The sequence below is a fragment of the Hyposmocoma kahamanoa genome, unplaced genomic scaffold, assembly GCF_003589595.1.
Source record: "Hyposmocoma kahamanoa isolate Upper Pololo Valley unplaced genomic scaffold, ASM358959v1 93, whole genome shotgun sequence".
In the NCBI taxonomy this organism is placed as follows: Eukaryota; Metazoa; Arthropoda; class Insecta; order Lepidoptera; family Cosmopterigidae; genus Hyposmocoma; species Hyposmocoma kahamanoa.
In genome coordinates this window covers 14,855,851-14,927,939 of record NW_020654810.1, presented here as the reverse complement: position 1 = coordinate 14,927,939, position 72,089 = coordinate 14,855,851, and the positions used below count along the sequence as shown (strand labels likewise).

Genomic DNA, 72,089 nt, shown 5'->3' with positions numbered 1-72,089 from the left:
GAAATGATTCCATAAAATAATTTCTTCACAGTGTGATATACACAAGAGATTTTCTGGGTTTACATTTGTACATTTGAACATTTCATTGAGTGATAAATATCACATATCAAGACAATTTATTAAAAAAATACATATGCAAATTATTTCTAATATTGTATATAAAAAGAAAATGTGAAGCTCTTTAAGTGATAAATATTGAAACTTAACTTCAAACATGTAAAACTTACCTGTAGTGCTGGAAAATATGGTGGGAGGGCATTGATAGCCTCCTCCCTTTGTCTGGCTTTTTCGTCATCTTCTTTAGGTTTCTCTTCCTCAGTAGTTTTACCATTTTCACCAAGAGGTGGAGGGGAAAAGGAATGCGATCTACTTCTACTTCTGGATCTGGAATGTGACCTGAAAGAAATTTTTCATAATGATCCCTTTGTTGATAATTTTATATTTTGGTAAAAGATAAGTACAATGGACTTCAACAAGCCTCACCTTCTAGACTCATTGGAAGAAGGGCTGGCCTGTTGCAATTTTGGGGTAGGAGATTTGGATTTTGATTTTGGTCTAGGTTTCTCTACAACTTTCTCTTCAGCAGGTTTTTCAGGTTTATCTTCTGGTATTTTCTCTTCCTCCTCCTCCTCCTCCTCCTCCTCTGACTTTGAATCAATTTCAGAATCTGAGGATGTACTTGTACTATCATCATCACTTTCAGTGTTTGAATGTTCACCTGAAAAGAAATTTTAAACAACATTAAGTATATGCAGTAATTATCAAAAATAATCACAATATTAGATAAGTTTAATGTTAGCACCTTCTTCAGGTTCTGAATTGGGTGAGACACTCTTCCTATCTTCAGCATCACTTTCTGACAATAATGTCACTACTTCTTCTTCATACTTTGTGTTAGGTGACTGTTGGGTTCTACTTTTTTTGTTAGATGTCTCTTCAGGAGTTGCGGAGCGTTTCTTGCCTCGACGGCGTCTGTCTTCACGCCTCATTTCCAGTTCATTTCTAGATTCATATTTTCTCCTCTCCATTTCACGTTCTGCAAAGAAAAAATATCATATCCAATAAAATGATAATTATGTTCCAACACGAACTTTGTTAAAGATAGGTTTATACCTGCTTCAATTAATCTGTTTCTTCTTGCTTGATGATGCTTATCTAGTGTTCTATCTGAATGTCTATCTCCAGGTTTATCAGAATAATCCATTTTTTTTCCATCTTGACCTTGAAGTTCCTTGGATATTCGTTTACTAAGTAATCTACTTCTCAAATCTTCCAATTCTTTGTCACCTGATGTTTTGTCCCTATTTTCTTTTTCATTATTATGATTAGTGTTACTGTCCTCAGCCAATAATCTCAATCTTGATTCTATTCTTTCTTGTCTTTCAGGATCTTGGCGTTTTCGTTCCGGGTCTGCATACTTGTTTTGACGGCTTGTGTACATTTCGCGTTCCCTTTGCATTTCTCTATAGGACTCTCTAGACCTAACTTGTTCTCTATAAGATTCTCTATACATTTCTCTTTCTCTATGGTGATCTTCTCTTCTCTCTCTATAAATTTCTTTATCTCTATACATCTCCTTTTCTCTCATTTCCCCACGATACATTTCTTTCTCCTTTGTATCTTTGTAGGGATCTTTATCCCTATATACATCTTTGTCTCTGTTTTCCCTGTAGTATTGCTTTTCTCTATAGTATTCTTTGGACATTTCTTCACGTTCAGGGTTCCTATTAAGTTCTCTTCTATTTTTTTCAGGTTTCTCCCTTTCTCTGTAAATAGTTTATTAACAAAATATTGTGAGTGGGTTTACTCTATATCACAGCGCATACAATAAAAAAAACATAATACACACCTATTATACATGAGTTTTTTATCCTTTCGGGAGGTTTCCTTAAATCTATCTTTGCCAGACCTTTTGTGACTCCTTTTGTCCCTGTGTGATACACGAACCACAACCTGTGGTGGTTTGATGACCAGAGAGTCTGCATTATCACGATCTTCATCAGATAAACTAAAAATGGAGGAAATCATGATGATATAATAATTTCCTGTTGCTAGCAAAAAAAATTGCTCCAATACCAATTACATGTACTTCACAAACTTACCTTATTTCATATATTTAGTTAGTATGGAAACTAAATAAATAAATAGGATGATGCAATTTTCTTAAAATAAATAAATAAATATATAACACACACACTCAACATAGCCCCGCACTAGGGAAACCCTGTGTCGCGGGTGCCATGGACACACACATAGACAACCACAAATTACACCCAAACTCACGAGAGAAATAAATGTAAGGCATACAAACATTTCTCCCGGCCCGGGAATCGAACCTGGGACCTCTGCGTGGCAGTCCGGCATGGTAACCGTTCGGCCACGGAGGCAGTTGAGTTCTTACATAGTATAAGTAAAACATTATACATTGTAGAGCCACAGTGGAGCTTTCAAGTACACATCTAATGGTTTAATTATTTATTTGATATTATATGGCATTAATATTAACACGAGGCAATTTCGTTAATTGAAGTCAGGTTTAAGTAACACATAAAAAGTGTGTGACTCATAGGGAAAACATGACAGCATACAGTAGTATCCACATAGATAATACCACAACATAGCGGAAGAATTGTAAGCCAATTCATATTCATTTCGTTTCCTTACTGAACTTAACATCTAAAAGGATCGATGTGTATAAAACGGCGAAAACCAATTAATCGAACAAAGACCACAACGCACTTTAAACCCAATTAAACGTGCTCAATTTAAAAGACCTATGGTAGAGTTCAAATAAAACCCACTTACCTAAAATCCATTTCGTCTTGGACAGGACTCCGCGCTAATTCTCCATCCTCACTTTGTTCATCGTCGTAGTTACTCATAGCGAATTTCACTTTCTACAGGCCTTTATAAACTTACACTTATGGCAGCTTCAAAAATTAGCTAAGATGCTAAACACAATAGTACATTTAAATTGAATAAAGTGGCGTCAATAGATATGAAATCCCACAATACGTTTACACAAAATCAATTCAAGAGAAAAGACGCCATTTTGGAAAATTGACGGCAAGCATCCGCCATTTTGCTTACTTATTTGTCTATGATTTTGCTTGACCTTGAATTTGGTATTAATTTAAGAGCATTGGCTGTAGGGCAAACTGCTTAAAAGGTAACAAATAATTTTATTAAGAAACTCAAAATGAACATTAATACTTATGGTAAATACAAAAATCCGCCATTTTATACAATCCTACAGATTAAATTTGACTTTATAAAGCATTGTGTGAGGCGCAACCGCGCAATGGCAAGCAAGATAACTTAACTTCATATAAAACGACCTATTGACTACCTGCATGGCAGCCCTCCGTGCAGGCAAGAACCAGCTCACACCCTAACCTGCGTATGGATGGTGTCTCGCAGGATGCATTGAAGGATGGCTTGCATGCTGCGACTACATTTATAATCCTGCATTGCGCGACAGACGGCAAAACGAATTGCAATGCAGGATAATGAATTTACTTTAACACAGATGGGGACTTTTCACATTTTTACGTTGCATGCATACTAATTTTAACTAATCTCTCAACCAGCTTACAAAAAGAAATAGTAAATGAGTAAATTTGTTAAAATATACCAAAATGAAACAATATTTGTTATAGTTATAATTTTAAGTATAATTTGCAGTGTATTAATGTATTACATTTATGAACAGCAATGATAAAGATACAAACCTGGCAACACTGATTTGACGGAAGGTGTGGACAAAATGTTATTTGCAATGTGAATGCATGTATGGTACAGTACGTAGTAACTCTTATTAGTTTGCGGGTACAGTCAAGAGCACATCAAGCTTGACACTTTGTACTGTGGAGCGTTCTTATCGTAAGCGGCATAGAGTTGGACTTAAGTCTTAAATGTAAAGCTGGATCCACAGTGCACAAATTCCGGGAATATATTGCCGCAATTTATCGCGTTGCGCGATATGACCTTGAATTGCCCAATCAGGGGCTAAATTGGCGAAATCAGCAATGTATTACCAGAATTTGTGTATTGTGAATTCACCTTACCTATCTTTTTTGAAGGTGGAGTAAAATTAGCGATGGGCGAGTCGACTTAATTAACTTGATTAACTCGAGTTACTCGCACTCGCAAAGAATCCTCGTTCTCTAGTAATTCGAGCTACTTTTTTATGAACTCGAGCTAACTCGGTTCGGTACCCGTCCCGTGCTGCGCTGACCCAAATACTTCATTCATACAGCGCATTGGCTACTCGTTCTCACTCGGTCGGTTCGGCGACCTTTGGAGTACGCTCGTGTCTTCGTCGGCCTGCCGGTCGATCGTGCCAAACTCGGTAAATCGTCGTCGGTTCGAGTTCTTCTCGCGACTTGCCGTTGCTGTCAGACGCCGAGTGAGAACGACTCAACTCAAAAGTCAACTCGAGCAGCAATCACGTCAACTCGAATAACTCGAGTTGAAATAAATACAACTCGTCCCGTTGCTAAAAGCAGTGTTGCCAGATTAGGCGATTTTTCGCCATTTATGTTTGAAATAGGAAATGGCGATTTTAGGCTACCTAATAAAATGTCTGGGGAATTACAAATTTGATTGGGGATTTTGTGGTTAATGGAGTTGTGAAAGACCTCATTTGGGGGTTTGAGTATTACTACGTGTGGGGAATTGGAGAAATAAGTGAGTTCATATTCCCTTTGTTAAGATTATTTTAGGTTAAAACACGAATTAGAAAACATTGAGATTGCCAATCGTTTTAATCTCTGAGAACCAAGTTTTAACCACTGAGAATTTTGAAATACATATTATTGGTTGCCATGGTGATGGCGGGAATAGTGCTGAGGCTGTAGAGATGCGCTCAATACTCTCCTCAAATTAAAACTAAACATTTGTTTAATTTGCTACAAAACTGCAATTTCGAACTTCAGCAAGTATAATACCTACATAAAATAACTTGCGTGGTTTTGCAAAACAGTACACTTCAGTATAACTCACAATTCTCACACAATTCGCATTTGTTACATATTAAAAAACTAAATGAAACAATTATTACACAACATAAAAATCTCTTCCTACTTTCACAAAACTTATATATACTGTTCAGTTACTCTCCTCCTAAATGATAACATGTTAAATTGGTACAACATTTGTCATTTACTTAACAACATATAAAACTAACACATAAACCTGTTTATGAAAGTATTAAACTTATCTTTACACAAACTTTTCGTCATCATGTCAGCCAAGTTTTCTGCAGATGTAATGTATTCAATGTTTATAACATTACGCGCCACTAAATTCTTTAAAAAATGTACTCTTATGTCAATGTGTTTTGTTCCTTTAGTTTCATAATTTTTTGCCTTAGATATAGCTCTTAAATTATTTACAAGAAGTATAGCATTTTCTTTGCATCCTAAATGTTCGCTAATTCCTTTTAAATTAACGAGTTCCTGAGCTACAGACGCCGCCGCAATATATTCCGACTCAGCGGATGATAATGCAACATATTGCTGTTTCTTGGAAAACCAAGCGATAAGATTTTCTCCTTGTGAAATCATGCCACCGCTTACACTTTTTCTATCATTTTTATCTCCTGCCCAGTCTGCATCAGAAAATCCATGTAGGTTTGAATCAAGTGTCTTTGGTGAAAATTAGTCCTTTTTCCTTAGTTTCCTTTAAATAGCGAATAATTCTCTTCCCAGCTTCCCATGGTCCTTCATTTGGCTTATTTAAAAACCTACTGAGATATGATCTACAGGTCAAGTCCGGTCTTGTAGTTACCGTCACATTAGACTACTTATTAATTCTCTGTAAGGCACATCCAGTCTACTTGTATCATCATTATTTATAAGTAAGTATATTGTAGTTCCTTTCCATAGGTGTTTTAATTCCTTTACATTGAGTCATTTTATTTTTTTCTAATATTCTTTCCACCATTTTAGTTTGTTTTACCACTAGGGTCTTTTCATTTTTTTCTATTTCCATTTCTAAAAATTTCATGTATCCTAATTCTTTGGCATTAAACCTCTTTTTCAGCTCCGTCCTTATCTTTACGTAATTTCCAATTAATATTATATCATCGACATATATTAACAATAGCATTATTAGCAATAGTTATAATCTGAGCGTTCAAAATCATTTATCTTTGCGAACTCGTCTATTGTATCGTTCCAGCATTTAGGACATTCGACCAACTCATAAAGCGCTCTTTTGAGTTTCAAAACTTTATTTACATGTTCCATTTCCAGTCCTTGCGGTATTTTAATGTATACATTCGATTTCGGTTTTCCGTTTAAAAATGCAGTTGATATGTGCAATTGCAGAATCTTTAGGTCTTCTCTTACTGCTTTAGATAGTATCATTATTATTGTAGTTTGTCTTGCAACAGGTGCATATAAGTTATCTAAAACATCGTCTTTCTTTTGTTGGAACCCCCTTACAACCAGTCTAGCTTTCTTTGTATCATCTTCCTTTTTGTTTAAATATCCATTTCGTTTCAATTGCCTTTTTTTCCTTCGAGTAGTTCTGCTTCTTCCCATGTTTCGAGTTGTTTTAGTGCATTAAGTTCTTTGTTTATTGCTTCTTTCCATTCTGTGCTCTCAATAGCTTCTTCGAAATAGTTTAGTGCAACACTATATAGACATAAAACCATGTTAGTTTCGTAATGTTCCAGAGACGTGAGAGGTTTTACTTTTCTTTCCGATTTTGTCATTTTTAATGTCCCAGTTTCTTTTTCATTTGTACTGACAGTCTCTTCTTGCTTATTCTCTTGCGTCTCCTTCTGTAATATATACTTCATTTCTTCGTTTTTACTCTTTTTTTTGTATTGTAAATTACCTTCATCAAATCTCACATCTTGTGATATTATTATTTTATCATTTCCTGGGTCCCAAAGTCTGTATCCCACAGTGTTATATCTTACCATTCTCACTTCCTTAGCTCTCTAATCAAATTTGTCGTTTCGGTATCATTGTGGCCCATGCTCTTGAACCAAATATTCTTAGTCTAGATAAATATTTTTTCTTATAAAACAATTCATTCGTCTTGAATTTTATAGCCCACGTAGGGCATCTATTCAATTGATACGCTGCGCATTGAATAGCTTCGCACCACAAATGTTTAGGTAACTTGGTCACCGCTAATAAAGAACTAGTTCTATCGCACAATGTGCTATTCATCCGCTCAGCAACGCCATTTTGCTGAGGGGTGTATGGCACGGTATACTCTATCCTTGTCCCTTTTCTGTCACAAAACGGTCGTAATTTGTTCGCAGTGTATTCGCCCCAATTATCGCATCTTATTGTTTTAACCTATTTCCTGAATCTGTTTCCAATCTCAGAATATAATTAATCAGCTTCTCAGCCGCATCTGACTTACACTTTAATGGATAAACAACACATTAATGTGAAAAATCGTCGATAATAGTCATAAAATATTTCTCACCATTTAGTCCTGGCTGTTTAATTGACCCTGCTATGTTTGTATGCAGCAGCTCGACGATCATACTCGTTCTCGGCTTTGGCACTGTCGTGAAAGGATTTCGTGTAGCTTTCTTTACCTTCCATGCACGGGGTGCAAATTTTATCGGAAATAGGTAACCTCATTATGTTAAGACCCTTCCTATTTAAATGCCCTAACCTTTTATGCCATAAGTCATCTATATTATCGTTACTCACAATTCACATTTCAACTCTACATAACAGCTTTTATTCTATACAACTTGTTATGACATACACTGCTTAAATAGCAGTTTCTATTAAATATTTGTACATCGTACTTAGTAACATTTACTTTAAACCCTGCATCAACTATCTTTTTCACTGATAATAAATTATATTTTTGACAATTAAAGTGTCAATGCCAATACTTGTATTTTGGTCATTGACTTACAAATAAATTTGGTATTTAATTTTAAGCTAAGAGGTAAGTTGTTTATAGTTATACATTGGCCATTTGCCACATATATTTTCATGCTATGGTCCAAATCTATAATATCTGACATATACCTTTCGTATTCCTCATTAACTAAATGTTCTGTACATCCAGAGTCAACTATTAATTCTATACCTCCAGTGTCGCTCAAGTTTGCCAGTATCTTTCTTAGAATAAACCCAATTTGCGATTCCTGTATTTCTTGTACTTCTGCTGTAGATGCTCTCTGGTGATGGCTAGTGAAACCTCGGTTTCGTCCATATGATTGTCCTCGTCCTCCTCTAAATCCTCTTCCTCGTATAATATCACGCCCTCTTTGCATTCCTCGACTTCGCTCCGGTTCTCTCCTTTGTCCTTAGCCTCGTCCTAGGCCTTGAGCCCTGCACTCGAATGACTTATGTCCTGCTTTCCCACAAGAATAACAATTGAAAAACGCATTCTCGAATTGTTCTTTGCTCTCTGTTTTGTCATTATCGTTCTTCATTTTTGTTTCTGCGTCTAACAGTCTTGACTTTACAAATTCATAATTTCACTTCTTATCTATCGTCATCGTTTCTATTGCAGTTATAACTTGGTCGTATATCTTCGGCTTAGACGACAATAAACAACAAATTTGATCTTCTTCGTCTACTTTCACGTCAATCGCTGCCAAATCATTTATTAAAGCTCGACTTTCATCAAATGCTCTTGAAGCGACTCGTTGTTTTCCCACTTCAGGGTTATGAGTTTCCTTTTTAAATAAAGTTTTTTGTACGCGCTCTTCCTTTAAAAAATTCCCTCAAGGTTTTCCACCATTTTCTTTGCTGTTTCGCCCTTTTTTACAATGTCTATATATTTGTCCGATAAGCATTGGACTATTATGGATCGTGCTCTCGCATCGTCCCTTTCGTAGTTGGGCAAAGTTTCCCTTTTTTTTCTCTAGCAATACATAATTTACTTGCTTTTCTTCTAGTATTAATCTCAGATGACATTTCCAGCTACTGAAATTTGCTTTTTCATTTCATATTGGCAGTACGGTTGCCGCAGTCGCCATCCCAATTAAATAATTAACCATTTATTATTTATTTATACGCTCTGCTACCATGTTAAGATTATTTTAGGTTGAAACACGAATTGGTAAACATTGAGATTGACAATCGTTTTAATCTGTGCGCACCACTGAGAATTTTGAAACACATTATTCGTTGCCATGATGATGGCGATAATAGTGTTGAGGCTCCAGAGATGCGCTCAACACCCTTTCCTTGATTTTTAGGGATTATATGACTTGGGCGAATATCGGCTACTTAACATTTTTTTCCATCCTCTAAGCTTAACACACATAAATTTGCGAATTAAGTTCGCAAAAGCCTGGCAACACTGGCTAAAAGGGGCATTCATTATCCTGCACTGCAGTCCACCTTGCCGTCCGCCGCTTAATGCTGGATTATGAATGTAGTCGCTGCTTAGACTATGGAAACTAATGCGTGCAAGCCAACCTACAATCCTGTAATGCGTCCTCTCGATACGTGGACCATACGCAGAATAATGTGTGAGCGCTATTCTGCCTGAGCGGTGGACTGCTGGGTCGTTTTACTTGCAAGTAGCTAGTGTTTGCAGTCGGTAAATATTCTATCGATTATCGACTGAATATTGATAACGTTATGCAGTAAATTGCCTAATTTGTTTCATATAAATGTTCATCGGCCCATTATTTGTCCAACTGCTGTGCTTCAGGTTCAATTAAGTTATCAATTTATGTAACTTTATACTCACATAATAATATATTCTATTAAGAACTATTAAAAATTAAGAGGAGACTGATTTCAAAATTTTTTGTGTTAATTCAATACAGATAATCAAGTCTCCTATTCTTATGAAAAAGTGGTATATGTATAAAAATTGATTTCGATACTAATGAATACAATTGTGAAAGTAAGAATAAAGAAGACAATTGTAATTGCAAGGTAATGGCAATTAGTAATCATTAGAACGTTGTAACATTCACAATCGAAACATTTTTGTCATTTACACTCTTTCACAATTTTTCTATCAAACTATCGACAACAACTATACGACTATTTAAAATTTTACGAAAACTGGGAGATTCGCTCTGGGCCTTTTGGAGGGAAAAGTGTCGTTTTTATTTTGACTTTCAATTATTTTGTGAAATCTAGTTTAAAGTGAAATAGGATAGTGCTATTGTGCCTTAATCGAAGATTAAAACGCGAAATTATACGAATCTCGAATTAAAATTCGCCCGTTCTAAGGAATCCCGAGTCAATCCAAGCACGCCGCCTCAAATTGCCTATCCTCTTTGTGGCGGCCATATTTACAGAAATATAATTAAACGAAGACAAGGCTCAAAGTACTTGTATCCAAGTCAAAATTATTAATAATAATAAAAAAATACGAAAACTCACATGACAACCCTGCAAATGTCATTTTACTCCGTCTTCAAAAAAAACAGTCTTATACTTGTTTGTGATTTTTATTTTGTATTGCTATACATGTTTAAAGCACGATAAGCATTTTACACCATTTATCGTTTTCCTTTAAATATCTCTTAATGACGACTCCAAATTGTCGTCATGGTATGTATTAAATAATGAAGTGTTTCAATTATTCGACGAGATTACATAGAAGCAATTTGCTTGATTACTCGCTTCTATATCTGCTGGTGCTTTATCCAAATTACCAATTTTAAAATTTATTTGCATGCGTCGTCTTAACACCCTAATATTAAATTTCTACATTTTAGAACAGCAAAATACTAAACACCTTGACGAATGCTATTGATAACAAGGAAGAGCTTAAGAAACGAACAGAATGTGGCAAACAAGTGTTACAAGATCTGCTCATTTGTGTTCAAAATTGCCAAAATCGGTTTGGAGGAAAATCTGAATTAGCCACTGAGGATGACATAAGGTTAGTATTTTTTTTATTATGAACTTTCAATAAATTCTTTTACGATTTTATTACCTAACTTGTCTCAACGGATCTTGCTACCAATACAAATATTGTAGTTTAAAGATTATTTGTACAAAAGTAAAAATTGTAACTTGGTCATATTTCCAGTTCCCTTTGGTACAATTGTTCTTCTTTTCCAATTGGTCCACTTTCACTATTCGTCCACTTTCCCAATTGGTCCACTTGTCCTCACGGTCCACTTTCCCGATTCGTCCATATCCCTTTTTGTCTACTTTCCCGATTGGTCCACTGTTTTTCCCAATTTGTCCATTTCCTGTTTCGTCTACTTTCCAGATTGGTCTACTTTCCTGTTTGGTTTATTTTCCCATAGACAAATAGTGAAAGTAGACCAATTGTACCGAAGAGATTTAATTGATCAAAACACAAAGTCAAAGTTCTTACTTCAATGTTTTTTACTACCATATTTCAGAATAGTTCATCTGTGTGAAAAGTGGGAGAAAGTTTTGAGTCATGGCATAAGAACAAACTTGTCAAATTCTGCAATACAAAGTTTGGTTACTGCAGGTTTGAATTTTACATTCAACATAATTAATGTAGGTAAGGACTACTTATTTTTAATTCCACTCAACTTAGTTAATTAGCTTAAATAGATTAATATATTGCAGCTTGAGAAGTAGAAAATAAATTGCGTAGTAAATTGCGTAAAATAAAGTTACAAGAAGAAATAAATATTGTTCTATTTTGTTATTTTTTGTTTTTCCTTTACAGGCAATTCTCTGTGGAGCTACACCTGTCTACACTTAACTAAACATGAGAAAGAGAGATTTAAGATTTTAGCCAACATTAACACACCACTTGGATATTTTAGAGCATTTCTTAGAGCAGCTCTCAATGAAAGGTCTTTGGAAAGGTAGATTGCTTAAGATGCATTTTTGTTTTCTTAATTTTCAAATTTTGATTAATGTACCCATTGACCTTATTATTTCCAACTAATTTAGGTATCTCCATAGTTGGATTGGTCATGGTCTCCTTATGGAATATTACGAGGAAGGGGCCCTGGTTAGAGACAATGAAACTTCCAATCTACTTCCAAATATGGCAGCAGGTATTATCAATACTATAAAACACATGTACACTGTTATCTGTGCCTACACTACTAGTATTTATGTTTTTTCAGGCTTATCATCTATTTTATTTGCCCTATCTATTGACAGAGCACAGTTGAATGAATCACAACAAACTAATCAAATTAATAAAGCAGAGCTTGTTATACCTCTTCCCACGCCCATGAAGGCATCAAACAATCAAAAAAAGAAACCCTTACGCCAAGTTATATCATTTGATAAAAGTGAACAAATCAATCAAAACAAAGAAAAAAGGAAGTCAATGCCCACTGTTGACCACAATGACGAGATGTGGAAAAGTGCGCCGGCTACTTGTCTCAACTCGCCAGACCCAAAAGTAACGCTTCATGCAGCATCTGGCAGTGAACCAACCAGTTCAGAAATCAAAAGCAGTATTAGACATTTTTTTCCGGACAGTGTAAAAGTAATGGACAGCCCATCACAAATTTTAACAAAGCTTTCCGAGTGCGCTAAAGAGATATTTTCGTCTTCAAATAGTATAGATACTAACAATATTCTCAAAGATGATGTATCAGAATTAAGCATTAATAATCTAAAAATATCAGAAAGTGACAGTGAAGAGGTGGCCGGCAGCATAGATGGGAGTACTTCATGCTTAGAACTTTGTTTCACTGAAGATGAAAGTGTACCTGAAGAGAAAACTTTAAATAGTATTTTAGAAAGTAGAGATAAAGAATTAATAAATTTACAAATAAAATGTAGTCAGCTAGAGATAGCTAGTAAGGAGAAAACACAAAAATTAGAGAAAGTTATTTTGGATCTGAGCAAGTAAGAGTCATGTTCACATAAGCCTCAAATGTTATTATTTTTAATCAGAACTGAAATTACTTTTGTTGTTTTAGAGAAAATAATAGATTAAAAGATCAGCTTAGGCACTACATGTCTGCTGTGGAGATGGGCAAGGCTTTAAAAACCGGAAGCGGTGACTCTGAAGAAATAAGTTTATATGAAAACAAATTAGTACAGGTATGTATTTCAGATCTTGTCATCATAATGAATTTCATAGTCAAATCCATTCTCTTATATCCATACAGGTAGCAGAAATGCATGCAGAGCTTATGGAATTCAATCAATATCTGCAGAAGCGGCTTCAAGATCTTGAAAGTACTTCAACAATTGAGGTCCTAGATCTTCCGGAATCTAACGTGAAAGCTCATATTCCCACTGCTTTTTTGGTTGGCAAAAAAAGACAGTCCTACCATGTATATCAGGTAAAAGTAAAGAGATGCAATATGCCTTATCAAACTTCCTACTTAATTTCCTTATAACTAGTGTAATCGACATTTTTACCGAAATAGAGTTATTAACGTATCGAAACGAGATCTACAAATATTTAATTTCAGTTTTATTGTGTTCTTAGGTTTTCGCGATTGTTACACATAGGAAATGAAACTATTTTTCCGGATTTAAATCGCGTATATTTGTTTTTTCAAACAAACCGACGTTTCGGGACCTGTCGTCGGTCGAGGTTTATTTGTAAAACTTAATGTAGCGTAAATTGGAATGTTTTCTTTGTAAAATTAAAAATAAGGTATTTAATTAATAACTATTGTAACTATAGTGGAAAAAATAGGGTGGTTTGCATTAATATTAGACATAACTGGTTGAAGACTGTACCACCTCAGTCAACCGTGACCATGGGACCTGTAAAGGGCCCGAAACGTCGGTTTGTTTGAAAAAACAAATATACGCGATGTAAATCCGGAAAAATAGTTTCATTTTCAGTTTTATTGTTACACAAAATAGAATCGGCGCCATTGACATTTTTTACTACCAAAAAACTTTGAAATGCAAATGCGTTAGTTATGACAAGGAGTAATCTATTCTCAGTTACAGCAACTAAGGAACTTCACTGTTAATTTGCAATTTCAGATATACTTAAAAGTAGGTCTTGAAGAGTGGAATGTCTACCATAGATATGCAAAGTTCCACGAGTTACATATGCAACTCAGAAAGTGTCATCCCGATATTACAAATTACAAGTTTCCACCAAAGAAAACGCTGAGGAAAAGAGTAAGTCATATTTATTTTAATCCGATTATAAGTTTAGTAGTAGTAGAGCTGCTTATCTATTAGCTTACCTATTTCCTGGTCAGTATTACTACGTTCCGGCTTTGAAGGGTGGTGGTGAATTACAGGCGCAAGGAACTTGTCAAATTGCCTCAGAGTGACGGGCGCATTGGCAATGCTCCTCAGATCTTTGCGATTTAAGTAATTTCAATATTATGTTACCATCAGGCGCACTACTTGTTCGTCCCGTAACGTCATATTATAAAAAAAACTTAGAACATATAACCAATTGCTTGTATGTTCTAAGGGTTATAATCTATTAGTGAGTGTGCATATATCATTTTTATTGTTAGTAGATAAAATTACAATACTTGTTGTTAATAATGCACGATAACTTCAAGTCAAGCTACACGGCTCTAAATGGCATGTACTGTTTCGATCGTAAGGGCGTTCGTTGTCCGAGTCTGTTTTTGCATAAAATAAGAACACTGACGCGACTCGCATACGCCTTTGGAGAAATTTGTTAAACTCGATTATGCCATACGTAGTAAACAGATGTTTTCTTCGTTATTACTCTTTGATGATTTAATATTTATTATTATTAGTACAAACTTCGAACACTAAGAAAAAATCTGGCTGGATTCGAATCAACGCCTTCAGCATAATATCGTGCCTGTTATTACAATGATTAAAGCGATATCTCTAGTCAGCCGCTGGTAGCTATAAAGGTACCTGCCTGAGTGAAGAAAATCTTTCATGAATTTCTCACAGATGCTAAGCGTAGCATCTGTTCACTGTAGCGACGCGAAAGTTGTTAATATTTATTATTTATTCAATTTAATAATAATCGTTAACAATTGTGAATAACTTAAATAAATTATTTTTTATTACAAATATTAGTTTGAATATTAGATGGTGTATTTCATTGCAAACCTTAAAAAAATTGTTTGGCCAGATAATTTACATAATTAGTGTTTTATTGTTACGAATGATTACAATTCGTTACATACTTTTTCATTCCGTGTAATAACAAATCTAAAACATAGCGCCCAAGTGCTTGATCGCGCAGAGGTATATGATCTAATGTGTTGCGCAGGATGCGCAGTTAGTCGAGCAGCGTCGAGTCGCGCTGCAGGCGTATCTTCGCTACATTCTGCTTGTATTACCGGAACTGCGAGACTGCACCAGTCGCTCACAGCTCATAACACTGCTACCATTCTTTGGGTAATTTTGACCCTTTTTTTGACTTTTCATACACAATTGCCATGTTCGTACTAATTAAACAAAATACCAAACTTCAGGTGATCAATCTATTAGGTATTATCACCATCAAAATTATCTAAACAGCCCAAGTAACCCAAAATAACTACCCAAAAAAATAACATTATCCAAAATGGCGGTGGTAAATATTGCAGTTGTGAACTTTCAATGGTTTTCAATGGCATCTTAAGTGCCAACCACGTAACCAAGTAACCATCCAACCATTCATTATAATAAGGTTGATTTTTATCTGCTTACTGAAACAATTTCCTTCTTCAATTTCAGTACTTCATCTACGAGTTCGCGCGAGAATGGACTAAGTCACATTTTGAATCGACAGCAATCCGACGACTCAATGTCTACATATGATGCACTATGATAGGTAACAGTGAACTTTTAAGTCAACACATACATCTGAAAATTAATCAATTTTCGTGAAGTCGTTTTAGGTATAAAAATAAAATAACATTTTTTAATGCTTAACGAATTTGTTGTCTACGAGAAACGAAAACATTTCATTAGTATACTCTCTTATCTACATGTGTACTTGCACGCAAAGGGTTGGACCCCACTTGATAATATACATGCGCATTTTAGGTGATGATATCACCCACACATGTACGCGCCGCAACGCATCGCACTTGTTAGCACCTTGCCCCATATTATATCGTATGCATAACGTTACATTAAATTGTACATAAAAATAATAATATTTTTGTAGAAGGTAAAGTTTCTGTTTCATTGTTCTAACCAAGGTTTTAATGCACCGCAGCGTCGCATTCCTTGGCTGCGACAATTTGAGGCGACCTTAAGCGTAATTTCGATCGATCCATCGGTGCTGATGAGTGCCACTACCATGATTAACAATTTGATTGTCGCTAGTGACCGCTTCCAATTTAACAAATTGGTATAGCGACTCTAGCCTATAGTCTAGTCAGAAGAACTGATATTTTCTATAAAAATATTTTAATAATAAATATTTTTTATGATGGGCCCATATCTGAGCATAAACGACAACAAGTCATATAAATGACGACAAGTCACATAAATGACGACAGGCTGTATGACTAAGGGCGCGTTCCCATTATGTCGTAACGTTTTATCCATGGACGACTGTCGCTTCTAGCCTATTCCCATATCACGATTATCTGTCGTGACTGTGTCGTGGATGTTTATTTTATCGTTGAACGACTGTCGTTGTGTAGCTGTTCCCACTAGATTGTGATGATAATTTGCCGGATCACAGCAGTTGGCTTATCATTTTGCACGACAGAATCGTTTGAAGCTGCGACTATCTGTCGTCACATTTTTATCGTGACGTTTTGTTTATCGTTTGATGACTGCCGTTCTAGCTCTTCCCTTTGTCACAACAGTCTGTCGTCATAAGTTCAAAATAGTCGTGAACTACAGTTAACCGTGTTTTACTATAACGAGTATGTGAACAACTTCATTAGATATACAAGACACGACATTTTAAACTGCACGACTATATATAGTCACGCCATAATGGGAACGCGCCCTAAGAACAGACCACTTGATTGACGATAGACCAATGCGGTTCTGCGTGACCTAGTGGAGTCCAGCCTGATTTATCGCAATAATGTTTAGAAATACACAGTTAAACAAAGTAGAACCAAACTGTCTTAAAGACAAACTGTATGTTAATAATTAATGTAAACATTCGTTACAACTGTACATTTAATTGTAAATATTTATTAGATGAATATTTTGTCAGTTTTATATTTTTGTCATAACTACGTAATCTAGAATCAAATGAATATCCCTGAAATGTATTAATAATAATTATGTAAAAAATAACGTGGGCGCGAACATATTATATTTATTAATATTAATGGATAGTACAAGATAAGACCAAGTTTCTTTGTTATATTCGTGTTAGCGCATTTTTGACTGTGATATTATTTATTATTATTTCATTGATTGGTATGACTTATCAAATGCAACGGAATAATTGAATATATAATTATGACGATAAAGCAAAATTTTAAATAACATAATTTCCATTCTTGTAAAGTCGTAGGCTGGAAGTTATCCAAAAAATGTAGCTCTATTCCTAGTCAAAGTTTCACAGATGATAAATGGATAAAATTATCTACTAAATTTATTGTAATTATTTTGTTATAAAACATCCATGATTTGTATACATAAATCTTCTACCATTATATGGAAATAAAATGCGCGATTTATTTTAGCGTTGCTATAATCGAAGTTTTAAAATTTTATTACCGTGATTAAGAGGAATGATCTTGTCGATTCTAGAAGCAAAAAAGTGATTTAGTCGAACCGCTGTTTTATATTTAAAAGGTTGTTTTGAAAACTAAATATAAATTATATATTTAATTACATTAACATTATTAAGTCTATTATTTGTTTAGCACTTATAAAAGGGTGTTTAAACGCAGTTTTTTAATTTACTGTTAGAATAACCTTGTTTTTAGGTCACCAGTTTCCATTCTTGAGAATCCACAGCATTAGAAAAAGAAACATGGACGATAATTATGTACATTTATATCCTTAAGGGAGATGCGGGCGTTGCATCGTCGCAACTGGGTTGTATTACATATAAGGGAGATGCCACACTGGCGTTGCGTCGTCGCAACTGCGTTATACTACATGAGTCTACATATTAATCAGAATGTCGACTCGCGCTGTTTCAACGCACCGTCTGGCATGTCGTTCTGATTTATGTGTAGTACAACGCAATTGCGACGACACAACGCCCATGTGGCATCTCCCTTAAGCAGAACGACATGCCACACGGTGCGTTGAAACAGCGCGCGTTGACAGAGCGTGTGACACTCACTCCGTTGAAGTAATAGCGTTGCGACGACGCAACGCGCCGGCAACGCCCGTGCGGCATCACCCTAGCAATAATGCCAAGCAATAATGTCAGCGTCACTGTGTTCCGGTTTTGAAGGGTTAGGGTGCTGCTGGTGAAATTACAGGCACACGAAACTTATCAACTTGTGTCCCAGGGTGACGGGCGCGGTGGCTGTGCCCTTTCAGATCTTGGGGATTTAAAGCTCCGAGTGACACTGCAGTTGTTATGAACAGGCGTGTAGCTTACCATCAGGTACTAATAATATTATAAAAAAAAATTAATTTCGAACTTACAAAATTTACTTTTTTTTGCAAACAAAACCGACTAAATCACTTCTCACCTTACTACTCAAATTTTTAATACTCTTTTGTGGTGACGCTGGAATAAGCCATGCAAATTAATGTTATTAAAACAGAATTAATAAAGTCAGTATTTTAAAATAAATTAGTTTAATTTTTTTACGCTATTTTGTGAGTGGGGGGGGGACAGTGTGCCGCCTTCGAAATTTCTGTGCCCACGAAAAAATGACGAAACTGCTCAAGAAAATGACACAGTCGGAGCATTAACTCCTAGTCATGGAGTGGGCATTTCAAGAAAAAAATTATTTGGCTATTAAACTACTTTTACATCCTAAATCTTTTAGTTTTTAAATTACGGCCTCATTTTCGGAGGCTCTATGAAGATTACTTAAATGGGTCGCGTGGGGCAAACTTATTCCATCACAGTTTGCATTTACCGGTTGGATGATTGCTGTCGGGAGGCAATATGCAAGAAAGTGGAAGAGCTCACCTCCCAATATGCTGACTTGTACATTTATACTCGCTTCATGCCTTATAACTACCCTATAAATTTCATGCCTTATTCAAGAATGACCATTAGCCAGGTAAAGTCGCCATTCATTATAGTCTGTTCTAGTCGCAAAAAACTAGATTTACAAAACCGTTACAAAAGTTACTGTCCACGCTTATTCCAGCGTCACTCTTCAATCTCCAGCACCACAGCACCTAGGTCTGATTGTGCTAAAAGTATTTTAATCGTAAAAAACTAGATTTAGTCGTTACACTGTTTGAAAGTTATAAGAATGTTTTATTATTCACGCTGCGCTGGAAAAATGAAAATTTTTACAGGAGTCACTATACTTATCGACGTGGAATCGGCTAAGGCCGTCATGTTCTTACAGTCAGTTCTTAGAGTCTCAAAACTCAAAAAAATTTCAACGCGTCAGCTGTTCCTAGCTGTAATATGGAGGAGTATTTCGTGAAGAAAAAAGTTTATTATTTATGATGTTTAGTCCCCTTCCCATGCTTATTAACGCGGAATCGGCTAGACTCGGTCAGAAAAAAAAACTATGTTTTTAGCTCTTATTCTCTTTTTCGTTGCACTCAACGGTCGAGGTCATCATGGACACGACAGAGTATGTTTGTTTGGGGCTGATGTGGCTCGGCTCACGATATCTCGCCATCTCTCTCTGTTAGTGGACTCTTATGTACGTACTTACTTATGCGAAAGACCGCCCGCAGACTTTATTTCATAATAACCATCCGTGTCGTCTCTCGCCCTGCACAAGACGTTCTGTGCAGTCAGCCTCCGTCAGGACCAAAAAATTTCCGTCCCAAGATTAGCCGCAAGGTCTACGGTTTCGCCTGAAGTTTGTAGTAGAGATGAAACGGATATCCTGCCTAATTCTACTATCCGGCCGATAACCGAATATTTAAAACTGAAAAAAATTCACGAGTACGCCAAATAAATTGATTTTCATAAACAAGATCAGCTTCAGAAGAGTTTTTCACTATAAACTCTTGGAAACTTTGTTAAACTTAGGTACTGCCTGATATTACCAGACCACCAAATGAAAGGATCACGATCGCTTCGAACTGTTTTAAAATAATAATCGATTTAAAATAAGTTTGTTTACGCATGAACAGTGTAACGGTAATAATGACAGATAGATTACTCGTTTATTTGCTGAATCACAGTACATTATAAACAAGCTTACGACATAGGTACAATGGTAATCATAAAGAAAAAGGCTAGTCGACGTTTGCGGGTATAGCCTGGAGTGTTATATTGTATCAGGTGTAGAGTTGAGTGTACTGTGTCAGCAAAAAGGGCCCGACTCAGCATTATGCCACAGTTCAGTCGAACTACAACGCTGATGATTCTGTCAGGAACTAAGGCGAGCCGGTAAAAAAGAAGTAACTCAGAATAGAGAATAAACACGCAGTTACAATAGTATAATATAATTGGAATGTAAGGTATGTAGTTATAATATTAATTGTATAGGTGAATGAGTTCGTATATGAGCTATAAAACGTGGACAAGGTAACTGGAAAGAAAATAAAAAAAATGGTGAAAGTTGTAAATGTGTGAGTAAGTTGTGTGGTTGTAGGTATAATAATTGCAAATGAATGTGTCTTTTGCTTAGAGGTGTGTGTTTGTGTGTAGGTATGTAAAAAAAAGTAGAGTGTATGTGTGGTTTATATATAACTATAAAACAAAGTATTTATGGCAAGGAAAATATTTTGTAGGCAGGTAGTGTAAAAGAGATTAAGGGTAATTTGCTTATTTTTTCCATTCTTCTTCTTTTAAATGTTATGAGCCCATCGAAATAATCAATGATTTTGCCAATGTCAAGTAAAAATAACTATGTACAGTAGTTTAGTATTATTATAAAAATTATACAAAAAAATGGCGATTTCGCCAATGTCCTGTGAACTGAACTTTTGATATTTGTATCAGGCGCGCGTCAAAATATTTGTATATTTTTTCTTATTTCTCTTGGCTCTTCGCGGTAAGCGTTTTAGCCACTTTCAGTGTTTCTGTAGAAAGCTTTTTTAAGTGCGAATTTAAAAAAGTTAATTTATGTAAGATTTCATAAAGGCGGTGGTATGTCATTCCATATTTTGGACGCGTTGTATTTGAAGCAGCCACCGAAAGCAGCCGTTAACGTGCTGGATGCTTACTGTTTATGACCTAAGTAAAGTAAACCCTTGTAACCTACTAAATAAAAAGACGCTCTAGCAAATTAAATTTATAATTTTATTTTACATAAATAAATAAAAATCAAGGAAACGCCCTTTTTTGAGAATTTTCCATATATTAAATACACCATACAAAAGATCAATACAAACTAAATCACTTGGTGCAAAGGCAAGCCTGTCGGTTTTGGGGTTCTCCGCCGCAGAGCTGGTGGTTCGGCGCTGCGTGCGCCTCGCTCCGAATGGTGACAGACGACACCGCCGTGGCGAGATGGCGGTGGCCACTGGCCGGTGGAAACCGAGCATAGCCTCTTAATTACCTACACTTTAACAAAACAACTAAACTTAAACGTAACAAAGATAGCTGCATTCCTCCTGGAATGCATCTTTGTAAACATCTAATTTTGAATGAAAATAATATGTATTTGATCATGATTATAAAATAATGTAAATAGAGGTATGTAAAAAAGCGTATTACACTTCAAAAGTGAAAAACGAGATAATTTAGTTTTGGAAATACAATAAATAAAATATAATAAAATCAAGTATCTAACTTACTGTGAAAATAATTTACTACATCTTTACACCTAAACGATAAATGTATTGCAACACATAAGGAGCTTTGGAACCATGAGTAATCAAGGACTTATTATAAATTTCAGCTGGTAATTAATCTCTGAAAATAAATTTAATTCAATTGTGATTTATCTTTGGTTATCTGTATGTTTACGGCCATAGTTCCATAACTCCTCGCGGGGCGCAGCGCGAGGTCCGCCGCGGGAGCAAGTGGATTACCCGCCTGCTGCGCACCAGTGATTATTTCATAAGTACTAATATAAGTTACAGATCTATCAAGAAGCTAATGCATTTTAAAAGCAAATAGAGAATTTTAACCAGTCAATATTTGTCTTTGAAGGAAACTAATTTCATTAAGAGCTACGGTTCATAAGCGCCAGTTAATTGTTTTGAAACGTTATAAAATACGAGACATAGCCATTTTTCACTTGGGTATAATTACCAACTATAAGAGGCAATTTGTTACTTATAGACTAAAAATTACCACTGAAACTACAGACGTGATACTAGTTAAACATTTGCTAACCAAACATCACAGCTTGCAAGCGAACGTGAAGGTGATGCGTAGGTAAAGTGGACTAAGCGAAAGGTGATATGAATGATACCCTAGAATGCAGAACTTTTACATTCAACTTTTCTATTATATTATTATTATTTTATTATTACGCTTTAGTATACCATATAAATGATAGCTACCAGAGCATAAAATGTTGTTAGTTGAAAGAGATTTTCATACTTCATTTCTGAGTACAAAAATCACCCACTAAACTACTGCGATTCGTCAATCTGGCGCAAACTGTACCTTGCAGCAAAATAACTTGCTAATTGCAGCAAGTCGCCCAGGTACCACGCACGAAATAAAACAACTGCTATTTAATTTTGAAGGAGTATTGCACTTTTATGATATCTTCTATATTAAAGTATTTGCGCTCGAAACTTTTTCAAGTACCTAATAAACCCTTGGTGACCTTAATGTTTTGATAACGGGCAAGCGTTTAATCAAAAGGCTTCCAACAGAGTCTTCTGCATGCTGTGCGTGAGAGCGGATACTACCTTGAAGCTAGTGAATGGTCCTAATGCGTCCTCATGTTATCATCCATGACACCTTGTGTATTACGCCGAAGGTTTCTCTTTCGTTAACTAAATAAATGCTCGCATGTCAGCATAACAACTCTTATCACAATATATAAAAATATATAGAAGCTTAAACTACAACTACACATCGAAGATGCACACTGGTTGTATGCATTTGCCACCACACGTGGAATATAAGAATAATACGGCAGATTGTAACATATTTTTGCTTTTTTTTTATTTTTTTACTATTTTTCATTATTTGTGCGGCAGCATAATGCAAGTCTGCAAATAATTCACAGCGTTTTCTTAAGCTATATTGCATCTCTAAAGTCAAAGTCATAGTGCATCCGATGGGAGAGGAACATGGGTACTCTATCCGATGATTTCTCGTCTATATTGGTAACTAGCTCGGTATGTTTGTACTTCGCACCACACCTCATTCCCTCCCAGCGAAAAGCAATATATTAATTACATACGTTGTAGTACGAAAAGTATTAAAGTAGACAACTAAATTTAGTACTTTTGTCATTTCATAAAAATATTGTTTTATTTGTTTTATATTAAAAAATAGTAACTTCAAGACCATCGAAGCGGGTCTATAAAAATTGGCTAAACAATTTTGTGCATCATAATAAATCCGCACAATGTTCCAATACAATTCAGCAGATTGACAAATGTGCAAATTTATTATGCCAGAATTGTTACGCCATATAATATAGCTCCCATCGAAACTTCTATATGTGTATATATATATATATATATATATATAATGGTAATACTTTTGCCCAGGTATTTAACAATAACAGATATCAATTTTATGAAACTTTTTCCTATATAATAATTAGCGAAAGCTATTACTGCTCTAAATCCATGTGCACTTACTTGACGTTAACATTACATAGCTCGAAAGATTATAAGCCTAACAGTACTATGATATTATTCCTTTTTTGTTGCAGTTACATTAGGCTTTTTATAACACGTAGTCATATAATGGGTATAATTTTTTAGATTGTTTTACGCCGCCCCAGTACTCAAATAATACATCTATGAAATTTTCCTTAAATTCTCTATGATGTAACGGCTGTCTCTTCAACTCTCATCTGTAATGGAATAAAAGGTATGTAAAGTATTTAAAAATCTGATGAACCCGGTACTACATGACAGCTTCTGCATAAATAAAACATTATAGAAAAAGTGCTATCAGGACTTGGTTTATAGAATTGGAAATCGTTACTCCTTGAATAACCGGCAAATTTATTTCCTCGGTTCTCATTGTTTCACAAGCATCTCAATAAAGAAAGTAGGACTTACTCCGTGCGCCAACGATGATGGGTTTCCTGTTCACGTCCTGAGTAGGCACTGGCCGTACGACACCAGGCGCGCCGCCGCCCACTAGGTGACCGCCACCAGCTCGGATTGGTTTTGCTGAAAGAAGAAAATTATTAATATCAAATTTATCATTATTGGGATGTATACTGAATTTACTATGCTGAGAGTGTGATTGTCATAATATTATCGATGAAGTTACCAATTTGCGCCTGTGGGCCTCTTCGGGCGAGATTCTTGGCTCGGACTGCCTCCTTGATTCTGTCCACCTCGAACTGGTACCGCTTACGATCACGCATAGCACCTTCCTTAGCGTCCTGCGAGGTCAAAGTGAAAACATAATATATATGAATTATATATATAAATATTATGAATTCATGTAAACATTTCATGTCAAATTTTATTTTAATTTTATGGATAAACGCGGATAATTGAACTAAATAAAGATACAATGTGACGCTGGACCTTGAGCGCAGTTTCGAGGGCTTTGACGCGTTCCATAGTTGCGCGCAGACGCTTCTCGAGTTTGGGCAGCTCGCAGCGTAGGTCGGCGTTGTCGCGCACCAGCTGCTTGTGCACTTTCGTCAGCTGTTCCAGGTTGTTCTCTAAGAAAGAGATCTTTTGCTTCTGAGCGAGCGAACCGCCTTCCTCTTCGGCACCTTCCTCCGAGTTGGTGGATTTCTTTATCCTAGCCTATACACATGGTACTTGTTAGTTATTGTTTTAACAAATCAAATAACAGTATAATATATTCTTAATCAGTGCTACAAATACACTACAATAGGGTCAACTTACCTGGAGATCCTGCACGAAGAGCTTTCGCAGATTATGCAGGGTCTGAAGTTCCTTGGCAACTGTATCTTCCAAACCTTTGAGATCTGCACGAGCTTGCTCACGCCGCTCCACACTTTGACTGTAAAAATATCGTCATTTACATATCCGACCTATTAAAAAGTAATTGTACGATTGCTTACATTAGTTGCGTAATTGTTCAAAATCGCGGGAGCTGAATGTAATGAAAACTTAAAGGTAGCTAGTACAACTAGTATAATAGCCCTCGCAGGCTCTGGGATATTCCTCAATGTTAGAAACGCCACAAATTTCAATTACCTGTAAACAGATGCGACAGAGCAATATATCTTCCAGCACGCACCCATCCATATAACATCGCCACTCTGTACTCTTAGGCCGAATACGTCCCACAATGCCAACTCCCGGCAGAATGAATATGAATGGGATACGTGCGGAATAAAATGACAACTCAAAATTAAAAAGCGGAAGGCATTACAAGACCATACTACGTCTACTTTTTACTTACACGGACTACAAAATGTGTTTGTAACTTAACATTATAATTTCTGTCGCACTGTGTAAATTACAATTCAATCTAGAAACAAAATGAAAATTGCTCTAAATCAGTCGAACTACATATAACGTGTTCTAGATTAAACTGATGGTCAAAGTTAAGCCATGACCGGGTTACGAATTCGTGCAATTAGAATTTAAAAATTTACTATGAATACATCAATAGCACTACAATAATTGTCTATTTGCACGATTTCGAGTTCACGTTTGAGGCGACAATCACTCTTCGGCATTTCGAGTGCACAGAGACTAGGGGAAGTGACATGGACACTAGGAATAATCGATATCAGTGCTTAAATGCAAATAATTACTGATGTGTGGGTTATTGGAATGCACAGTAGCAGCATGCGTAAATGCAATAACAAAAAGGGTATAAATGTATAAATAGTAAAAAACAGCAACGCTGCCAAACACACAAATGCCTAAATTGGAATGGAATTATTTTAAATTCCCTGTATAGATAAATTTTTTTAGTGTATTGACATGCAACATGAAGGTCGTTGGCAATTACTAAATGGTTCAATTTGCCTAAATACTCACTTACAACCTAGTAACGCGAAACACTGAGTGTACACATTTATACAGACATAATCCAGGTTCATACAAGATAAAAAGTTCTCCCGACTAACATCTAACTTTTTCATTTAGAAAAATATTTTGATAAAAATATTTACGAAGTGACTCTCTATACAAACATTAAATTTATTTACAGTAATATACACTGACTGGAAAGATCCAACTATTTGATATAAATGTTGTCAGTCGTTAATACTGAACTTATTTATGGTTCAGAGTATCTTCAAATTCAGAGAGCAAAATTCATTGGTACAAAATGCTCTTTGCATTTGCATTTTAAAGTTAGTATAATTTACTAAACGAAGGTAACAATGTATCAACACCTAGAACATAACGAGGCAGTGAATAATTTCTAACACAACTTTAAGAATGCATCTGTGTTGGTTACTTGCGGACAGCTTTTTAGCAAACTCCGTCGACGACGATGGAACAAGGTTTTATATTCTACAATTCTCAAATCCTTACTGTCCATTATGACACCTATATTAATACAGAACTTCTTTAGCACTTATCAAAGACCATGATCTTAGTAACAAATACCACATTTCCAAACATGCTAAAATCAAACTACGTCCAACAAAATAGCCCTTGGTAAAATTAAAAAAGACCTTATAGTACGAAATATTTTAACTAAGTTACAAATGCTTTGTTCACTAGCATAACATTGAATTCCGAAGCAAAGTTTTCTAAATGGTTACAAATTATGGAGAATTTTCTTCAAAAACACTTAAATTCCTAAAGAATAACTCTCAAACAACTGGCTTTCAGGAATTACATATGCCCGCTTTAAAAGTTCATGATTGCTAAAATTATGAACATTGCCATAAGCCAGTTGCTGCGATTGAAAAAATAGCATATCTCAGGTTACATCATGGATCTCGACAAGTTAAAAATCAATCTATGGTCAACATTCTGAGCGTTTCAGATTGAATGAAAAGGCACTGCAAAAAATATTGTCTAAATGTATCGAGATACACGCGAATATCACAGAACACAAGCTATAAAGATACAAGCTTAAACCAAAACAACTATCTGTGGGTAGCGATGCGTAAGAAGGATCATGGTAACGGATATAAGCAGGTGCAGTTGGAGAGGGTGGATGTTGCACGCTAGTCGCGCGGGGGACTTAGGGATTGCCGAGAGCGACTTTTCCTCCCTGGCTGTGGCCTTCTCTATTTCAAGGCCCACGAAACCTAGTTTCTCTTTCTTAGGCGATATAATGAAATCTTTGAAATCGCCTTCCTCCTTGAGGATCATTTGTTGGTTAGCGACTTCCTTCTCGGCCTTGTCGAGACCACAGCGGGGTGAGCGAGACACTAACATGAGCTCCTTGAGTTTCGCAGACTTGTCGGCCTCCTCGCGTTTCAGTTTATCGTAGTCGTCTTGCAGTTGTTGGCGGGCCAGAGTCAACTCCTGGTACGAACTGTTAATGAAAGACAGAAAGTTAACCTTTGCTCAGCAAAAACAACAACAAAACCTTGACGTCTGATGTCGGCGTTCTAAATGTGCTGTAATACTAACTCCTTGAGTTCCTGCAGCTGGCGCTGGTTAGCGGCGAGTTCGTCGCGCAAAGCTGCCAGTTGCGTGGCATGCGTGGTTCGCAGCTGCTCCAATTGTGCCTCAAGCGCGCTGCGCACCTGCGAGTCCGCCCGCTGCTCCGCCGCTGCGAGTTGCACCTTCTCGGCCGCCTGCACCAAGTAACCATTGGGCTCAACATCATCTCCGATTTAGTACGACAATAAGAGGGCAAATTTAAAAATTTATGTTTAAACGGCGAACTAAAGATATAATACCTGCAGGCGAGCGCATTCCTCACGAAGTGCGTCCGCAGCTTCTTCCAGCTGTCTCTTCTTATTTTCGGCCTCGCGCATCGATTCTGCAAGTGAGGCGCATCGCGCCTCATGTTGTGAGATCAGAAGCCTGCACTCACCGAGGGATCGTTCGTACTCTTCGATCTGTTATAAAATTCAAACAAAATCGTTAATGAAAAACTCAGTACCAAAACTTTACATATACTTGGCCAATAAAATATGATAAAAGCATTGACGCAACACCCTGCACTTATAGTTGATTGATCCAGATCAGTATTTAAGAGATAAATATCTAAAAAGATAAGTGTTTGATAAAAAAAGACAATTAACCTTCTGATTGGCGTCAATATTGGCAGACTCGAGAGAATGGCAGCGTTGTACAATGTTCTTGACTTCGCTCTTCATCTTGCTGATGTGCAGGCGAGCGACGGTGAACTCCTCTTCCAGTTTTCCGACAGTGTCGACGTTGAGCTTGAAGTCGAGCTCGGTGCCGCCGACCGCGGCACCAATTTCGGCCAGATCGCGTAGCAAATTGGTCAACAATTCTGCGATGCGCTTTCGCTGATGTGCAGACATGTCGCGAAGCTGTTGCAATTCCGCCGTCGCCGTTGTGAGAGCACTCTAGAAAAGAAACAGTATATAGAAATTGTTTATGGTCTTATTGAATGCCTATAGGAATATTGAAAAGTTTACAATCTGGACTTTAATTCTAAGGCTTAAAGTCCAGATTGTAAAGTTTAAAACCTTAGTCAGAGCTTAAAACTCACAAAAGGTTTTAAAGCTGGAGAAAGGGAAAAACTGCGAAATAGTACCTGTTTGGTCTGCAGCTCCTCAGATAGCTGGTCGCACTCGCGGCTCTTGCTGTCCACCTCCTGCGACTTCTGGTCGTAATTGACGGCCAACTCCTCGAGCGCCTGCAGTACCTCCTTTACCTCCTCCTTTGCAGCTTCATTCTCCTGCTGTATGCGGTTCATGTCACCTTGCAAGGCCTCGTAGTCGCGCCTATAGGACCATATTCAAAGATAAAATTTTCCATAAAAGAAACCAAGCAATCTAGTTAATTTATAACGGCATTCAAACAGCCATTCAACTTTGTACACACATTGATTCATTATGATTCACCCCACGACTATACTCCTTTGAGTAACAGCTGAATGATAATTTTAGTACACTACACCAACTTCTGCTGCTTAGGCCATAAAATTTTTTTTTTTTTTTTTATGCAATTATATGCAATTAATATGAATTAGGCGTTTATCTGAACCAGGCTTGTGTGCTTTGTGTGAGATAATGCTGTTTACTAACATTACTTACATAATTTATACATTTTAAAAGAGATTATATTATATTAGTAAGTTGTATATTCATATTTATGTGTAAGGCACACAAATAAATTTTAAACAGCATTGCCAACCCTTAGCCAATCATCCCCCAATGGATTAAAAGTTAGCTAATACCTCTATCAGATCCATTACTGTAAATTTGTATACTTGTTATGCACAAATAGTGTCTACATTACAAAGTTTAAGGTTACATAACCAACGTTATGTAACATCTAAAACAATTGTCCCGCGATTGGATTCGAACAGGAAATGATCGACAAAACAAAAGAAGTACAATTAGTGTTAAGAGTATTGTTAATTATTGAGAGAAAAAAACCTTGTGCAAGCAATGAGTTCCTCTTGTTCCAACATCTGGTCTTTAAGCTTTTCGACGAGCTGTGACTGTTGGTTAATCTCCTCGTCTTTGTCGTCCAGCTGCTGGTACAATGCCTCCAACTTGCCCTGCATTGCTGCATCTTCCACCGCACTCGACACTGCTACCGGCACCGGCTAAATATAACAATTTATTAGCTCATATAAGTAAAGTAACCACACTAGTGATCAATTTTTATGCACCAAACTAGGTAACAATTTAGAGTTTCCATTACAACTAAATTTGTAGTAAAGTATTTGCAAGATTGCAAATATCCTTCCTTCTATTATCTATATATTAGTACTTTCTGCTAATTCTAATAATTACTTTTCCTCACTAACAACTAATGACTGCAAATAAGTTTTAATGGCCCAAGAAATTGAGATGAATTGGATGAAAGTTATATTACTGGCAGCGCTGGAGGCTTTTCTTCAATGAAGGATGTGACAGGTGTGACAGCATCGATCTCCTGGAGGTTGACTTGTTCTTCGGGTCGTACTGTCTCGCCAGACCGCCAGCGGCTGAGCTCCGCTTCCAGTTTCTCCACCTAATAAACACAAGTTGCAAACCTATTATTGCAGTTACAGTAACATAAATATATGTGTACTTTTTAGTACACATTGAAGAATGTTTTCATTCCTTTACCTTTCCTTTGAGCCTAGCCACCTTCTCCTTCTCCCTTTCATAACGACGTTTCCATTCTTCAGCTGTAAGTTCTTCATTGACGCATACAACGTTCTTAACAGTTTTAGCTCTGAAAAATGTATAAAGAGTGAACACTGTGTTTGCAAACAAAATTATTGCGTAATTTGTATATAAATGGCGCACCTTTTACCGAAGTCAAGGGTACTTTTCGTTTCACTCTCGTTGAAAGAAGCAGGTGAACAGCAAATGACTATGGTTGTCCTCGCATTACCACCAAGCGACTCTTGTAAGATACGGGTCAGTTTTGAATCTCTGTAAGGGATGTGCGATTTGTTGCCGTCTGCTAGCGCCGAAATAACGTTACCCAAGGCCGACAATGATTTGTTAATGTTTTTAGCTTCATCCAGTACAGTACCTTCAGCACCAGTTTTAGATACCTGTTTTAAAAAAAAATATAAGATATTATTATAGAACATATCATATGAATATTGTAGTGAACTGAAATTACCTTTTCAGAACCAGCCAAGTCCACAAGATATAGCTTTCCAGATAGTTTCTTTTGGTTTTCCAAATTTTCCTGTTTTACATTTATTAGGAAGACTGAATGAGATCTTGATGAGTGTTCGTTCATGTCTGGAATGGAAAACATTGCATTACAAAACTTTTTTCAGATGCTAAGTGATAATAAATTCAATTAAATTATTATACAAACTTGTGACAGCAATATGTCTGTTTGATTTTCCTTCTTCTATAACCTCAAACACCTCTTCTGGACTTGACACAAATCTTTCAGTAGCACCTTTTACAAATGGAACCCTATTTTTGTCCTCATGAACACTGAGATTAACTTTCGACACTGCAAAGAAAATACAAAATCAGTTCATAAAAGTACACAAATAAAAGAACTGCTTTTATGAGAATAAATATAAATTTACCATCTAGTAAATCCCTAATTTTGTCCATGTAAATTTCAAAATAGGACACTTTTATGTGAAACTCCAGGTTTTCTTCCATTGCATAGATGTGATTGAATATATCATTGACTATCCTTGGAATAATACCCTGTTTGCCAGAATCGCCTGTAATATTGAAAATAGTATTAGTATATTATAGTCTTTCATACTTTCATTATTTTTTGATATAAGTGTTTTAACCATACATACCTATGACACCCTCCATAGTATGTGTTTTTCCAGAACTGGTTTGACCATAGGCAAATATAGTGCCATTGTATCCAGCCAAAACATCCAAAACAATACTTTTTGCTGCTTCATTGTACACCTTTTCTTGGGTCGCATTAGGTTTGAATACTTTGTCAAACAAATACACTTTTCCCTACAATAGGATAGAATAATTAATTAAATTAAGAACCAGGCAAATTAGACCAAATTATACTTCAATATAATAAAGTGAGCAAATTCCAGCTTTTAAAATTATTCCAAATTTGAGTATTACTGTTACATAGGTAGTATTCTATATTATGCATTGTAATATCTCTATTTTAAATTTATAATTTCGGATCAATAAATAATTCATTAAGTATGAAAAACGAAACACTTTTCATTAGCTTTAAAAAATTAATTTGAAATACTTGTGAAAACAAAAGTGAAATTCATAGACAAATAAAATAGTTACTAGAAATAAAAAATCAAGACTAACAAAGGAAGCGCAATATTTTGTTTGTGACATCACAACCTTTTTGGTGGAGGAAGTGAAGTGAACCTTTTTGGTGCTATTCAAGTTACATACATACTGTTTTAATTCATTGTGTGTGTAGAGTGCTGTAATTTTTTTTATGGAATAAACAATTTTCTTTCTGTTTACTAATATTTATGATCAAAAATTAATAACTACAGACATTAAACATTAGCATAATTGTGGGTAGATGAAATGTGAAAACTAATAAAATTGTGAAACTAATCTCAGGTAAATTTTTAGTATTTGTTTTCACTTAATAAGAACACTTTGTGTCTCAATAGTGTATATTGGAAATTGTAATAGATTATGAATTAAGAAAACTTTCATAAACACATAATAATTATTGAAAGTATTTTAAGACGCTTCACCCAAATTCACATTCCTATGTAGAGTGCGCATTATATTTGCAATGAATCAGCTCAGTAATCTGACATCATCTCACAAGTGCTTGTTTACTTTTCAGTCAGTTGATATGTGGTGTATTTTACTTTTGTTCTATTTTTTAAATTCAGATTTTTAAACCGGCGGGAGTGTGGCCGTGTGTGACATACCCACCTCTTACATTTTATGAGTGTATTTTTCTTATTAGTTATTCAAACGTTTTGTTGTTTTGTGAAGCTGAAGTTAAAGAAAGGGACATGGGAGGGGATAATGTCAAAATCACAGTGTTGCAGCAACCATCGCTCGAGTTAAACACTTGTCAACAGTGTTCAGGTGTGTAATAGCCAGCCACATAGCTGGTGTTTACATTTCATGACAAAATTTTGCATTATTTTTTATTGATAAAATAGATGACAACACCAGAAAAAACCAGAAATTATTTTGTTTTACAACCCAAAACAAAAGCTGCAGTGGATGTTGTCGATGAATTGTTGGATAGTTATAATGTTTCTCGTAACAGCCAACGCTGATCCATAACCATACTTTGTGGATCAGCTATATTCAGCAACCCATAAAGTATGAACAAAACAAAATTTTTCGTGAAAATCAAGTCAGGAACACCTAAAACTAATCGACTTTATCCGTAACTTAGGCTTGTCTTAGGTCATGAACACCAAATGAATCGACTTTCTCCATAACTTAGGCTTGTCTTAGGTCATGTACACCTAAGTTGTAAAAAGATAAAAAAAATATTCCAACATCTATTCGTCAGAAAATCTCATCCCAAATCAATGAACCTCCAGGTCCAACATTGCAAAATGCTCTTGGTCACTACATTAGATGTGGAGATTGCCCAAGCAAGAAGGATCGTAAAACAAAATTTGCATGTTGTGGAAAAGCTACATATATGCATACATGCAGTATGCTACATATATGCATGGCATTGCATGGACCAAGCGATTTTTTTTTTGCAAGAACTGCACTGATTTCAATTTAAGCTCCTAAGATGTTCATAAAAAAATATAGTAAATTTTTTGTTTATTTACTCACAGATTTTCATGTTTTACAAGGTTTTGTAGATTTTTTCATTAAAACTGTTTTTTTTTCTTTTGTGACTTTTCAGAAATATCAAAATTTTAGTTTGAAAACTTAAGTAATTTTTAATTTTCTGTAATTATAATACAGTAAGTGTTAAATTTCACTTTTTTTTTTATAACAAATCATCACATTGTAATTTACAATAAAACACATTTAATCCAATGCTATCTGTTAGATACATAAAATTTCAGAGTCAATATTGTATGCTAATATTAATATAAAGAGTTAATATTGTATGATACAGTCTTTGTAACATTTTGTTACCACACTCCCGGCAGGTTAAGATACCATGCCCGGTTTATTTTATTTCTTATTTATCTACATTGTTTCAGTTTCATATCAATAGGTATTATTTATAAATAACACGGTTGCATTTTCTTATTATATTGTAACTACTAGACAGACCTATTTAACAATTTTCTAAAATAATTAAGTATTTTTTAATAAATATTTGTAATGTACAAATAAATAAAACAACAAATTTGAAATTTTCTAGTAGCACTCCTGCTGCTAGTTAAGTACAATTATCACTAAAAATGCATAATCAGAAAATCAATAATGTCATGCTGCGAAGATAGTAGTAGCAAGACACCTACAATCAAATCGAAAATGCAACAAAAAATATAATTCGCAAATAATAAGAAATGTCTGACATTGGATGTAAATAAACGATCCTACAGTAATTTATAAACAAGAGGTCCTTATTTCCTGAAAATATTCGAGCAATTCTTAGGTCAAGGTCGAGAAGGTATTTGTATTGATTTTCGTCAACACAAAGACGTATCTACCCAATTCAGATAAAATTCACCGAGAATCTCTGAAATTTCACGATTGTAATCGTGATCATCGAAGCGGAATGGAAAAGAAAGGCCATTTCGTAGCAGGTGAACAGTCGTAATGTATTAGTCATCATGATCTAATTTAGGGCGATGATAAAGGAATGGAGTACAAGGGTTGTAATTGCCAATATCACTTACCCCTATAGAAATGCAGTTATCGTCGGGTCCTGATGGAAATTTCACAATAAATTTGGATCCAGCCTTTTCTTCAGAGTCGTTCAGTGGCCGAAATCGGCAGACAACTCGAATACTGTCTTCAGCAGCAACCTCGCGATCTGCTGCCATTTTTTAAAACAAAATAGCTTACACTAAACACAGTCTATTGAATAAAATATAAAACGTTTTGGAACCTAAAACCGTGCATGAAGAACTAGAAAGTTAAAATTTTATGTTACTGAAAAATCTTCATGACAGCATATCAAAATGTCGGCCATATTCTTCGATTTGTGGAAGAAGACAGTGTGACCAAATTTAAATTGATGACTATGCTAGCCACTCGGTTGAAAACAGCTGAAATCGGATAAATATTCTCTATAAAATGTCAAAATTATACTTAGAATTAATTCAAATTTTGTGTGGGAATTAATACATACAATAAAATTGTAAAGAAGCTGAGCCTGTACTTTTAATATATTAAAGAAGAATCACTTCTACCTATAAGATATTCCTACTACTAAACCTAAAACGTTGCAATTCCAGTATTATCCATAATCAAACAAATCAAATAATTAATAAACGATGTTCATCCGTATGAAATCGCAGGCACAACTAGTACGAAATAAAAACTCTCTTGACAATTAATTATTTGAAGGCATAACATTTTGCCTGTTTGATGTCTAATATTTCATAAACATGTTAATTTTTAAATCAAATTCAATTTATTTATTAACGTGTACTCCATATTATATTTATACAAAAGGGATTCCTGCTTCACATGAAACTCATTTTCGTATTATGCTTAAAAGTAGTACATGCAAGCATATCGGTTGCATCTTTTACGGGTAATACAAAGAGTAGAGTAATAATACCATGTCCCTAAATTAATACAAAAGAGTTTCCAATATATTAAGAAAAATATATATTTTTTAAATAATATCAAGTGACGTGACGAACAAGTTATGCGCCTGATGGTAAGTTACACGCCTGCCCATAAAAGTTGCAATACCACTCAGAGCTTTAAATCGCAAAAATCTGAGGGGCACTGTCACTGCACCCATCACCCTGAGACATAAGTTGACAAGTCCCATGTAATTTTACCAGCACCCTTACCCTCCAAAACCGGAACACAGTAATGCTGACATTACTGCTTGACGGCAGAAATAGGCAAGGTGGCAGGACTTCCCTGGACGAACTTTTTGACAAGGAGCTCTACTGTTGCTTAAATGTTCAGCAATGAATGTCTTCCGGCTGGGCCTTGATTTTAATTCAAATCGGAATCGATCCGATCGGGTAGCCCATCCGCAATATTATACGCCTCGACTAGGAAAAGATACAGTTTCCGATCGGGAGAGGCAATCAAAATCAAGCTGCTGCTGATATGATGATGAAGAAAAATAAAAAAAACATCAATTGAAAATGGAAATTTGTTTAGTTTTCTTATACATTCATATAATTTGTAAATTTTTTGTTTTGTTAATTTTCCTCATAGGTTATTAGAACATAAAACTGCCAATTTTCTCTAACTCTACAAAATCTGCTAAATACTTAATTAGGGGCTTTATACTGCCAAAATCGCAGGATCTTGCTAAATCTGGTCACGCTGGAAGAAAGGTTAGAAACGCTGCGATTGGTGGAACTCTGAACAGATTGACAATATAACCGAAAAAATCAATGAGCTACCAACGTAACAATTTTTATTGTTGCATTCAAGATTTCTATAACCTATTTTGTCTGTGTTTAACCACTGAAATAAGAAAAAATAGTCTTAACACAGGTGGCGATCGATGGCGCTTTACTTAACAGATAGAGATTACAGAATGCAGACAATCGACTTTTCGCCATTTAGCCTACTTAAGGGTTGCGCTGCGATTAAAAAAGTGATCGGTGACTCGGCGATATTTAGGCTATTTTTGCTATCCTTGATTATTAGGGATTTTATAGCTTGGACAAATATCAGCCATAAATTGGCGAATTAATTTAGTAAAAGTCTGGCAACACTGCTTATAAATATGGATAGGTTAGCAAACGTCATTTTTAGGAGTGAGTAATCTCGCGTAATTTTTATTTATATGTTTTTATTTTGTGATTTTATACGTAAATCTAAAATGAAATACTAAATATGCCCCTGAATTTAAGTTGCTGAAAACATAAAATTTAATGCTGGTAAGTGATTTCAGTGCTTTACCTTTTATGGGTTTATAATGGTGATCATTAAACCTTCGGGCCGCGACCTGATTATTCACTTCTAAAAGAGCGAAAATTTGCTGGAGACTTGGACCGCAACAACTTCCAGCAGCCGTAAGGTGTGTTCTATATTTATAGAAATAAAATATTTTTTCCAAATAAATGTTGCTAATATGACCAGTAAGCTGGTACTTATTAAGTGTTTACAGAGCAGCTATCACTATAATTGAATAGCCCAGTTCCAGAAACCCCGAAGTCCATTTAGGGATTTTATGCGCTAAAAACACCATTTGTGAAAACTCCATAAAAAAATATTTGTTTTATTTATTTATTGATACATGTTGGTAGAATTTGATTGTGATTGTTGTTGTAGTTTGATTTCTTTGTGCCAATGGACTTAGACTCCCATTTGTTGTAAGAAAAACATGCAGCCATTAATTAAAATAATTTTCAGATGTATGTTATGCTTCCAAAGTCATAGTCAGGCTATGCAAGACAATATTGTGTAGTCTGTCTTTTTTGAAGATGGAGTAAAATGACAGTTCATTGCGTAAAAGTTTTGGTTGCTTGCAAGAACCTAGTGATTGCAGTAGATAAATATTATATATTGACTATCAACTGAATGTTACTTATGCATTAGAAATAAATAGCCGGACTTGTTTCATTAGAATCATCATCGGCTAATTATTCATCCCAACTCATTCATTTGAATTGTTAATTTTTGATAATTTATATATACATACACTAAGTTTATGTGTGTAAGTATGTGTATAAAAAATACAAACAGGAGGAGGAGGAGGAGGAGAATCTTAAAGTTTTTATTTTAAATTTGATATACATAATTGAAATCCACCTGTCATTATTAAAATGTGTATGACTAAAAATTTCTTTTGATACTAATCGACCAACTGTCAAATTAAGAATAAATAATACAATAACACTATTAGTAATCATTACAACATCATAATATTGATACACATTTTTTGCAAAATTTTACCTATTTTCACAATCTATCAATAAAATTGTCAAAAAAAGACAGACTATAAGGATATAGAAGTTTAGGAACATTGTTCACCAATTCAACTCTGCTCTATTATATTGACTGACTTTGATATTAACATTTTATCGTCTTCATTTTAGTTTTTGCCAAACTGTTCATTTTCTTTGCCAATTATTATTTTTCTGTTAAGTTTTCTTCAATATTTCTGAAAGTTCTATCGGCCCTGAATGGCCTTTATGACCTTGGAATACTACACTAATTATACCTTATACCTCAATTATTATTTTTTCTTTTTAATTTATTGCATGACCTGGATACAAAGTCCTTCAGTTCGAAAACATTTTAACTCTAACAAAAACAAAACAAAGGCTTAGAACTTAGAACAAATACCTCAATTACATTTTTAATGTGTTGCTGTATACTTCTTATTCAACACCACAAAGTATTTTTGTGAAATTCATAATATTTTAGATTTTAGCCAGATATCAATAGATATTTGGCTACTATCTATAATAACAATAATAATGTGAAATTCACTAATTACCTGTTCCTAAATCAGAGGAGAGCAACAGAATACACTTTGGGGTACTATAAAGATAACCCAGACAAAAATTAATTAAAGAGCATCTGAACAGAAACTGATCAGTCACATTTTGACTTGTTCTTCTTTTTGAATGCCAGAGGATCGTTTTTGTACGTATCTGTGGATAATTTATGCAACCTGAATGGCAACTGCTAAATCTTCCTTCAAATGTACAATATGATATGTAATAAATAAAATATCTTTTAAATGCATGGATCTGAATACAATACGACTAATTCATTCAATGAAACTAGACAAAATTGGGGATGTTATTTATTAGATTTATCAGTTTTTGGTCTGAAATTCCTCAATTGATCTGCAAATTGAATACACTTGTTACTATATGATGTATATTATCATAATAAACAGATAAATCAAGGACAAATTTACTGCCCCTTCTGTGAAAATTGGAGATTGTTTAGTCTATGTAGATGCCATCAATTAGTCACTATTGAAGATATAACTGTGACTTATATTTTCGCTAGCAGCCGTACCCTTTAATTACCAGCCCTTTACTATGTGATATAAAAGATAAATTCAGTGTGTTATATAAATAATATTTTAAATTTATCAAACCTGATGGACTATGCTCTAATACCTTTACATAAAGGAGACCAACGCTCAGCAGTACAATATATAGGGAGTACCACAATTTAATGCATTGGCATATTGTTCTAATTTTTTTAAAGTTTTACTTACAGATCGGCTTATAATTTTATTTATTTGACTACTATTTTACAGAGTCAACTGCTATATTCTGTCAATTAAGAAAAAACATTACTTACTGATATGCTAAATATAAAATAAAACTATAATGAATACAATTATATTATATATGAACATAGAGATTTTCAGGGATTAATTCTATTTATATTGTTCCAAAGAACCTCCCCTTGCATGAATAACGGCATTTTAATGACAAGGCCCAATATGTGTCTCAGGCTGCAATTACAATCATGTTCAATTCCAACAATGTCTTCGGAGGAAAGAGGCCATGGTGAAGCGGACGAAGTGGACCTTAAGTCTCATCTCTTTAGGGGAGGTGATAATATGGTACAAATGGATCTGGACAAATTTCATCACCACCAAAATGCAGGGTTTGTCTATTTTCCGCAAAAACGAGTCCATTTGATATGACTCCTACCTTTATAGGGTATATATGTCCCTGTAGTCGACAGTCTGGACTCTTGGCATGACATTGAACACAGATCTTAACTTTAGCGCTAATAATTCAGTCTAAAGTTTATAAATTCTATAAATTATTAACTTTAATAAAATTTAACTTGAGGCTCTTGACTCGGTTGAACGCAGAGCCAGGAGACTTACTTACTGGCGACTCTAAGCTCAAATCGAAACTTAATAGTTTAGCCCACCTTTTTTTGTATGAATGCACGCGATAACCTTTAAACCGATTTTGAGAAATTTGTGAACCGATTCTGATGATTCTTTTTTTTTATGGAAAGAGGATACATCAGTAGTGGTCCCGTTTAAATTTGAAGAAAATATGCCACCCTAAGGGTCGGTTTTTTTGTACTCTCTACTGAGATTATTATTTTATTTTTTCACTAAATCAAAACGTAAATTAATGTTATCATACGCTTATAATTGTTTAGGGTACCTAATGACAAACTCGAGTTGTAATCCTAAAATCCATGTGATTTGATTTATAAAAAAAAGAAGTTGCTGATTTTATCAGATCCCTGTGACATTTCAATGCCCCACTCCAGAAGTGGTAATAAGTCTCCTCTTTAGAGGTTGTAGGTATAATCCATCATGTTGGCCTATTGCTATTTCGCATGTCATTTGTGAAACTTCTCCATTGCGGTTTTCATTATGATACTTTTGTTACCATTAAACAAATAACAATGGTAGTACACCGAACTGCACATGATTCGAATAAACTCGGTGGTGGAGGCTCGTCAGTAGAAATTAAAACCAGGATACATTGTAGAGACGCGTTTCCCAAACTGAGCTATAGTCCATTTGTTTAGGTACTTAACTAAATGTAAACAATTTATATTTTTTTACTGAAACATACTTTACAAATCAATAGATATAAAAATAGGCATGCAATTTCATATGAAGCTAAGTAATTGTATTTTGTATTTGAAGGTAAGTAAAAATCATTTTGTAAATGTATATTTCATTAAATAGACATCTCAAGATTGTTTACATTTAGTTAATTACTTAAACAAATGGACTATACGTGAGGCGCACTATAAGTTTCCGGAATGAATAAGAAAGAAGCATTATAAATGGTCAATAATGAATTTATTGTTCCTCAAAATATTCTCCGTTAGCGTGTAATGCACTTTTTCATACGAATGAACCAATTTTGAAAACATTTATGCCACTCCTCCGTGACAATCTCTGAAACATATTTTTCATGCTCTTCGACAGCCTCTTCAGGTGATGAAAATCGTTGACCGCGTAACTGGTTCTTAATTTTTGGAAATAAATAAAAGTCACAAGGTGCCAGGTCAGATTTTTTGACGGGTATTTACGGTTATTTTTACGGATTTTGTCAATAACTTCCGGGAAACAAATGGTCGTGTACTAATCACTATTCACGATACAACGATTCTCCAAAGCAACAGTAGCCACGTGTCCAGTTTTATTAAAAAAGAAGCAATCATCCGCCTAGAGGCACTTAGCACGCGCGCCACTTTGGTTGGTTTCGGCTCATCTCGAAAGACCCATACGCTCGATTGCTACTTTGTTTTGGGATCGTAACTATAAATCCATGTTTCGTCACCTGTTACTATGTCCCACACACAATTTAACGCCCCTTCGTTGAATCTGGTAAGCATGGCATTGCACCAAGTGACGCGATCCGTTTTTTGAGCCTCAGTCAAATTGTGTGGGATCCACCGAGAGCACACCTTTTTCACACCCAAATGTTTGTGTAGTACTGATTGTATTTGACTCATGCCTATGCCTAAAGATGCCCGAATCTCATGGTATGTCACATGCCTGTCTGTTTTGATCGTACGGCGCACAGCTTCGATGTTTTTGTAGTTTACAGCAGGTTTGTAGTTTAGTAGTTTACAGTTGGACGGGCGACCATCACGAAATTCGTCACTGAGATTCACACGACCGCGTTTGAATTCTGCAAACCAGCTATAAATAGTCGTCTTGCATGGTGCTTCATCGCCAAATGCAATTTGAAGCCGAGCGAAGCTTCGCTGAGCTGTTAAATTACACTGAAAGTCTTAGAAAATCATACTACGAAAATTTTCACGAGTTAAATACATGGTGATGTGGAGAACCAATTTCTAAAATGACGCCACAATGTAAAATCAAGTGACAGTCAGATGAAACAAGCTGTATTCTACATATAGCCAAAGAGTTCCATTTTCAAATGTTGTAATTACTTTTTAAATATTGTTTATGTAAGTGGCCAGTTCCGGAAAATTATAGTGCGTCCTATGTAGTAACAGTTTTTTTAAAGAAATCGTTTATTTTTATGTACAGATTTTATCATGTATCTAAGTGCGAGACCCTTCGACAATGTTTGTAACAATTATGTCTAGGTGTTTACTATTTTTTCATTTGATTGAAACTTCTTTATATTGCTTAACACAAATTGCGATTCATACAAAAGTCATATTCGAAAACGCTTATCAGAATGATTGTGTACATAAGTACGGCAATGTGTATGTAGGGATGCGTGCATTGCGGTGGCGCCGCGCCCGTCAAACGGGCGGGAGTGCGGTCGTCGACCCGGTCTGCACCCCCGTTATCGCCGCTATACGGAAACTTGCTGAAGTCTTTGCGCAAAAAAGGACATGGTTCTTATTTTTTATGCCCTTTGGTCTTATTAACGTCGTATTACTTTGAATGTTTATTTAAAAAGATTGATTTATAGAAATATTGTAATTATTTATAGCTTTCTATTTTCATTTATCTTCAGTGACCAATTTAACGGCTAGAGATTGATTAACGACATTTTAATTGTAAGGTCGTAATCACAACTACCCACAACGTTGTATGTTAATTGTGCTCTATTAGTTTGCATATTGCTATGGTCACTCGAATGTATAAACGAAGGAATGCTTACGATAGCACAGTTTGAATCATCACTACCAATGACGTAATGTACGACCTACAGAAACACCGGTTTTTGTGCTAACTGGTCTTTGTAAGACGCGTTTTGGTCATTGAGTTAAAGCAACCTACTTCATTTTTATTTATTTTAATTCCATGCCATACTTTCCACCATCTGTGTTGTTGATTTTTTCTAAGAGTAACTATCTTTTTGTACTGTTGATTAAGCAGATTGGTGTATTTTATCCAACTCTACATATTAAATTGGAACTTCACGTATTCTCATTGACCTATTTACATGGTCAGGTCATTCAAGGTCGTTTTATTGAAAACAATTGTCTGCTAAGCCTTGTTTTGATTCTTGTTCTTAACAGTATAGGCTATCGATTCCGAGAAGGTATGATGACGGCGGCCGTTGTATCACCCGCTGACGAAGTCTCCAGGTTATTTTCTGTACAATTAGTCACGCGTGTATCCGGCGCACGCGCAGGTCGCGCAGTGCACTCGCTCCAACTCGAAATTATCGTAAATGATAAAAAAATATTAAGGAAAACTTTTACTAAGGACCTTTTTCCTGGTTACATGCGAGCGTAGTTAGCCCAATTGTTTATTGACTTTTATTAGGCTATTTAGTGACGATTACTCTTCCAGTTTTACAGTGTATTTGTGCTGCTAGTCTAAAATTGTGATATTTAATAAGGATTACCTTTATCTCCACTTTCCCCGTATGAGGAAAAAATACTTGGAAATTAATAGTAATAAAATATAGGTGTATAATATAGGTAAATATAGGTGGTAATAGTGAATTCACTTTCCAAATGTCAGTCACAATTACTCATAAGTGGATTGTGATTTAACTGGCTGTGATAACAAGTTGCAAATAACAATCGACAACGGATCTAGTGAGTTGCTTAGTTGATGGTGACAGGAAACATTTGCTGAATTGTTGCTTGAAAACGCTTCTTTTGGTAAGTACTTACCTGTGCTTTTGATCGAACAACAATCTATTTATACTCTCCATAAAGGTATCACTATTGCTATATGGAATGCACTATATGTTTAATCACTGTCTGAATCAATATATTTTATTTGAAATTAATCGACAGTAATGCAGTGATCAAAATCTGTTACACTGTTTATGTTCAGGTTCTCGACGACTATTTGGGTACGTATGAAAATGGTAATTATTTGTTTTATTCGCCTTGATAGATGTTTTGATAGGTGTATGGAGATTAGCACTAAAACGTCTTTAGCTTGTTTTTATTATACTTATAAGAAAAGTTTTACGTTTGTTTCATTTTAATTCAAGTTTTAATTTCCTAGGTTCTTTATTTGAACGTTTTACAAACATTTGTTTACAAATCCATCATGCGTTAAATAGTTAGAAAAGTTTTAAATTGCATTTTTCAAGAAGTGTATCTATCATAACGCGATGTTTGTATTGCTTTCGGCCTACGAAGCGGCGCCGCCGACCTCGATACGGGTGTGTGGGCGGCGCCCTTTCTATCTCTGGCCGCCCACAGGTGCGTACTCGTATCCCAAACGACAACCGGTGCTATACCACATGTCTTCACTGGGCCACTGGCAAAATCATTAATAAGTGTGCTGTTTAATTTTTTTATTACTCGCGTTAAAATATTGTGCTTGTGGGGACACCAAAACGATATTTAAAATACGACGCGATGTGACTAAAGTTGAATAATTGTAAAACCATTATTCCCACACGGTTATGTGAGTTATGTTTTGAGCTTGTTACTAGGTCACTCGTAATGAGACAGCTTTCTATTTTTACACTGCTCTGGTAACCCCGTAAACAGTAGCAGGGTTGAATAAACTAATTTTGCCATTTTAACTTAATCACAGCACATGGTGAGACTGTTCAAACTTTTATACAAAATTATAAAGTCATCCCATTATATTAGCCATATTGTGTTCTGCCGGGAGCTTTAACTATTTAAAAGGTTAGCGCCGGCCTAAAGCTAAAAGGGATCAATTAACCCACGTCAGGATCACAACAAAGCAGTGTCATTAAGATTGACATTTTCATTGTTACAGATATTGATCTGAACACGAAACACAATGTGGGCACAGCGGTCGATAGTGAATGTGGTGTGCTTTAGCTTGTTGGCCACATGTCAGGCTCAACGTGCCGAACAGCTGCTGGCGCAGAACCCTTGTTCGAGTAAGACGACATGCAGCGAGTGCATACGAACGCCTAGCTGCGCCTGGTGCTTTGCCCCCGGAGGGCCGATCAATGGGCCTCGGTGCTTCAATCCCGCTATGGAAGGCGGCGTTATAGCTGGGTGTAGCGAGGAGTTTATCTTCAACCCTGACAGCCGACGAACTATCGACCCTGAATTTAACAGAGAGCTAAGCAGAGGTAACCATCGTAAAAATGAAAAAAAAAGACCGAAAGTAACTTAAGTGACGTAAGTATATACACAAACAACTAACATTTCTCTACTTTTTCGCTAGGGAGAAATCAGCAGTCGATGTTAACGTATGAAGAGTCATTGAGTCAAGGTAGCAGTTTCGGAGGCGGCGGTGGCATGGGTGGCGGCGGGTCGGGATCCGACCTTGTGCAAATTAAACCACAAAGGGCCAAAATGCAACTTCGAATGGGTAAATTATATATTCAATAATAATATGAACATTGTAAAATGAAACCTTTTTGCTACTAAAATAACAAACGATTTTATCATCCAAAAAATATTTTTATCTAATAAGGATTACGTCCGCTGTAACTGTATTGGAATACATACCTTACTCAAGTAATAGTAATATGCATTCAAAATTACAAATAAACATCACCCTTTCCCTAATTTTTTGCAGGTGAAATGCAGCAACTGTCATTCGCATACGCTCAAGCGCAAGATTACCCAGTAGATCTCTACTATCTCATGGACTTGAGTAGATCCATGAAAAACGATAAAGAAAAGCTGAGTACACTCGGCAGTCTGCTTTCCAGCACTATGAGAAATATCACTTCAAATTTCAGGATTGGTTTTGGATCTTTCGTCGACAAACTTGTTATGCCTTATGTATCTACTGTTCCCAAAAAGTAAGTTACGTACTTAATTTCTGTATCATACTTAAATAATCACAAATTACTTGACTAAAGTATTTTTACGTCTTACATTGACTGCTGAGATTGGTTATGTAATGTCTTATAACTTGCTATTGTTATTTAAAATGAGTGTTATTGTTAGTTTGTATAAAACAAGTTAATCTAAATTTCACTTCACCTAATGCCTGATTGTTTACTAATAGCAAAAACATTTTTATTTTTATTTCCCTAATAGCGAGTGACTAAGAATGAAGAAACACGTTCGGGAACCGAAACAAATTCGTGTCTGCTTTTTAATGTTCTAACCTAACCATCGAGTATATAACCAGAAATAGAGCGAAATGTCCATTGACTTACAATTATAAAATGTCATTTAATTTGTTTGAAAACCATTCTGCCAAATCATTATTGTGACAACTGCGCTCCGATTGACTAGCCCGAGTTCGAAACAATTGACAGGTGTCGTCAATGGGTCAATTGCTGTTTTTCCCACACCACGCACTGAATAGAACAGCACGGCATTGTTAGAGACATTATCTTTATTACAATAAATACAGAATATTTTTTGGAATATACGGAGATGTACACACAGGACAATAGTTGGCCTGTCTATATTTCAGTGCAAACGGGAGTTGATATTTATAAGAGCTGTATCGCTAATGTGTTACCAGGAATATATGGCCCTTATTTCGTCTCCATTTCTGGTTATATATAACCTTATTAATATAACCTACTAAAGGAAAGCAAAGCACATAAATTTACACTTGAAAAAAGTCTTAATCTCTAATGAAAGTACATCATTTAAAGATTTGTTACAGCGGGCGAGGACTGCTCTTCTTCCGCACCCCAGCTTTTAAATTACACTCTAGTATCGGACAGACAAGTATCACGGCGACTTTACTCGGTCGCCGATTCGGGTTTAACCATATTAATTATATAAAAATTATAAATATAAATAATATAATATTAATTACTATATCAACGGTAAAAACCTTTTGAAAATTATGTAAATCGGCAATATATAAAATGATTGTTATGTAAAAACAGCTTTATATAAAATGTTCTTATGAAATGTGAATATTATAACAAACGATAATGATATTAAATTGAATAATAGGAAGTGTATTAAGTCCAAGTACAGTTATATTCAATAAGCGGTATCAACTACAATTAGTTTTTTTCCTATTTTCGTTGAAATAAGGCGCACCCCTTAAGATTATCTTTTTTTAAGCTGCTGTCATAAAATAAATTAAAAAATCTCGTTTTTTGCTTCAGTCTTATCTCGCCCTGCGAAGGCTGTGCAGCGCCTTACGGATTCAGAAACCAAATGTCATTGAGCATCGATACAGATTACTTTGAGGCAAGTTTAGTTTTATGAAAATAAACAAATACTTTAGAACGTATTTAGGAAATGATAACATTTTAGAACATATATGAAGAGTCTAGGGAAAGAATGATCAAAGTCGCTGAGAATTTGAGGAGAACTTTTAAATGTTGGTGAAAAAGACATAAAAATAGTACCTGAAATAAAGTCAATGCTGACATAAATTATGTACCGTTATGTAATCCATTTTAACTAAAAATATTTATAAATCTTTTTTCACTTTTCTGCCATTTAGTTGCAAGCATTTTTATGACTAAAATAAACGCTAATTTTTCAGGACGTTGAACCTTACCAGCTCAGCGTTTACTTAACTGAACGGCGAGACTAACATAGAACGTGTTTTAAGTGACTTTGCTCATTCTTTCCTTGGTCTCTTCATATGTTAGAGGCAATATCCCACTATCCGGAGCCCCACTTGACTCTCTGCTGGGTTAGGCCTCTCTTAGTCCAATCAACCACGATCCTGCCTTTTTTTTATGATACCACGTGACGGGACGAATAAGTCGTGCGCGTTGTGGTAAGCGACACGCCTGTCCAGAGCGGTTGCAGTGCCACTTGTCACTTAAAATCCCAAAGATCTGAGGAACTCTGCCACTGCACCCGTCACCCTAAGGGCGTGTGTCCATGCCAAGAAAAGGCGCCGGGTCTATACAAGAATTCGTCTCGTTTCTACACATGAACCGTGTACACTGCCTCGGCGCCGGACAAGAAAAAAATTTTGTCTACCCCCTACACGACGCACTCTGCCAGTAAACAATCGTTTATGCGCGTGGACAGGTGTTGCTTAGTAGTCAACATATACAATAACATATTTCTTCCCACAGTCGGTAGTAAAACAACAGTTACCAGGAAGACTCATGTACTGACTGAAGAGTAATGTACTGACACATTTTATCCTACAAACGTCTGTCCAAAAGCATTCGTATCGTGTAACATACTCATCATTTTCTCGTCTGCAACAGACACGACATGTTCTCGTGGCTAGACCCGACAAAGTTCTTGTCGTGTACAAGAGCATTCTCATGTTTTCTGTAGCAGACGCGTCGAATTTCTTAGCGTGTATGTACACGCCCTAAGATATAAGTTGACAAGTCCCATGTGCCTATAATTTCATCAGCACCCTTCAAAACCGGAATGCAGATTACTGCATTCCGGTTGCAAACAGTAATCAGTGTTGGGCGTTAATCAATTACATTGGGGTGCTGTGTGTGAGTGGGGTGCCTAAAGAGGGGGTGGGTCAGAAACCCCTGACCACCCCCAACTGGCCCCTAAACCGGCCCCCAACTGGCCCCTAAACCGGCCCCCAAACCGGCCCCCAACCGGCCCCCCAACCGGCCCCCAAACGGCCCCCCAACCGGCCCCCAAACGGCCCCCCAACCGGCCCCTCAACCGGCCCCCCAACTAACCTTTTTTTTTTTTTTTTTATATTCCGAGGGAATCTGCTTACAGATACCCCGGCCCCGCGGGGGCAGAGCCGGGGTTATGTGGGACTGGGCTGAACCCTGAAGGGGAGCAGCCCGACCGCACTAAACCCCCGGAGTGTTCCTCCCCTCCGCTGTAGGTGGGGGTACGGGTACGCTGTTGCACTCGTCCGCGCCCCCACCAGCGGCTGGCCGCGCCCTGCGCAGCCCCTCCTCGAGAAGGGAGACACATCGGTCCCCCGACTCCGAATGTGAGGCTCGCCGAACACCAGACGAGCCTTCCAACCCGGGCCCCTTTATGCTGGGCAACGAACTCCCCCGAGTCCGCTACCCAGGGGCCATGGGGGGCCAGGACAGCATCCACTCAACTGTGAAGTTCAGTGGTTGCTCTCCCAGCCCCCGCGGCGGATCTGATGACAGGCTCCGCCGCAACACCTAACGCGCTTCCGCGCGGACTCTCCGAAGAGAGTCCCTTGGAGCGCCCACCACGGGCCAACCGCCCACGTTCGGCCGCGGAGGATAGGACGAGCGGCAACGACACACCAACACGTCTCTTCCCCCGCGGCCCCGCCGCCACTGCATCATTAAAAGCGGTGCAGCCCCGCCAGGGTCGCGGAGGACAGGACGAGCGGCAACGACACACCGACACGTCTCTCCCCCCGCGACCCTCCTCCTCGCGCATCCGCGCGGTCCCGGTGCCCAGACGAGCCCGCGCGGAACGCCCTCCTCCTCGGGCCAGCCTACCACCATCGGCCGGCCCCGTGGGTTCCTCTTAGCTTCACCGTGGGATGAAATCGACCACGGCTACTAGAGCCCCCCCGCCACGACAAGGCGGGAACCCCTTCGGGGGGGCCCCCCAACTAACCTAACCTAACCTAACCTAACCACCCTAACCCACCTCCTGACCCCCCTGACCCACCTCCTGACCCCCCTGACCCACCCCCTGTCCCAACCACTGACCCACCTCCTAAACCACTCTAACCCACCCGCTGACTCACCCCCTAATCCACCCCTAACCCAGCCCCAAACTCACCCCTAGTTCACCCCTATCCCCCCCCAATCCAAACCCTCACTCACCCCCTAAACCACCCCCTAACTCACCTCTAACCCCCCCCAACCCAGACCCTAACTTACCCCTAAACCTCACAACCCAAACATACACATACCTAATTTAAATTTTAAGTTAATTGTTAATCAGAAACATTGAAAAGATTGAAAATTGATTAATTGTAGATATACGCGATTAACGATTGATCAATTGATGATAACGATTGATGACGTTAGTTGCGAGATCAATCGTTAATTGCTGTTTCGCAATTGACAATTCATTAATTGTCAATCTTTAATTGTCAGAACAATTAAATTTTGCCCAACACTGACAGTAATTATAGGCATTAGCTTATAATTACTGTTTGGCATCAGAAAAATCTCAACGTCCTCTATACAGAGGCATCATTTATTTCTAATATTTGTTATGATTTCTTGTACCACATGCACAATGTAGCAGTTAAAATAATATTTAGTTTCAATGACATGTGCTGATAATGTCAGGTACACAGGTGTGTTATGACTATGAATTAGTCATTAATCATCACCAGTAATCGGAGTAGGTAAAGCCGTTTTGCCCTGCTACTTGCGACAAACAGTAGTGATAAAGATATGACTTTTATAACAAATCAATATTAAATAATCCTGTAATTTCCAGGAAAAATGGTACTTAATGATATCTATATTAGAATCTGAACGTTAAATTTGCTTATACCCTTTTATTTGTTTATTGAAAAGACAGAATATAAACAAAATACAGTCAAATTTGGTAAACAATTTCTTCTGTCAAGTAAAGAAATGCCTGTGTGAAGTATCTATCAATGTTTGAAACTTTTAACATTTATTTATTAAAATATTGTGAACTATTATTAACATACGGTAATAATAGTTTACTAAAAGATATTATTATTTAAAAAAAAAACTTTCTTTACAAATAAAAACTAGAATGAGAGTGTTTTATCTAAAATAATATTATTTAAAACGAAAAAAAAATAGCAAGCGTACATTTATTACATCATGGATACACAATTAGCAAAACAACCGAGTAAAATATATTACATTGACCTAATGTGTTAAAACCATAAAGTATTTTAATTCCTTTGTTATAATTTACACTAAGATAATTGAGATACTAGTTGACATCAATTCTCTTTGTTTTATGGAGCCTCTACATTATGCGTCTAAAATTAGTTCTGTTTCACTCATTGTTTGTATCTTTTATTAATATGATTTTCAAATTTTTTTTATAACATATATCTTCTGTAGCATTTTATTCCTATATGGGACTTGTCAACTTATATCTCAGGGTGACGGGCGCAGTGTGCAGATTTAAAGCTCTGAATTGCACTGCAACTGTTATGGACAGTCCCGTATCTTTCTACATAAGTTTTCTTTGTAGTCCTTATCAACCTCTTGGTTATACGGGAAGTGAACTATAAATCAAGTCCAGGGATCATATAAGTTCAGGTCCTGACCTTATCAGATAGGGTTGTAACAGACCGTTGTCAAGGACTTCATCCGGTTCTCAAAAGGCACTAGCCTCGGGTGAGCGGCCCCGGATGCAGGTGCCATACGTGCACCCTCTCTATTTTCCAGATAGGTCCTTCAGCTGTTGGTACGCTCATTTCCCTTTGTGCATTACACAGCTAATGGTTGCCACCGCTAAGCCGTTGAATCTTAATTCAACTACCAACTCTCCTCCCTGGTAAAGAGCGTAGGTACTCTTACTTCCCGACGCCTCTCCGTAAGCCTATTCAGTTCCTATTATTCTTACGCGGCGGGATCGACAGGAGGATATCTAACTTATCTTCAACTAGTTAACCTGACTAGTACCAGAGATGCCAGTCACAGTGTCCTACGAACGTGTCCGGACATAGTTTCCAACTTAAAGGGCATCTCACGAGTCGCGCACGTCCTTTCGCATTAGGCCCTATTCCAAAAGACCCACTGGTCTTACCGGACACCCCGTAGTATCTCCGGAAATCTCTATCCATCGGGTCTGTTATTAGGGATTGCTATGGACAGGCGAGTCGCTTAACATCCGGCGCACAACTTTTTTGTCCCGTCAGCTGATATCGTAAAAAATAGGATTGATCTGCAATCTCCAAAATTCATAAACTTTTCATACGAATGGGTATTTCAATATATACAATTCGTAATTGATCAAAACAGCATGCAGTGGCCCAAGCAGACGTTTCTGGCAACCTGGATGCACCGGAGGGCGGATTCGACGCGATCATGCAGGCCGTTGTGTGCAAGCAAGAGATCGGTTGGAGAGACAAGGCCAGAAGACTACTCGTCTTCTCTACAGACGCTGGGTTCCATTACGCTGGTGACGGTAAGGTGAGTAATACTATATTAGCTTAAACTAGCTTTAATTTTTGTAACTTATTTATTACTGAAGTGATATTGAACACTTAAATTTTGGTAGCTTGGTGGTATTGTGCAACCAAACGACGGTGAATGCCACATGGAAAACAATGGGTACACTCACTCTACTGTTCAAGATTATCCCAGCATTTCGCAAATAAACCTGAAGGTTAGTATTCATGTTTTCTTTAAACATGTTTGTTTTTGACTTCAAAAATAACTTTTTTTATAATATCAAGTGACAGGACGAACAAGTCGTGTGCCTTATGTTTCAGTCACCCTGAAACATAAGTTTATAAGTCACAGGTGCCTGATATTTCACCAATTAAAAAAAAAAACATTTAAAACGTGACATTACAAACATTGGGCATGTATAAACTTAGAGCGTGGTACTTGTTACTTACGTTGTTATTCCATATCAATAATCTTTAACCACCTCAGCGACTTGGGTGTTTGCATTGTGGGCGCTGCATGAGGAGGTTGTGCAGGGTTAGCACAACAGAGCGCGACTTGCGCGAGATCTTTGTGCGAAAATAGCAGTATCTTGCGCTTTAAATCGCTGTCGCGCATATCGCACCCTGTTGTGCTAACCCTACTGGGTTCGATTCCCGGTAGGACCAATTTGCGGAATAGATATTTTTTAATTGGTTTTGGTCTGGGTGTTCTGGGTCATGCCCCAGAGTGAATACGATTTCTCTGGTACGCGCAGTACAGGGAATTCCCTAATTTGAGACTAGGTAATTGGTGTGGTTGTCTGGCACTTTATATATTAATAAGTATATTTCTTTACTTGTGTTTCTTTCAGTTGGAGGTAACAGTATTTTTTGTGTTGTAGGTGAAGAAGCATGCGATAAACGTGATATTCGCGGTAACAGCAGAACAGCACCATGTATATGAAGAACTGAGTAAACATATCGAAGGCTCAAGCAGCGGAGTCCTTAGTGCAGACTCTGACAACGTCGTCGATCTCGTGCGGGACCAGTATAACGTGAGAGATTCTATACTCTAGTCGAATCTAGTTTAATGCAACTTTTTCATCTAGTGCTGAATTTACTTTGAATACAATATTAATTTTCGTTACTCAATAATAAATTAAAAAGAATTTTTTCTACGTTACTTAATACCTAATTAATTAAAAAATATTTCTTTTCAAAAATTAAAATAAATAATTTTAATATAAATTAGACGCTTATAGAAGCATTGTAGTGGAGCCACTGCAGTGCTTTTCATGACACGAAAATCTCTACAGACGCGCGCTGCAGTGGCGCGACTGTGGTGCGGTACCCGATTATGACTGTAACTATGACGCAGCACTAAATTGACAATAAAAATTAGCACCGGATACACAATCAAGAGTCGTCGTTTTTTTCAGAAAATTACGTCAACAGTCGAAATGAAAGATACAGCGAGTGACGCATTGCAAGTGGTGTATTATTCATCGTGTCTCGAACCCAAGGATAAGAAAACACAAACCAATGTTTGCGACGGACTTAAGGTATTTTTTCGCTTATTGTGTAACATTTTGGACTCGACTTCTCCTGCGTAATTTATTGCAAACCACAAAACTTAGTGCATTTTTCATTAATCACTTTTTATTTAGGTCTATTATTATACTCAGCAGTAAAATTATAAAGTATGAGAAATAATGAGTATGTATCAAATTTCAATGCAATATCTTAAGCATCGCAGCTATTATGCTCATTTTCGTTCTTTTGATACATTAAAACTAGAAGTGGTCATCATTTATACTATCAGATAATGTAATGCATTATTCTTACACAATGTATAACTCATTATCGAACAACTGTCCAAACTCCTGTTGTTATACTGCTATTCAGCCTGCTTGTTGTGTTGCCTTCGATATATTTGATTGAAGGCTGTTGCGATTGCGTCGCGTGAAGAAGCAATTATGCAATAGCCAATAGCTGTTTGAGAGAAATGTCGCTAATCAAATGATTGGACGATGCTGCGATTTGTGCGCTACACAATATTAATTCGCTATCACTATTACTTTATATGCAAAACTACAAAACAGTGTAATAACAGATTGTCTGACAACAGTTTACAATAACAATTATTGCAAAATCGGATAACAGTTGTAATTCATTATTGACAAATAGCTATTAATGCCATGTCTAATTAAAACGTTCCCTGTAATGTCGTGAATTTAGGTTCACGATTCTTTACGTAGGAGAGATCGAAAGGATTTGGATATTCGAAGTTAAAGCCTTTTTATAACTATATAACCTCAATAAAGCTTGTGCAAGATTTCGTACTGCGAATGAAGCTATTTATAGTATTATATTTCCTGTAAATTATACACGTAACTCATTTTTTAGTTTTTTAAGTCTTATGAGATTTACTCAGGTTTTTTTAAATGGAACAGTGTGGACAAATCCGAAACCATAGAAGATACTAGGACACTGTCTTAAGAACCATGAAGTCTTTTATTGTAAAAATTTTTTACATAGTAAATTTTTTCGTTTTCGACCAAATATTTGAAAAGAATTATTATTCATTTTGTATGAAAAACATTTTATTTATTTTGACCAATTTTTGCTGTCCTGTCTTTCTTCCCATACAATGAAATGATCCCTTCATGAAACTGAGTCGATCAGCAATAAAATGTTTTGATAAATTTTATTCATTTGTAACAATGATTTGTAAGGACATTTCACGCTTGACCAAAAAATTTATTATGCTCAATTGTTTTCACAAAAAAGACTTAATGATTTCTAACACAGTTTGTTATATCTTGTATGGTTTCGTATTTCTCCATACGTTCCCTTTTAAAAGAACACTATATTCAATAGTTCACATCTTAATCTGTTTTTTTTTATAAAGTCTCCATACACGTATATTTCAGGTGGGAGACGTAGTTGAATTCACAGCAGAGATCACGCTTAAAGAATGTCCAAAAGACCCGAATCAATGGCTACAGTCGTTTGATATCGCACCTGTCGGTGTTTCTGAAAGTCTCACTGTCAATGTTGACATGATCTGCGACTGCCCTTGCGAGCATCCTGGACAATTCGTAAGTATTTTTTAGTATTCATAGAAGTTGTGGAGTATAAGGTAAATTTGCTTCAGATAACTTATGAAACTCGATAATTATTTGTTAGTTTAAATACGGGAATGAACTTTTCCGAAGAATGCTACTACTTCACTGGTCTTTGCAAAAGTGGCGTTCTGTAATAACCAGATTTAGGAGCTCTAATTCCTTGTGAATGAATTCATCTAGAGAAGTACTGCCACCATACCAATTTCTGCCGCCAAGCAATAATGTGAGCGTTACTGCGTTCCGGTATTGAAGAGTAAGCGTGCTGCTGAAATTACAGGCACACCGGGACTTGTCAATTTTTGTCTCATGGTGACGGGCGCAAAGGTAGTGCACCTCAGATCTTTGCGATTTGAAGCTCTGAGTGGCACGCAACTATTATGGATAGGCGTGTCGTTTACCATCAGGCGCACGACTTATTCGTCCCATCACTTATTATCATACGGCACGTGTTTCTCCTCTTTCTAAGGAGACAAAGGATTTTGAAGGTCTTTGCCAATGTTTGTAAAGGGTATTTGTCTGATCGAATTATAATTAAAATGTGCCAGACAACTATTCCGATCACTGGTCTCAAACTGAGGTATCCCCTATGTTATGAGTACCAAAACAGCGGAATTGACTTCGGGGACTATCTAGAATAGTACCAATTGATTAATTATCCAAATTACCGGGAATCGAACCCGGGAACTCCCCGTCCTGCGTCCACAAAGCAAATGCCACGAAAGTCGTCGAATTTTGAAACAACATCATATGTGCTTGCAGGCATACGATGACAGGCCGGAGGTCTGCAGCGGCTTCGGCGTGTCGAAGTGCGGGGTGTGCGTGTGCTTTCCGGGCCGCTTTGGCAAGAACTGCGAGTGCTCGGAGAGTGTAGGTGGTGGACCCGACCTTGAACGCGGCTGCCGCCCGCATAATGTCACCACTGGGCCCGTCTGCTCCGGACGCGGCTCCTGCCTTTGCGGCGTCTGTGACTGCGAGAAGATGCCTGACCCCACTAAGGTATACTTTTCCCTGAGGAAATAAAAGTTGTATATATTCCAAGGATTCGTATGAAGGGTTACACTTCCACATTTATATGACGAACGGCTATGGAGTGGCATGCCCTGCGTGCAGACTTGTTCCCTGAAGTAGGAGAGATTATTTAGGGGTGCACGCTTCATCGTCGTCCTCATCGTCACTTTCCATCAGGTCATAAGCGCACTTTTTTTTAATTAAAAAACAAACTTAATTTAAAAACTATTGATACGTGTTTTATACTATAGATATAATGTTTTATTTAAATGCCTCCGTGGCCGAACGGGTACCATATATATGAATTTTTAGTCATCGTCCAAACTTTCATATTATGATCTTTAGTGAAAATATAACATGCGCAAATTTTCCTTTTAGTGTAAATCAATACTAAAATTAAGATATGCCATCGCAAAATTGTTTTAAAAAATTGCGCGCGTGTGGACAGCCTACTCGATATGCGCGCTAGGCCAACCCCCGCGTCATTGATAAAATACATAAGTTGCAAATTTTCCCTTCATACTTTCACGGGCTTAGGACCGTCAAGTTACAAAAGGCTTTTGTGATGTTATTTTAGAATGTAGACAATTAATTCGAATTCAAGTCAAGATTTTGTTACATTAACGCACGAAAACGAGAGCGGAAGTTATTTATAAGTAAATTGTTTTAGAGGTTTGACAAAATTTAATGATATTATTACAAAATAATGATAAAAATAATGCACCTGATAAACACACCTAATTAGGAAAGTTCGTTTCCCGAACATAACTTCTACGCATTTAAAGCGTTGTGTTACCGAAGGCCATCGAAGAATTTACTTATTGAATTTCAAAGTCACTAAAAATTTTACCATGTGTAGAGAACAAAAGAAAATAATCTTTACTTTTGTTTGTGAGACAAACAAATAAAAGGTTCGCTTCCTACGATGAATTGTAACGAATTAGTATTTAGCAAGTAATAAAAAAAAGAATCTTCCCATCGCCCTTTTGTTATCTACGCACGTGGTGTTTTTTATTACTGAACTAGAAACATTTTATAATAATATCAATAAATTTAAACAAAACATCGATTTACGACAAATGTAGTCCGCACCCGTATCGTACACAGAAGTATAAAAATAAAAGCAGGCCATGCCTTTTGCAATAAGGCGTATTTAAAAAATTTGAATCAACTTATGTACATTTAATTAAAATCAAATAAAAATTACCTTAGCGTAACAACTTTCAACAGTATTTTAATAATTGCTCAAAATGTAAACCATTCCTCTCCAAGCAGATTCTTGCACGTTTTTGAATATTGTCTTGTATTTTGTTCAGCGCTGTAGTGTCACTTTTCACTTGTGCAAATGCACTTTCAATTTTTAGTTTCAATTCGTTGAGGCTTTGGGCCTCCTCCACAAACACGCGGCGTTTAATTTCGCCCCACAAAAAAAGTCACAGGGTGTGAGGTCTGGTGACCTGGGTGGCCATGGAACGGGACCCCCGCGGCCGATCCAGCGATTCCCGTATTCCATATTTAAATAATTCCTCACGTGGATAGCGTAATGTGGCGGTGCACCGTCATGCTGATAATAAAAAGCAGGATGATTAATGAGGGCTAGCGGTACGTCGTCCATCAAATCAGAGACTATGCTTTGTAGCATATTGTGATAGGTGCCTCCGGTCAGCCGCCCCTCAATAAAATACGGCCCTAGAATTTTATCACCGACAATCCCGGCCCACACATTTGCACTAAAACGCACTTGGTGATAATTGTCTTTTATCATGTGCGGGTTGCGATACGACCACCAATGTTCATTATGTTGGTTGTACAGCCCCACACGTGCGAATAGGGCTTCATCAGTCCATAAAATGACCGCATCGGGGTGTGCGATCAGTCACTCGCAGAAAACTCGACGAGGCAGCGCGTCTGCTTCATTTAGCGTTTGCACTTTTTGAAAGTGATAAGGGTGCAATCCAGAGGTGTTGAGCAGTTTCCACACAGCGTATTGGCTAACGTTGAACCGTCGAGCTGCATCACATGTACTTCGTCTTGGATCTCTCTCGAAAAAATCGAAGATTTCGTCTTCGATTTCCACGGACAGTCGCGGCCTACCACGTCCTTGGGCGTGTGCAGGCGTCGTAAACTGGCCATGGTCTAAAAGCCTCTGTATGACATGCAGAAACGTTTGGCGGTTGGGGACTGTAGGACTTGCTATTCCATAATTGCGAAGGCGAGGAATGCTCTCGGACTCGTAGTCTCTGGGCTCCGTTTAGGCTTTCATCACTTATAAAATAGCACTTGACCATTTCAAAGTACTCGCGGTTTGTATACATAGTGACACGTGAATGCGTTTTCAATAGCGAGATAGCGTTCGGCGCGGGCGGCTGGAAAAAATTTGGACGATGACTAAAAAATCATCCTGTATATATATGGTAACCGTTCCCGGGTTCTATTATATATTTATTTCTCTCGTGAGTTTGGGTATAATTTGGTTGTTTAAGTGTGTCTACATGGTACCTGCGATAGAGGACTTCCCTGGTGCGGGGCTATTAGTGTGTGCGTTATTATTATTATTATAATTATATGAAAAGGATATAAATAAATAATAAATAACGCACACACTCAACATAGCCCCGCACTAGGGAAACCCTGTGTCGCGGGTGCCATGGACACACACATAGACAACCACAAATTACACCCAAACTCACGAGAGAAATAAATGTAAGCCATACAAACATTTCTTCTTGGCCATGGAATCGAACCTGGGACCTCTGCGTGGCAGTCCGGCATGGTAACCGTTCGGCCACGGAGACAGTTAATAAAGGCAGTTAAGATATATTTATTACACATCGTGATATGTTGAACCAGAGAAATATTTAAAGAGGCAAACGAGTAGCTGATAGCTAATCCGAATATGTAAAAAAATCGCCCCTAAACATAACAAAAAAAAAAGTGTTTCCATTTGCATAACATATCATAACACCGCACCATGTCCCAATACTCTTCATTTGTGGAGTGATAAAGCGTCGTTATGAACGTCACTGCACTCCATAGAACTACACAGGCTACACACCTGTGTATTGTGTATTCATGTGTATTCATCTGAATACATCGATATACCACGCAAAATGAATACGCGACGCGACGTCCCGTCCAGGGGCGGGGTTTATTTGACACGAATTTTACCGCGCGCACGCCGCGCAGCGACCGCGTGCACGTGTTTAGAGACCGAACTGTTATAGCAAAATTTATTTAGCATTTACGTTTTAACTTGAGCAAACAAATACAAACTTCACGCCATTAAACTTGCCTGTATCTCGCGGCGATCGCGCGATTATATTATCCCGAGGAATATAAATGTTGCCTAATAAATAGTATTCAGATTCGCCATTAATGTAAGTGAAAGTGCGGAAGCCGGGTTGTAACCGCGCGGCGGCCAGACGAAAACTTTTGCGTGGTGTAACTGGGCGCTTACACAAAAGCGCAAGCAAACTAACAGGGAGGTTGCGGGTGGTTTAACGAGCGGGGGCGGGGGTGCGAAACACGTGGGAAAGCGTTCGCAGACGTCAAGGCTTTCTTTGCCGGGCACTCGCTTCATGTTCGATTGACGCGGTATCTCGCGCAGAGTATTACAAAATGTATTTTCCTTAGAGGAAAAATATTTAAAAATAAGGTAGTGTTCGGTAAGAGGCGAATAAGTAGCAGATATCCGCTACTTATTCGCCTCTTTATTTCGTTCACCCTTTATATACGTGCATATTGTTACATCTGTCTGCAATGAGGTGTGCCGGAGTGAGTGAGGAATAATGCAAATAAAAAAGTTTTGTAAATTGTATACATATGCCATAAGAAAGAAATTTAATTGTTACATACGATGTTAGGATAATCAAATATGATAAACGTGGCTTTGTCAGGTTATATCAGGACCGTTCTGCGAGTGCGACAACTTCTCGTGCGACATGAACAAGGGCATGTTATGTTCGGGGCCAGATCACGGCGAGTGTGTATGCGGCAAGTGCGCCTGTCAGCCCGGCTTCACCGGCCCTGCTTGTCAGTGCAGTTTGGACAAGGAACCTTGCCGGTCACCCGGTAAGAAAATCACATTCTCTGATGAACTACACCTTGTGGACATGTCGTTGAAAAATTTCATTTTCCAGCACAAATTAATAATAATATTTTATTTCTCAATACAATGAACCTCTGATGACATATTCAATACATTGAAACTGATGCCTCAACTGCCTCCTCACTGCCTGTATATCAGGACACCAGGACTCCACCCCTTGAGAATACTTTACTATAACGCAATAACTATTACACAATGCGGCAAGAGTGAGATAAATATTTTTTAAGTTCAACTAAATTAAGTTTAAAAATATAGAATTCATATGTGTGGACGATGTTACTGTTACCTGTGTTTCAAGTTCTGAATTTCAAAATTGATTTCGAAAACGTATAGGAAATGTATATTTCAGTCTGAAAACTTGCTTTCATGTTTAGACTGCATCTTTTATGCTCGTGGTTACTACTCGATAACCTTCCTTCCTCGTTGGTTGTACTACTATATAAAATTATAAACGTCTCATGCTTGGACATGGACACCCTCTAAGAGTAAGAGTAAGAATATAAAAGGTAGTAGATTGCCTCATTGCATGTACTTGTTCTTTCTTGTGCAGAGAATGGCGAAATCTGCAGCGGTAATGGTCAATGCATGTGCGAACAGTGTGTGTGCAAGAGCGACGACGAGCATCACTTCTCCGGAAAATTCTGCGAAAAATGCCCTGTAAGTCTGAATTATTGATGAACCCTTCGCGCGCTCACATAAAACAACACGATTAACTGTCGTTCACGACGTTTTTGATGTTATGACGACAGACTGACAATGAGATGAGCTAGATCGACAGTCGTCCGACTATAAATAAAACGTTACGACGTAATAGGAACGCGCCCTTATTGTTATATGTTTACGGACAATAAAACAGGACTTGCAAAGAAAACGTAAGCAATAGTGGGTTTTACGTGGTGTGGACTGTTCATTAGTGTTTGTTCTTGATTATTTTGTAGAACTGATAACAAATAGAATCTGAATTAAGTGAATAAATATAATTAACGTTGTTTACTTATTGTGCAGACATGCCCAGGACGTTGTCAGGAGTTCAAAGACTGCGTGCTTTGCGAAGTGCATAAGAGAGGACCTAATTACAACCCAAACACGAAGATTTGCGAGAATTGCACTCTGTATCCTGATATTGAAGAGGGCAAGATCGAAGGTAAACACTCAAACTTTTTATTATTAAGGAATAAAGATAATCATCCTGTCACACATTGGGTAAAAATAAAATACAAACTGAACTATCTTAACCTAATTAGTATATCCTCTTTTAAATTGTGACATTGTAAAACTGTGCTGTACACTGTTCTGTAACTAGGGGCCTACCATAACCCTTCCAAAAACAATCTTATTTCAATGTAAGCTTAAAGTAAGCTTATTATAATATTACTCATATTCGTACCATGACGAACCTGTCAACCAAGTATTGTTTGCAAAAGTAATTGAAAGAACGAGTGATTTCCCAATATTGTCTATTCCTTACTAAAAATAGGAAAGAGATAACGCTATGTGAACTATATAATGCCATCTTTTTCTTTTTTGATGTTCCGAATCGTCTTATCGTAGTATAATGTTTATGTACTTAATGTAATTTACATTCAGGGAATTTAGACTTAGACTTTAAGAAAAGAAAAGTATGTAATAATAAAATCTATTATAATTACGTTGTTTTCAATAATTATTCCGTATTTTCATGAAGAAAAATAAATAAAACAAGCTGAGTCTTGATAGTCACGTGTGTCAACTGTTAGTTTCGCCAAGGAGCATATAGATGGTGCTGTTTATTTTACGAAAGAAACATCGTGTACTTTTTTTAAACAAAAAAATATTTACTATGTGCTATTAAATAAACAAAATATTGAAAAGATATATGTAAATAAATAAGTTCAACTTTACAAATCAATATTAAGACAATAAAACTGAAAATAATATTGTTTCCATTGCATCCATGTAACTATTTTAAGATTGCTAAAGAGCAATGTTACTTTGATGTTAAAGTCACGTCATAGTACGAACTGAGTGAATGAATAGTCACAAAGCTGCCAATAAAAGATCATAATTTTAACATTACAATAAGCTTACTTTGAGTGCGTTATGATACGAAAAGTCAAAGTAAGGTTAAAGTAATATTGTTTTAAGAGGTTGTTGTAGGCCCCCTGTACACTATATCTGCATTTACTAGCTTTTCAAGTAAACATGCGGCAAAATTTCTGTCTCAAAACACATCATATCGATCGACAGTATTGAGCAAATCTGTAGGCACCCAATCGACAGTAACGATCGACAATGTCGAGCAAATCTCTAGGCACCTTTACAGCGACATGGGAGTAGTCTACTTATGTATCTGGGTGGCGGGTGCCCCTCAAATCTTTGCGATTTAAAGTTCTGAGTGGCACTCGCAACTGCTATGGACATGTGTGTCGCTTACCACCTGGCCCACGACTTGTTCGTCCCGCCACCTGCGGGGCTAGCACAACCCAGGGCGCGACTTACGCTAGAGCGACATAAAGCGTGAGACACTGCTATTCTCGCAAAGAAAATAGCTGACATGAAGCGCGAGATATTGTTTTCGCGCCTCATGTCGCTCTCGCGCAAATCGCCCACTGGCGTTATAGCCCTACTGGTATCATAAAAAAATCTACATCGGATTTTCCTAATGAAATTATTATTGTAAAATTTTCTGTTTGTTTGTTAATAGCGAACGAAACAATGAACGAGCATCTGTGCAGTTTCTATGACGATGAAGATTGTCTTTATGTGTTTGTATACTCGTTCAACGATACGAAGCCGTACATAAGAGCGCAAAAGGAACGAGAATGTCCTAAGAAGGTAATACACCCAAGTTTCACCTCATTACTTTTGAGCTTTTTTATGTCGTTCATTTGGGGTGCGACTCGTTTTTGTGAAAACTAAATAAACTAATTTTAATAGGTATAACGCTCATTTAATATAATTTTGACTTCAACTAAATACGCTTCCTATAATTTAATTTTATATACGTAGTTCTCGTTTGTAATAATATTCAAATGTTATAAGAACATTTTATGTAAAGCTCTTTTTATACATATAAAGCTATGTAACAATCATTTTATATATTGTCAATGCAGTTAATTTTTTAAATATATTAAATGCGCGTTAATTTAAAAATATTTATGTAATAAATTATACACCCGTCCATTAAAAGGTTGCATACCACTTGATATTATTCATTTTAAATTATATTTCTTAGACCTTGAATACGAGATGCCATCGCAAAAATGATAATTCTCACATTAACACTATTTTCCCCCTCGTACCGATAACTAATTTATCATGTTATCGAGAGACCTGTTATTTCAAATACATTGGTTATCTTAGAACCACTTGTGTGTATAGAGTAGGATTTTTTCGAATAGTAACGATGCACATTTACATTACATGCATGTTGTTCAGGTATTTATCCTGGGTATAGTCCTGGGCGTGATCGCCGCTATCGTACTGGTGGGACTCGCACTTCTTATGCTATGGAAAATGGTCACCACCATTCACGACAGGCGGGAGTTCGCGCGATTCGAGAAAGAACGCATGATGGCCAAATGGGATACTGTGAGTATATGAGAACTATTTTTTATAAATTTTTTTCTCTCGATACAACGATGATAAACGTCAAATTTAAGGAAGACGCCTGTTTATTATTCAGAGTTTGATTGGTGATTTTCGATGGCAGACTTACATAATATATGAGTACCAAATGAGTGAGTACCAATGATATAAGCTCATTGATGAGTGCCAAACATCAGACATCTAAAATAATAAACAAACGACATTTATATCTATTTTGCATAAGTTTTATATGATTTTTTTATTGTCTGAGAAGTGACAACCACAAAAAAAAAAACAAAATACAATTAGACTATAAATAATCTAGGATAATCCGAGTGACAGTTCATAAAAATCTACACAATGTAACATTATTTTAAACGACTTACACTAATTTACGTATTTCATAAACAACTTGTAAAAGCCTCACTTTTAAGTTTTGTTCAAGAAATACTTTAAATTTAAAATAACGCTAAATCAATGTTTATTTGTGAGAAATAAGCGAACAAACATATTTATTATTTACAAAAAATATTTTTTACGACAACGTGTAAAGGTTACTTCATTACACTGCATTTGCTAGTGATGGGGTATATCGATAAAAAAATTCGGTAATTTAATGAATAAATATAATAGTCCGCACTATTCATTCTTAAAGTATGAATTTTAATCATAGATAATGAAGAATCAACGTAATATGTCTTATATATTACTTTTTGAAACCTATAAATTAAAGATATCGCGATAAACGTTTTTGAAATTTCTAAAATGTCTTGAAATTGCATTTGAATTATAGTTATGCGTTCCAAATAATTCAAAACACTTCACACATCTATCTATCGTCTATTGACTTTACCTCATCTCTATGACAAACGCTAAATAATGTGTCACAGGGATCATCCTAGTTTGCGTTTAGTATAATTGGTTATAATTAAAAAAGTCGGCAGTTATAAGGAGGGTTGTACAGGATGTTATAAGTTTGTGTATACATACATAACTATTAGATTACGTATAGAAGGCGAGGCGGAGTGAACGTGGCTTGCAGAACGAGGACCCGTGTAGTCAACACAAAATAATAGCTTTTTAATGAAATCCGGCTTTGGCAGAACCAATTCAAAGCCAGAATGGAGCGAGAGCCATAAAGTCCCGGCCTTCTTTATTAAACCGTAATATAATTAAGGTTTTTGTTTTAAATGTTATTATTAATTTTATTTACGAGCATTTTTTCTTTGTAGGGCGAGAATCCGATTTACAAACAAGCAACATCAACCTTTAAAAATCCCACATACGCTGGAAAATAAGGATCTGCGGGGAGGTAGCAAATATAGAATTCATCTGGAATATAGTGGTAGCGAACAAAGCGCATTTAAAACAGCTGATATTTAAAGTTTGTAGTCTTGTAGATTTCTAGAATTTTTTTATGCTATAGATTATTTTCTAGATCAGATTACTAATAGTGAAATTTTCACTTTGATTTTAATATGAATGTAGCATTATACTAGACTATATGTATGACAAATAAACGCTTAAAGAAGTTGCCTTAAAATGTGCCTTTATGCTACGAATTTTAAAATTACGCACAAAATTCAATCTCAATAAATAATGGAGATAATTCCCAATGTTTATTGCGAACATGGTCCGTTTTAATATCAAGTTATGTGCGCTTTTTGTACTTATGTGTGTGTGTGTGTGTGTGTATGTCGTATGTATTAATGTATTTTGTGTTTGTGTATATTGATATCGGACATAGTATGCGCCTCTTTTAAATTTTATTCGAATCGTATTTGTTACTCATTAAGCTATAACTATTGAGGCGTTACTACGTTTGTTTCACTAGATCAATACGGATAGAGTTTTATCACTATTTGACTTAGAAATATATACTTCAATTTACGTAGAGTGGGTTCACTAATTGGCGTACTTATATATAAATGATTAAAATGTAACTTTTGATCATCGAATATGTAAACGGAAATAGAGACGAAATGCCATTTAATTTGATTGAAAACTATTCTGCTGTATCATTACGGTGACAACTGCGCTCCGATTGGCCAGCCCGAATTCGAAACAATTGACGGGTGTCGTCAATTCTTTCACTTCAAATCGACCAGTTTAACTTGAGCTTTGCTGTAATGGACGAAAATTGAAAAATTACATGTTTAATATCATTTACCCTTGAAATGTGATTTCGTTTCTTTTGTAATTAGATTTTTTGCTGTTTTTCCCACCACCGAATGGAATAGTTAGAGATATTACCTTTATTACAATAAATACAGAATATTTTTGGTATATACAGAGACGTACATTAAAGTCAGTTGTTTTTAGCTTTCTAATTTGTGATTTCAGCGCAAGCGAGAGTTCATATTATCTAAAAGTTTATAAGGCCTATTTGCCTGATGAGTTGCCAGGGATGGATGGCCCTTATTTCGTCTGTGTTTCTGGTTGCTCGATTAAACAATCTGAGCTAGGATAGAACCATAACTAAGGTAGTTATAGATTTATTCGTTTTGATGAAATCATTATCCCCAGAGAATCGAATGATACAATTAATACTACTAATATATATAAAATATTCGTGCGTGTTTAATCATTTGCAAATAATTGCTGAGAAAATATGATTTGATAATTTATTTAGAAATTTAACGAATTCACTGCCAGTATGTGGTATATTATATTGATGCTAAAGCTAATATAAAATATATTCATGTTAACTGATTTCCTGAAAAGTAAACACTTCCAAAATTATCTAGTGCCTTATAAAAAGAAAATTTATTTAATAATTATAATAGTGCCATTACTACTAATAGATAGACTAAAAAGTCATTTCATAATTTATTTGATATGAATTTTTTTCTAATGTTATCTATAGATAAGTAGGTAATAAAGTTTAATTTTTTAATTAATTATGAGTAACTATAATTTTAATTATTTGTTTTTCGTGCGTTTTTGTACAAAAATTATGCATTTTACACTATTGACCTAACCGACTTTATTTGGAATTCTTAGAAACAAACAAATAATAATAAATAACTAACTACAGACTGAACCTACATTTATATTCAATTACAATATTGCCAGGTATGATTATGTGATACATAGTATGTACAAAGTTTCCGAATGAAATTTACTATGCCGATTGTACTATACTGTAGTAATTAAGCACTTATTCCTTTGTTTGTCATCTGAATCATGTTAATCCGTTTTTTATCGGAATCTTATGTTAAACAGTCTCGTCGTAATTATATCTAATAAAAATTTAACGCTACTGGTTGTCTTTTCTTGAACATTTAATTTGATATAAATTTGATCCCAAAGTAAGTAACTAAAGCACTTGTGTTAATGAATTTGGAATCAACGACGGTACCACAAACACCCAGATTCGAGACAACATAGAAAGATAGTTTTTACTACATTGACCCGGCCGGGGATCGAACCCCGGACCTCAGAGATGGCGACACCTTGAAACCGGAGTGCAAGCCACTCGACCACAGAGGAGTTAGCATGGGTATGTATGTACAAAATTGGTGTATATACAAAATCACATATTTATAGCCTAGATTCGTAGCAGTTCATGTAGAACTAACGAAAACATATAGTTTACACACTTGCACACGCAACGAAAAACATTTACAAAAAGATAACATTTCTTTTTCACGCAATATTGTCTATCAAAACTGAAGGGCTCTTCCGTGCATTAGTGGGAAAATACTATTGCAAATATGAATAAAGCCGCCGCTTGATCTTATGTGACGATTGTGTACTTTATTCGTTGCCTATAAGTCCTATATTCGATGTTGCCCATAAGTGATTATTCAACTAGCGTACCACATTTTCAAGTTGAACAATTTATTGTCCTTCCTTACTTATTTTTCTCAAAATAATACCCGCGGGCTTTGAAGTTTGTCCGAGAAAACTGTACGCGTTATCGAGGTAAAAAAAATAGACTGTAGGGTGTATGTTAATACAGCTCCCGGACTATAAGCGTCCGATTCAGGGAATAAATTTCGAGCTTAGTCGCGACTGTGATAAGTGGCCTCTATTTGTTTCTTTGATACACCAAGGGATCTGTTATTTTTTCGTTTGTGACCAAAATGTTTGTGGTTACAATATTTTATTTCTGGACTGAAACTTACAATGCCTGTATTCGTTTTTCAATTTCATTTTAATAATAATAGGGGTTAAAGTATGAAATTGCCGATTTGTACTGAAAATCTAAATTGTTTACTTTTTAAATTTTTAACAGATTTATTTAATAAAATAGTTGCCATTATTATCTATACATTGCTGCCATCTAATGGGAAGGTTATTAATGCCTTTGCGATAGAACTCCGACGATCTAGACTGCACAAACTGTGTGAAAGCATTTTGTACTGCCTCCTGGGAAGAAAACTTCTTGTCACGTAGATAATTGTCCAAATCACGAAAAAAATGGTAGTCCGTTGGAGCAAGGTCTGGTGAACACGGAGGATGACGAATGATTTCTAACTGCAGTTCCTGAAGGGTCAAAATGGTTTCTCGTGCTGTGTGAGGTCTCGCGTTGTCGTGGATCAATAATGGTGAAGATCGATTCATGAGTCGGGGCTGTTTTACTGCTAGTTTTGTCAACATGGTTCGGAGTTCGGCACAATAGACATCTGCCGTTATTGCTTGACCAGATCGGAGAAAACTATAGTGAATAACACCATGCTGAGACCACCAAACAGTTACCATTACCTTTTTATTGGTAAGTTTTGCTTTAGGACACTGTTGTGGCATTTGACCTGGGGTCAGCCATTGCATTTTTCTTTTCCGGTTATCATAAAGAATCCACTTTTCATCACATGTTACAATTCGATCCAATATTCCTTCATTTCTGTACCGGTTCAACAAGGCAACACAAGTTTCAACACGCGTTTCTTTCTGCAGATCAGTCAAATCATGAGGCACCCATTTTTCGTATTTTTTTATTTTATTGATTTGACGCAAGTGAGTCAATATTGTGGGTAAGGTAACGTTAAACCATGCCGCTAATTCCTGGGTAGTTTGACTAGGATCGGCTTCCACTATCTCTCTTAATTCATCGTTATTCACCTGTGTGGGCGGTCTTCCTCGTGGCTTGTTCTTTAAGTCGAAATTTCCATCACGAAAGCGTTTAAACCAAAATCGCACGGTGCGTTCATTAGTAGACCCCTCTCCAAACGCAGCATTGATATTGCGGGCTGTTTCTGCCGCGTTAGTTCCGCGTCGGAACTCGTATTCAAAAATCACTCGAATTTTCGCAGTATCCATCTTTCTTGTCTAAATTGAATAACAAAAACAATTGAAAGTCGATATTCAAATGTTTCAAATTTAAAAAAAAAAAAATCACAGAAACCATTTGAAAAAAGTTTCATTCGAAAACCGCAAACCATGAAGATTCTATGAAAATTCAAAGAACCTATTGCAATAAAACGGCAATTTCATACTTTAACCCCTAGTATAACTCTTACTCAAGTGACTGTAAGTTTGATTTTGTTAAAGTTTAAAATAGTGTTACGTCGTTTTCACATACTAAGCCCTAACCCAATCAAAATCTTTCAAGTTATGGTAGTAGATAATAGAGCGTAAAGTTTGAATTGCACACAAGCTAAAAAGTGGCGACATCGGTACCCGATCTTACATAGCGTCATTACATATCTCCACTTTTTCCTACATCTATGGTACTGCCTTATATAGTATCGTACCTTCAAAACTCCTTTATGTGACAAAAGCAGATTACTCGTCTTGAGATCTCTATGCAATATCCAGTTATCGTGCAGATGATGAACGGCTTTCAACAGTTGTGTCATTAAACACTTCACTTCTCCTGAAAACAAAGAGCAATATTTAGGTCGGGCTACATGTCGAGTTTCACTGTGTGCAACCCCATCTAGAGATGGGTTTTTACCCGATAAATATCCGGTAAAGGTAACGTTCAAAAGAGAGCATTACAGGCGGTGAGGGAGGTGAGCCGAGCATTCGCTGCGTAACATTCGGCAACCTCGATCACCAGGAGCATTCGCCCATAATGTAACAATCTGTTCAAATTGTAAGGCTGCGACTCCACCAGACATGGTGGAAATGTTTTCAAGTCTTTACTTAAGTTAGGTGCCTGCGAGTGCCTTTGAGTGCATTTGAGTGCCTTTGAGCGCTTTTGAGTACCTTTGAGTGGAAGGCACTCGCGGTCTCTCAAAGGCACGCGCTGGAACTCAAAGGCACTCGCGGGCACTATAAGGCACTCGAACTCACTCAAAGGCACTCAAAGACACTCAAGAGCACTTAAGACACTCAAAAGGCACTCGCGGGCACTCAAAAGCACTCGCGGGCACTCAATAGCACTCAAAGTCACTCGCGGGCACTCAAAAACACTCAAAGGCACTCGCGGGTACTTAAAGACACTCAAAGGCACTCGCGGGCTCTCGTGTCTTTCGCGGGCACTCAAAGGCACTCCTGGCTCTCGCGAGCACTCAAAAGCACTCGCAGGCATTCAAAGGCACTCGCGGGCACTCCTAGCTCTCGCGGGCTCTCAGAGGCAGTCGTACGCACGCCTTGCTACCTCGCACATCTCTGGTGAAATCGCAGCCTAATCGAATCTTGAATGTTACATTATAGGCGAATGTTCTCGGTGAGGGAGCGCCCTTATTCTATATACGAAGCTGAACAAATGTGCAAAACGGACGAACTCAGTAACTTGAAAAAAATTCCATGCAAAATGTGAGACAGCTGATTAATATTGTGTGGAAACAATTTTTTTTTAACAAACTACGTATTTAAATAATAAGGTTTACGCAAAAATACAGGGATTTACGGTACTTAAAAGGGTTCCTTTTATCACTGTGTATAGAAAAAAGGTATAACAAGCAATATACTACACGTACATGCTACTAAATTGTATCAATGTTCACAATTAAGCTTAAAAATATACTTTGTTTTACTAACTATAAATAATAAAACACGATAAAAATATTTATCCACGTTTTCGGATAAATATCGAGTAAAAATGGAGAAATATGGATATTTATTCAAGAATGATTTGGATATTTATCCATATTTATCTTTCTACAGAGTATTTATCCCCATGATATTTATCCATGACCCATTTCTAATCCCAACCACGCATTTGTAGATGTGCGTGTATGCCGTGTAAGCGAAAATGTTACCCCATTTAAGCAGCTTGCAAATGGGAACTGTTTCCGTTACGTAACACACACGTACAGATATAAATACTTTAAGTTACTCGTGGAGACCAATAGCCCTGCACGTCTGACTCACCCTGGACAACAAACGGCAACAAATGGCAAGCAATATAGTATATGCCATCGATACGATAAGAAGTGATTATTATTAATAAAAACTTCACTTTAGATGGATTTATCAGTAACGCTTTCCGTTACGCGACACACACGTACAGATATAAATACTTAAAACTTAAGTTACGCTTAGGCAATATAGTGTATGCCGTCGTTACGGTAAGTGATTATTAAAAAAAACTTCACTTTTGATGGATTTATTGTAACGCTTTCGTTACGCAGTACACACGTACAGATATAAATCCTTCAATTACGCGTGGGGCCCAATAGCCGTGTGCACGGGCCATCTCTATGACCAATGATTTGTTAATTACCTGGCAGAAAGACTTGTTTCTTCCCTCTCATAGTTTCCATGAGACTCTTCAAGTCGTGTTCAACGTAGTCCATGACGATAAAAATCTTGTCCATGTTGGAGCCAACGACGATCTCTCGAACAGTTACGATGTTCGGATGCTGGCCCTGAAACAATAGAGCAGAGTGTGCGCGTCGTTAGAACACCACCAGTGGCAGACCCTTCAATGCTTATTCTTCAATCCTGTTCATCGACGACGGTCCTCTGTGACACCCTTGCTGAAAATGCATTCTTCACACCACTGTTAGGAAGTTAAGCTACTAACGACTAATTAAGTATTTTACTGCTACGGCATTCAGGGCCTAGAATTCAAATCAATACTTTTTTTATCATAGCCCCGTACCAAACTTTGTGTCGCGGGTGCCATGCCACACACATATAAACAATCACAAATTACACACAAACTCACAAGAAAATAAATGTAGGCCATACAAATATTTCTCCGAGTCAGGAATCGAACCCGGGACCTCTGTGTGGAAGACCAGCATCATAACCGTTCAGCCACGGAGGCAGTTACTATACTAAAAATAACACTGGACTAAATTCTGATTTCCATTTTTTTTGTAGATCAACGTTTGAAAAGAATTGGACTACTAAACTTCGTCATGAATGCCGTAGTGACAAACAGCATGTAAATGAGAAATTAACAATAAAACAGTGGCATGTGATCCGTCAATGCAGTGAAGTCATGTTTCCAAAGCATTCTTGAATTTGTTTGGTGACTTTTCACAACATTCGACGTATTTTGCTACAATTTCTAGCTAATAAACAATATCTTTATGATACTTGATTTCTTTACAAAGGAAAGTTACGTTATGCCAAATAAAGAGTATGTCTTTAACTTCTCTTTAATTCGCAGATTTTTCTTTTGTAAGCAAAATTCACATATACTAATATGTTTTCAACATTGCAATCATTTACATCCTGTTTTATTTGCACATAAAGTATATAAAAACAAAAATAAATGTGTTACTCCTATCCACAGTGACATAGGAATAGCACATTCACAATCTATATTATGCAATAACATACAGAGTGAATATTTGAACAGAGTAATAGTAAAGGACTGTATGAATTACCTATACTAGCAGTTTCCCAGACCTTGCAGATCAACTTACTTGGATTTTTAAAATTTTATTATGTAAAATCCTAATTAGGCCAAAAACTTATCATAGAGTTACTTCTTTGACTTATAACAGTTTATGATTTATGGTTATTGATTCGTCGTCTATCTTAACGATTTCCGTGGGATGA

The 72,089-nt window shown here is 36.6% G+C and overlaps 4 protein-coding genes across 7 annotated transcripts in view; 2 read left to right on the top strand and 2 right to left on the bottom strand.

Moving 5' to 3' along the window:
• LOC113237142 (serine/threonine-protein kinase PITSLRE-like) overlaps nt 1–3,042 on the bottom strand; it is a 5,440-nt gene extending 2,398 nt beyond the window's left edge. For both annotated transcript variants that reach the window (XR_003311011.1, XM_026473442.1), the window contains exons 1-6: nt 2,806–3,042; nt 1,850–2,008; nt 1,114–1,766; nt 803–1,036; nt 484–718; nt 228–396 (exon numbers count right to left, since the gene is read on the bottom strand). Coding sequence is in view for 1 of the 2 variants with exons in the window: in XM_026473442.1 (XP_026329227.1) it covers nt 228–396; nt 484–718; nt 803–1,036; nt 1,114–1,766; nt 1,850–2,008; nt 2,806–2,882 (1,527 nt within the window). In the remaining variant the exon portion in view is untranslated. The remainder of the gene's footprint in view (nt 1–227; nt 397–483; nt 719–802; nt 1,037–1,113; nt 1,767–1,849; nt 2,009–2,805) is intronic.
• A 6,795-nt stretch (nt 3,043–9,837) lies between these two features.
• Nucleotides 9,838–16,260, top strand: LOC113237062 (sorting nexin-29-like). Its single transcript, XM_026473318.1, has 11 exons — nt 9,838–9,855; nt 10,682–10,848; nt 11,321–11,448; nt 11,620–11,761; nt 11,850–11,956; nt 12,029–12,764; nt 12,839–12,962; nt 13,031–13,207; nt 13,869–14,009; nt 15,103–15,230; nt 15,552–16,260. The coding sequence occupies exons 1-11, from the start codon at nt 9,838–9,840 to the stop codon at nt 15,643–15,645; spliced, it is 1,962 nt and encodes a 653-aa protein (XP_026329103.1). The 3' UTR covers nt 15,646–16,260.
• A 4,895-nt stretch (nt 16,261–21,155) lies between these two features.
• On the bottom strand, nt 21,156–34,624 carry LOC113237140 (kinesin heavy chain). Of its 2 annotated transcripts, XM_026473438.1 has the most exons (19): nt 34,312–34,623; nt 31,321–31,492; nt 31,093–31,236; nt 30,870–31,013; nt 30,666–30,790; nt 30,341–30,594; nt 30,158–30,266; nt 29,922–30,059; nt 29,477–29,649; nt 28,630–28,819; nt 28,148–28,438; nt 27,800–27,961; nt 27,528–27,694; nt 27,328–27,429; nt 24,861–24,978; nt 24,531–24,758; nt 24,268–24,382; nt 24,051–24,164; nt 23,524–23,839 (listed from the first exon to the last, which is right to left on the bottom strand). In XM_026473438.1, exons 1-19 carry the CDS (start codon nt 34,456–34,458, stop codon nt 23,829–23,831), a joined length of 2,904 nt encoding a protein of 967 aa, XP_026329223.1. In that variant the 5' UTR covers nt 34,459–34,623; the 3' UTR covers nt 23,524–23,828. The 2 variants fall into 2 exon arrangements, with proteins under 2 accessions (XP_026329224.1, XP_026329223.1); XM_026473439.1 differs by lacking the exons at nt 23,524–23,839; nt 24,051–24,164; nt 24,268–24,382; nt 24,531–24,758 and adding an exon at nt 21,156–21,864 and having other exon boundaries at nt 24,967–24,978; nt 34,312–34,624.
• A 1,820-nt stretch (nt 34,625–36,444) lies between these two features.
• Nucleotides 36,445–64,945, top strand: LOC113237141 (integrin beta-PS). 2 transcript variants are annotated; one of them, XM_026473440.1, is made up of 17 exons: nt 36,445–36,495; nt 44,202–44,526; nt 44,622–44,768; nt 44,979–45,207; nt 46,489–46,573; nt 51,238–51,408; nt 51,497–51,604; nt 52,271–52,423; nt 52,808–52,930; nt 54,302–54,469; nt 55,256–55,492; nt 59,401–59,575; nt 60,163–60,269; nt 60,618–60,756; nt 62,296–62,426; nt 63,030–63,182; nt 64,412–64,945. In XM_026473440.1, exons 2-17 carry the CDS (start codon nt 44,226–44,228, stop codon nt 64,475–64,477), a joined length of 2,493 nt encoding a protein of 830 aa, XP_026329225.1. In that variant the 5' UTR covers nt 36,445–36,495; nt 44,202–44,225; the 3' UTR covers nt 64,478–64,945. The 2 variants fall into 2 exon arrangements, with proteins under 2 accessions (XP_026329225.1, XP_026329226.1); XM_026473441.1 differs by lacking the exon at nt 36,445–36,495 and adding an exon at nt 36,515–36,635.
• The last annotated feature ends 7,144 nt before the right edge of the window (nt 64,946–72,089 follow it).

Coding starts and splice junctions, on each gene's coding strand:
- LOC113237062 (XM_026473318.1), top strand. Junction 10,849..11,320: donor GCCACTGAGGATGACATAAG/GTTAGTATTTTT, acceptor ACCATATTTCAG/AATAGTTCATCTGTGTGAAA. Junction 11,762..11,849: donor AATGAAAGGTCTTTGGAAAG/GTAGATTGCTTA, acceptor CAACTAATTTAG/GTATCTCCATAGTTGGATTG.
- LOC113237140 (XM_026473438.1), bottom strand. CDS start 34,458: ATGGCAGCAGATCGCGAGGTTGCTGCTGAAGACAGTATTCGAGTTGTC. Junction 30,267..30,340: donor ACCCTTGACTTCGGTAAAAG/GTGCGCCATTTA, acceptor TACATTTTTCAG/AGCTAAAACTGTTAAGAACG. Junction 28,820..29,476: donor GAACTCATTGCTTGCACAAG/GTTTTTTTCTCT, acceptor ATGGTCCTATAG/GCGCGACTACGAGGCCTTGC.
- LOC113237141 (XM_026473440.1), top strand. CDS start 44,226: ATGTGGGCACAGCGGTCGATAGTGAATGTGGTGTGCTTTAGCTTGTTG. Junction 52,931..54,301: donor ATGTTTGCGACGGACTTAAG/GTATTTTTTCGC, acceptor CGTATATTTCAG/GTGGGAGACGTAGTTGAATT. Junction 55,493..59,400: donor AGATGCCTGACCCCACTAAG/GTATACTTTTCC, acceptor TGGCTTTGTCAG/GTTATATCAGGACCGTTCTG.